Genomic DNA, 72,089 nt, shown 5'->3' with positions numbered 1-72,089 from the left:
AATAATCAAATTGAGAGGTGAAATCAATAAAGTCGTAGGAAAACGATGAAAAGAAACAATGAAACAAAGAGTTGGTTCTTTGGCAAATCAACAAGATAGACAAACATTTATGCAACTTAACCAAAAGGCAGGGAGAGAGCATGCAAATTAACAAATCAGAAATGAAAAAGGTGGCATAGCAACAGACACTGAGTGAGTCCAGAGAGTAGAGGCCATACTTTGAAAACCTGTACTGCACAAAATTGGAAATTTTAAAGGAAATGGGCAATTTTCTGGATAGATATCATTACAAAAATTAAATCAAGAAAAGATAAGCAATATAAATAGACCTATAATCACTAACTAAGTAGAAGCAGTTATCAAAAGACTCCCAACCAAAAAAGCCATGGCCAAATGGTTTCAGTGCAGAATTCTACCAGAAATACAAAGAACTAACACCAATCCTCCAAAAATTGTTTCACAATAGAAGCAGAAGGATCATTGCCAAATTCATTTTATGAGGTGACAATCACATTGGTACCCAAACCGCATAACGTCACAACTAAGATAGTGAACTACAGACCAATCTCCCTCAAGAACATTGACTGATACAAAAATATTCAATAAAATACTGGCAAATCTTATCCAAGAACACATCTGGAAAATCATCTAACATGGTCAAGTAGGCTCCATCCCAGAGTTGCAGGGATGGTTCATCATTTGAAAATCCATCAATGTAATCCAGCAATAAGCAACCTGAAAAACAAGAATCACACATTCATCTCAAGATATGGTTAAAAAGCCTTAGACAAAATACTGTACCCCTTCATGAAAAGGTCTTGGAGATATCAGGAATAGCAGCAACATACATAAACATAATAAAGTCAATATACAGGAAAACGACAGCCAACATCAAACTAAGTGGAGAGAAAGTCAGGGTGATTCCTCTAAAATCAGGAACAACACAAGTTTTCCCATTCTTTCCTTATATCTTCAATATTGTACTTGAATTTTTAGCTAGAGCAGTAACATGATAAAAGGAGATCAAGGGGATACAAATTGGAAAGGAAGGACTAATATTTTCACTATTTGCAGATGAAATGATAGTTTATATAAGTTATATGTAGAATTCTACCAGGGAACACCTACAGCTGATAAACACCTTCAGCAAAGTGGCAGATTACAAGATTAGCTCAAAAAATTAGTAACCCTTCTATATACAGAAGCAAAACAGACTGAAATAGAAATCAGAGAAACATCCCCCTTTACACCACCCACAAACAACATGAAATATCTTAGTGTACCTCTAACCAAACAGGTGAAATACATGTATGAAAAGAACTTTGAAACAATAAACAAAGAAATTAAAGAAGTCACAAGTAAATGGAAAGATCTCCCTTCCTCTTGGATAGGTAGGATCAACATAGTAAAAATGTCAATCTAAGCAAAAGCAATCTGCAGATTCAATGCAAACCCATCAAAATACCAGCACAATTCTTCACAGACCTTGAAAGAATAATACTCAACTTTATATGGAAAAACAAAAGACCCAGGACAGTCAAAACAACCCTGTACAATAAAACTAATACTAGAGACATCCCCATCCTTGATTTCAAGCACTACTATAGAACTATAGTCCTGAAAATAGCTTCGTTTTGTAACAAAAACAGACACGTAAACAAATAGAATCGAATTGGAGACCCTGCTATTAACCAACACACCTACAAACACATGATTATTGACAAAGAAGCTAAAACTACACAACAGAAAAAGGAACGCATTTCAACAAATGGTGTTGGCATGACTGGATGTAAATATGTATACTATTGCAGATAGATCCATATCTATCGCCTTGCACAAAACTTAAGTCCAAATGGATCAAAGACCTCAACATAACTCCAACAACAGTGAATGTCTTAGAAGAGAAATTTGGAGACCACTTCCTGAACATAAAACCAGTAGCACAGACACTGAGATCAACAATTAATAAATGAAACTGAGAAGCTTCTGTGAGGCAAAGGACACAGTCAACAAGACAGATTGGCAGTTCACAGAATGGGAAAAGATATTCACCAACACAAAGTCTGACAGAGAATTGATTTCTAAAATATACAAAGAACTCAAGAAGCTAGTCACCAAAACATCAAATAAGGCCCTGCCCCGGATGCTATGACAGACTTAGGAGATCTCCTATGAAGGGCCTCAGCCTACCTGGAGAGTGGAGTGGGGATCAGGTGAGGTGTTGTGGTGGTTGAGGAGAGGAGGGAGAAGGAGCTGGGACTGACATGTGAAGCAAGGTTTTTCTAGTTTAAATTTCAAAAAGTGGGGTACAAATCTAAACAGCAAATTCTCAATAGAGGAATCTAAAATGGCTGAAAGACACTTAAGAAATTGCTCAGCATTCTTATCCTTCAGGGAAATGTAAATCAAAACAACTGCAAGATACCATCTTGCCACGGGACTAGGACTAGACTGGCTGCCTGTGCTTGGGGTCCACTGCTGAATCTTCCATCCTAGCAGCAGGAGCCAATGCTGCTTAGTCTCCTGCTCCACCAGCATGCTTGGGGACTGCCAAGGTGGCTTCCATCCAAGAGGCAGGAACCAAAGCATCCCAGCATCCTAGTCTCTTGGTCCACCCATGTGACTAAGACTATCAGGGCCTGTTTCCAGGCCACACTCTTGTGCCTGGTGTCTACCACTGGGGCTTCCATGGATCCCAGTGGGTTCCAAAAATCCCCAGCATCCTAGACATTTCTCCACCCGGGAGAACTGCCATAACATTGACATTGCCTACTCCCACAAGAAGGGAACCCTGGTCCCACACCCACCAAGAGAGGAAGAGGCACCTTCTGGAACTCACATCAAGGATGGATGGGAAGGAAACAATATAAAAACACAAGGAGCAACAGAAATACCAATATGACACCACCAGATTTCAGAGACCCTACACCAACAAGACTGGAGCACCCCAACACAAATGAACCAGAAGAGAATGACATTAAAAACAACTTCATGAAAATGATAGAGACCATCAAAGAGAATATGAGAAAATCTGTTAAAGAGACAGAAGAAAAACAACGCAAAAAATCCAAGGTATGGAGCAAAAGACAAAGCAAAAATTGTAAGGAACTATTCAAACAGTGCAAGGACTGAAATCTGAACTAGAAAGAATAAAAAACCCACTCTGAAGGAATGCTGGAAACAGAAAATCAGAGAAAATGGTCAGGTACTACAATGCAAGCATAACCAATAGAATACAAGAGATGGAAGACAGAATCTCAGGTGTTGAAGATACACTAGGAGAATTATGTTCATTGACCAAAGAAAATTTAAAGTCCAACAAATCCCTAACACGAAATATCCAGGTAATATGGGACACTGTGAAAAGACCAAACTTAAGAATAATAGGAATAGAAGAAAGTGAAGAAAACAACCTCAAAGGGCTAGAAAACATATTCAACAAAATAACAGAAGAAAATATTCCCAACCTAAATAAAGACATACCAATGAAAGTACAAGAAGCTTACAGAACACCAAATAGAGTGGATCCCCCAAAAATCCCCTCGACACATAATAAAGACCCCAAACATAAAGAATAAATAGAGCAGCTAGGGAAAAGGCCAAGTAGCATATAAAGGTAAACCTATCAGAATTACACCTGACTTCTCCATGGAAACTCTGAAAGCCAGAAGGTCCTGGATATATATTCTACCAGCATTAAGAGATCACGGATGCCACTAAAGACTGCTATACCCAGAAAAACTTTCAATCAATATAGATGGAGAAAACAAGATATTTCATGATAAAACCAGTTTTATACAATACATATCCACTAACCCAGCCCAACTTGTACAGCCTCTTTGGAAATTAGTATGGATATTCCTTAGGAAAATGGGACTCAGTCTACCACTAGACCCAGAAATTCCACTCTTAGGCATATACCCAAAAGATGCCCATTCACACAACAAGGATGCTTGTTCCATTATGTTAATAGCAGCATTATATGTAATAGATCCTGGAAGTAACCTAGATAACCCACAACTGAAAGGTGGATAGAGAAAATGTGGTACATTAACACATTGGAGTACTACTCAGCAGAAAAAAACAATGGAATCTTAACATTTGCAGGCAAATGGATGGCACTAGAAGAAACCATCCTGAATGAGGTAACCCAGTCACAAAAATACAAACATGGTATGTACTCACTCATATATGGATTTTATATTTGTATCATGGGGGTGTCAGCCTATGATCCTAGTGCCATTTGAGTATGGGAAATGGGGAGGTTCCCAAGAGAGATACATGATACCACAGAGAAGTAGAATGAACCAAGATCTCCTGAGCATATTGGGAACATCAGGAGAAGGGAGAGGCAACCAGGAAAAAGAAAGGTGGATAAGAGGATGGGAGAAGAATGCATGGGGGAACAGGAAGTTTGAGTCAAGGTAAGACTAGAGGAGTGCAGGATGAGAGACACCACATTAGATGGAGTCATTATAGGCTTGAGGAGAGAGCTGACACTAGTGAGTTCTCCTGAGATCTACAAGGATAATACTTACTGGGAAACTAAGCAATAGTGGAGAGACTACAATAATAGCACCTCCTTGATGATAAGGTTGAAGATTTCCTTATATGCCATTCTAGAACCTTCATCCAGTGACTGGTGGAAGCAGAGACTGATAACCACAGCTAAACACTGAACTGAACTCCTGGAACCCAGTGACAGAGATGGAGGAATGATGAACAAGGGGGTCAAGATGGTGCTGGTGAAACCCACAAAGACAGCTGCCCAGACAAGGGGGAGCTCTTGAACCCCAGACTGATGTCTGAGAAGCCAACAGGGGGCTGATCCAGACTCCATGAATGTAGTGTCAGTGAGGAGGCCTCAGAAATCACTGGGCACTTAGGTAGCAGATCAGTGTTTACCTTGGCGTATGAATGAACTTTGGGAGCCCAATCCAAATAGAGGAAGGCTCTCTCAGCCTTTAAACATGGGAAAGGGCCTAGGTCCTGCCCTGGATGAAATCACAGACTCAGAGTTCTTTACAAGGAGGGCCTCACCTTTCCTTGGGAAGGTTATGGGGATTGGCAGGGCTGAGGAGGCTGGTGGAGGGACAAGGGAGGATGGGTTGGGAGAGTGAGCTAGGATTGACTTGTGAAGCATTCACATTTCTAATTTAAATAAAAGCATATATTGAGGAAAAAAGATACCATCTTGCACCCATCAGAATGTCTTAAGTCAAAAACACCAAGGACAGTTTATGCTGGAGAGGATGTGGAGAAAGTGCAAGACTTCTCCATTGTTGCTGGGAATGAAAACTTGTACAGCAACATTGGAAATCAGTATGGTGTGTTTCTCAGGATAATGGAAACCAGTCTACCACAAGAATCAGGACTTCTACTCTTAGGCATATACCCCAAGGATGCACACTCACACATCAAGGACATCTTTCAACTATGGTCATATCAGTACTATTTGAAATAGCCAGAACCTGGAAGCAATGTAGATGCCCCTCAACCAAAGGATGGATAAAAATGTGGTACATTTATACAATGGAATACTATTCAGTAGGAAAAAACAATGGGATCTTGACATTTTCAGGTAAATGGATAGAGCTAGTAGACATCCTCCTAGGTGATATAAGATACATATATAAGGTCACCCAATGAAGGGGTAAGAGAAAACAGCCCCTGAACAAATTGGAAGTATGAGGAATTGGGACAGAGGTAGCAGAAAGAGGACAGGAGAAGATGAGGGGGCAGAAGAACATGGGGGATCATGAAGATTGAGTGGGGAGCTTTATAGAGGAGAGCAAGAAAAGAGCCACATCAATGGAAGGAGTTTCTGAAGGTTTAAAGAGAAATCTAACACTAGGGAATTGTACAGAAGAAGACCCCATCTAGGAATCTAAGCAATAGTGAAGAGGCTACCATAAATGTCCTTCCCTATAATGAGAAGGATGACTACCTTAAATGCCATCCTAGAGCCTTTATCCAGTTGCTGATGGAAGCAGAAGCAGAGATCCACAGTTAAGCCCTAAGCCAAAATCCCGGAATCCAGTTTCAGAGAGGGAGGTGTGAAGAACAAAGGCATCAAGACTACTCTGTAAAAATCCACAGAAACAGCTGATCTGAGCAAGTGGGAATGCATGGACACCAGTCTGACAGCTGGGGAATAAACATAGGACCAAACCAGGCCATCTGAATGTGTGTGTCAGCTAGGATCCCTGGGCAGTCTATGGCAGTAGAAGCAGGATGTATCCCTAGTGCACAAATGGACTTCAGAGCCCATTTCCCATGGAGTGATACTCTCTTAGCCTAGATACACATGGGAGGGCTGAGCCCCTTCCCCAAGTGACTTGATAGACTTTGATAATCTCTCATGGAATGACTCACCCACCCTGGGTAGTGGATGGCAGATAGCAGGGGGTGTCTGCTGGGCGCTTGGGATAATGGGAGGGAGGGAGAGGGAACTGGGGTTGAAATGTAAAATAAGATTATTTCTAATTTAAATAAATTTACAAAAAATATAATACAAAAATAATATAATCCATGTCTCTAATAATTCTAAAAAGAATTATGAATTGACTAGTTCTCAGATGAATTTAGAAGAATATTTTATGAAAATTTATTTGAGGTAAAGGATTTCTATGAAATTAAAGTGCAGTTAGTTAATGTGAAACTCAATTGTGATAATCTAAAATGTATTTGATAGTTTACAGAACACTTGAACATTTATTCTGAAAAAATTAAAAGGAAACTTCACAACATGTATAACAAAAACTACAAATAATCATAGGACTTAATGTAAACTCTAAAGAAATACAGTGAAGTTACAAACTTCCTTACTTTCTTTGATTTTACGTTTTAAAAAGTAGCTCATGTAAGCTGGGCGGTGGTGGCGCACGCCTTTAATCCCAGCACTCGGGAGGCAGAGGCAGGCAGATCTCTGTGAGTTTGAGGCTGGGCTGGACTGACAGCCTCGAAAACAATACAGAGAAACCCTGTCTCGTAAAACCAAAACAAAAAGAAAAAAGAAAAAAGAAACAAAAAGTAGCTCATGTAGTTCATATTAGTTCATATTGGCCTCCAGTTCCCTATACAGCCAAGCAAGACCCTGAAAACTTACTATCCCTACTTTTTTGTCCCAGATCTATGGACCTACTTCATCATCCACTAAAGTTCTTATTTCTGATTGAGTGTGCATATGTATGTTGTTTTTAAAATAATTTTTAAGAATAGCTAAAAAGAGAAATATCTTTACAAATAATGCAGTAACTTGAAAATATTTTAGAGATTGGGAAAGAGAGGAGAATTCACATTACTCTAAGGAATAAACCTGGTCTTTACATTTCCTAATTCATTTTCAATGAAATATCATGACAATTTAAGATTTTAAATATTTTAATCTAAGGGATATTTGAAATGCTTTATTTTTAATCTTACCTAATTCATGTTTCTTGGAGGTATTAAGTGCTTTTTGTGATTAATCTTCACTTTCAAGTTTACTAGATTTAGAATTACATGGATTTAGAATGTTTTGAAAACACAACTTTCAGGATGTCCATGAAGATATTTCCAGAAAAATGTATCAGAATTTGAAAGTGACACCAACACTTATCACTGAGGACAGGACTGAGTATAAAGCAGAACATGAGCTGATCACCAGCATCTCTTTCTGCTTCTTGACTATGTAAGTGGTGTGACCAGGTACCTCTTGACCCTGTCACCAAGTCTTCTCACATTATCTCATATGTATCCTCAAAGTGAGTACAAACAAACCCCTTCTTCCTTGAACTGTTTTTGTCACAGCAGTGAGAATTTAAACTGATATATTATTTCAGTAGATGATTATATGTTGTGAGACAGAAAATATGGGATTCTCTAATATATTTTACTTTTGTTTATTTTAGTTATTGTTTCATTTTTCTTGAGATATCAGGGTGTAGACCATGCTAGCCTTGGCTTATCAAATACTAAGACTATAGGCCTGCACCTATGTCTGGCCTCTAGCATATTTTAAAATCATTCTTACTCCATCGAATTTCAGTCATTTTTTAGTTTAAAATGCCAGGAAAAAACTATTTTAATCTTAAATTAGCTAGTTTTAATGAAACCATACTGAATAGCTTCATAAGGTAGTCACACTGATGTGTAACCAAAAAAAAAAAAAGAAAAAACAACAGAACAAAACTCAACCATCTGAAATCTTTTATTATCAGAGAAAATACAAGAATATTATAATTGATTATAATTATCATATAATTATCATCAATATTTATATTATTGTATGGAATAAGATATTAACAAAATGCTATCTATATCTTTACCCAACAAAGAACTAACACTTTGAGATTTTATAAACACATAAACCTAATTTTTTATAGTTAATGTTTAGTACAAACGTTTTTACCACCTTGAATTTATCAAATCCTTTGACATTCTTAGAAACACCCTTCAAAGAACAAAACATTCCAGCTTTTGCTGAAAGGTACCCTCTTTGAATACTGAAGAAATGGTGAGAAATTATAACCACTTCCTAATTACTAGGTGAAGTAGTAAAACACTCTGATAAAATAAATTTAACTCAACATGTGAGTGGTATAATGAACTGACTATTTTATTGCAGAAGACATTTCAGCACACATTGTGTGTGGTTCTTCCATGTGGCAGACATTGTGCTAAACCACACAGAACTACAGATAAGACAGGTCCTCCCTATATCTCTCTGAGGCTTTCCTGAAAATTCAATGTGGGATTGGCAGTCTGGAGGAAAGACTCCCGATTCCCCTCCACAATACATTGACAAAAAAAATCCATTTGCTTCTCTAGATTTATCATGTCCAACTCAGCTTCCACGAACTGTTTTTTCCTATTCATAGCTTGTAGTTTTTATCCTAATTTCAATGTCATAATTTCTGTAGGGTTTAGATGTCATTGGCATGTTGCTTTTAGATATGGTCCTTAATAGAAAAAACATGAATTTCAATGTTCTCTTCATTTTCTTGCATTATGATGTAACTCTATTTTAAGAACCAAATGTAATGACTAGGTCTTGGCCAACAAAGTGTTTTGTAATTCAGTGTATGCACTCCCACATCCTCTTCAAATAAACAAAGAGTTATAAAAGAGTTCCCCCCTTGAAATAGAAGAAGACTGGCCCCGGAGAGAGGAAAACTCTCCCAGGGGAGAGATTTAACTACCTAAAATTGTCCATTTTCTGTATGTTCTAAAATGCCATGCCTTGAGTAGAGTAACAAATGATGAAGATAAAATATTAAGTGAAGCATAAAAGAAAGGAAATGAGTGAACAAGAGAGAAAGAAGAAGGAGAAGAGAGGAGAGGGGAGGCAATAGGGGAGGAGAGATGAGAGGAAAGGAGAGAAGAGGAGAGGAGAGGAGAGGCGAGGAGAGGAGAGAATTTTTTCTAAATAAGTATATCCTTGCTTTTAAGACAAATCAGTTATGGTATAAGTTTTAGGAATTTTGAATTTTTTTTTGGTCAAAAACTCATTCAATGACCATTCCTCTTTCATTCTCACCACTAACTGGGTTTCTTTCCTCTCTCTTTTTTAATGTTCATGGACATAGTAAAGCATAATATAAGTTGAGTGTGCACTAGATAGTAATGTACAATGAGTTTCCAGGAAAGAAAGTGAAGTGTAACTCCCAGAAACACATAAATAATGATGTAACCATGTCATGAGAGGATCCATCTATCAGAGAACTTTAGAGATAGTTCCAATAACACAGCAATTTTAAATTTATATTTATATTGATGGTTAAAAAATAAATGAATGATTTCATTTTGGCATGTTGCCACTCTTTTAAATTACCCCTCGAGCTTAATAAACATGTCTGTATTTTTATGACAAACAACAGGTAAGATTCAGGATTCAACCGACTTTCAGGGAAGTAGAGTGGCTCATCAATCTGGGTCATGAAAGTTTTCATTAGAGACTTTTTGTCATGATTTATTATAGTTTGGGACGACCTGGTGAGCCAGTGGGAGAGCATGTTGGAATAAATTAGTTTTTGAAATAATCAACAAGTAAGAAAAAAATCAACATAGAAACAATTCATTATTTCAAAAATTAGGAAAGGTTTTACACATTTTATGAGATATTAGAAAACTGAGTCACAATGAGGTGTCCGTTTGCAAAAGTATGTGTGTTAAATTACAGATTAGTTTTAACTCATTCAAAACCTAGAAGTATTTTTCTCCAAGACAACATGTCCACAGGCAATACTTTTGATGACAATGAGCCTGAGCCCTACTAGATATAGCCACCATTCACAGTTAGTGGATATTTCAGAGATATTCTATTTAAAGGTAAAATTTTCAAGAATAACTGTTCTGTCTAGAGTTTATAAAACCCTGTATTTAATTTAAGTTCTGTTGATAGTAAAGAAAGTAAGAATGAATAAATTTCATTTCAGGTGCCATTTTTCTAGGAATGACTTTGTGACAGACATCCCAGTGAGGATTAGGTGCTGTTGTAAACCACTCATTAGCATCAAGCAAAATATTGTGCTTTAATTATGTATTGTTTCTCCTAGACTTTCCTTTGAGATTGAGCTGGTGTTCAGTAATGACATGTTTGTGAATTTACTTTTATAGTGTTTCTGAACAAATAAGACAGATATCTTTTTTAGTAAGTTTCAAATAATAAATGGGTCCATTTAATTAACATATGGGAAGAAATAAAAAAAAGTTAAGTAAAAGTTTGTGAGTGTTAATAGGAAGTAACTTTAATTATCATCTTAACCCAAGCATGAACCACCCGAGAAGCAAGTCTCACTGAAGGATTGTCTACATTAGTTTTGTGTATTACCATCTCACTGTGGGATTATCTTAATTAAGTTAAAAGGTGAGGATACCTATTCCCGTGTAGGATGTGACACTGTCTTGGCAGAGATGCCCTGAATTATGAAAAAATGAATTCAGGTTGATCACAAACAAGCAAGAAATGAAACACACATTCACTCCTCATAACTATGAATATGATCGGAACTGATGTCTCAAGCTCCTGCTAATGGTTTTCCCTGGAATGATAGACAGTAATCTGGAAGTATAAGTTGCAATAACCCTTTAATTACCCCAATTGCTTTTTGTCCAGGCAGTTTATTACAGCAATGGGAATGTAATTCAAACAAAGTCTTTTCTTCTGACTGAAAGATTACAGAAACTTATATGTGCATCTCATGGACATTTGGTTTCATGCCACATATGCTGACAAGTTGCTGGCTTCTTTTACTTTTCCTATAAAAGGGCCACATTAACAAGTTTTCTTGGCACAGGTTTTATTGCAGAAGTCAGTCAGATAAATATTTATAGAGAACAGAGTTACTGTGCTCTTAACTTCATATTTTCTGTCTTTTTTATAGGCTTTTATAAGCACAGTACTATAAAAATATACTGACCACCTGGAGTTATATTCCTCAACATCCGAAGAAGAATATGTTTCATTTAAATTAATTGAGCTATGAGTTTAGTTCTTTCAATACAACTACTTTGAAAGGTAATTAAATAGAAATGAATCTTGCAACAGTGGGAAGCAACCACATGGAGGGTAGTCATAAATATGAAGTCATGGAGACAATACTGCAGACTTTCAAATTTGAAAGTGGATCAACTGGACTAGGAAATGAATATACTCAATTGATGTTCTCTGATCATTAACAGTTATTATAATGAATCTCCCTGTAAAACACACACAGAGAGATGCACATAGACACTACACTACACACACACACACACATTTTAGAAGCAAAAGAGTTAACCAGGATTTAGACAATTGAAGTTTTGTGACCTGAGGGTAATAAATAATTAATGTCTCTGAGATGCATCATTGAATAGTTGGATAACCAGGCAAATTATAAAGATCAAACCTTAATCCTTGCGATAATAAAATTATTATCTGGTGAAATAGACTATAGTAAAGTAAGGCATTATCACGGATTTTTAGACAAAGTTTTATATTATGACTTTCATTCCTAATGAATGTTTTTTATTATTTGTATGTATATGTGCGAAAGTGCAAGCATGTATGTGTGTTTTAAAGCATATACACATGTGTGAGGGTACATGTACACATATGAACACATGCATGCAGAAGCGAGAAAACCATCTCAGAATATTTTCATGCATTGCCGTCCTCCAACCTACTGAAACAGGCCCTCTTTTGTATGGAATTCACCAAATAAGCTAGAGTCATAGGCTAGGGAGTTCCAGATATCTACCTGCCTCTCTCTCTCCCCAAAAATGTGATTACCTGTGCTGCCACTGAGTCTTGATAGTTTGTAATGAGTTCTGGAAGATAACTAAAGTCCTTGTGTTTGTAAGGCCTGCACCTTAATAAGTGAGTTTATAACCCTGTCCTCTCCGTTTGTGTCTCTAAGAAATAAGTTGCCTGTGTCCTGTTAATAATCCCAGACAAAAGGACTTGTTTAAAGCTAAATATAGAAAGTGACACTGAGAATAAGAATGGAGTAGCAGCTACCAGAGTTACCAGTGGATAAATTGAATTGTTTGAGCTATAAAAGAAGTAAAATCAATGGTTTCAATGGACTGAGTTGATGTAGGAAATGAGGGAAAAGAATGACATGGGGAATTTACTGGTAGAGGTGGTAGGGTATGATTCTTCAGCCTGAGTATTGATTGTGTGCTAGTGCAAAATAAAAAGGAATTTGGAGATAGGGTTAGAATGGAAAATTATGTTAGCTTAGGAAATAACAATCAATTATCAGGAGCATTATTCAAGAGACATTTTCTAGATTTTCTTTTTCTAACATAATCTAACATAATCTTTTGATTATTTGGGAGATTCACATAATGCACCCTGATTGTATTTACTTTCCAGTCCTTCCAGATTTGCCTCCAGTCTTGTGGCCTCCCTTCAACCAAAAACAAGTTTTTAAAAATCCAGTCTGTATTGTCCATAAACACTGAAGGGTGGTCAACACCTAATGTCCAGACATTTAAAGAAAGATGAGTCCTTCCCCACCCTCACCCCCGGCAGGTGATGTTTATTGTGGAGAGCTATGCTTCAGCATCCTTGTTAAAGGAAGAAATCAGTGATGCTGGCCCATAATAAATACATAAGGTTCAGAAAACTCTTTGTCTGCTGTAGATGCCAACGATGATAGTTTATTTGCTTTCATTCAATAATGAGCAAGGTTGAGGTTTCCTTATTTAATAACTGTGTAGGAATTCTCACAGATTTTTTTGTCTGTATTCACAAAATTGTCATTTCATAGCTCATGTATTTTAGTAATGTTAATATATAGGATGAATGAAAGTATTCTCAAATGTAAAAGAAGTCATTTTCACATGTAACAAGACTAATAAATCAAACTTATTAAGATTATGAAATATTATTTTGAGGCTTACCTATTGACTAGAATTTCCTATATTCAGTGTATACATAAATATATTTTTGAAGTACCACTCTAATAGTACTAACACTCTGAGTGGAATTATGCAGAATTGCTTTTAGACACATTGACACTGATCTTCTTTGTTCTGCCTAGCTTGTAGCATTCTGTATCTGGTATTCTCATTTCTACATGCATGTTTCAAGTTTCCTATTACCATTTCCATACATTTTACTTAAACTTATTTATCCTTTCTTAGTGTACTTTTTGCACATGACCTATATCCACACTCACTCCCACATTAGTACATATACATGAAAGTAAGAATCTAGTATCTGCATATTAAAGAATCTGCATTTCTCTCTCTGAGCCTAAAAATACTTAATATAATAGCTATAATTTTCATGAAATTTTCATAATTTAATATTTATTATATAAGAACAAAGTTACATTGAGTACATGACTACATCATTGATGCACATCTGGGCTGATTTTATGCTTTTCAAATATAAATAAAGCAGCATTAAACATCGATATGCAGGTATTCCTTCAATACACCATAGAGTTTTTTTGGGTCTAGAATCAGATAGTTTAAAATTTTAAAATATATATAGAGCCTGTCTCCCTCTAGGCCATGGGATGTAGCTATTATTAAGAAAACAAAAGGTAACAAATGCCACTGGTAATGAGATAAACTGGAGCAATCATTAAGGATATCAGTATCTAGGGACAAAAAAATACTATATGATCCAAATTCCAGTCTGTCTGTCTGTCTGTCTGTCTCCTTCCTTCCTTCTTTTCTTTCTTTCTTTTTCTGAATGATTGATTTTAATGATGATATGACTGATTCATTAAGTACAACTTACCATAAATAGTATTGTATTTTACATTTCATAATAATGACGATTTAAGCAACTAAAAACATCCAGTTCCCTCAGTCCTACACATGAACTACTAAAATAGCCTTTTCCGACCCAAATATTGTGAAGAGGAAGTACATTCATTTAAATGAACCCTACTAGAGGGGGGCAAAGATACATGTTTTGAAATTATAATGTTACCGGTTTTTAAGGCAAAGCAATATTTTAACCTTGGCCTTTATTTATTTTTTAAATTTCATTTTACGTTCCAAAGTTCTCCCTCCCACCCCTCCATCTGCCCCTCCTAACCTCCCTCAGCCCACCCACTATTTATTCCTCTCAACAGCATTTACTTCTTATTTGTCATCTCTAATTCTTTTTATTCCTCTCTGTGGCGACCGCCTCGACCAGCAAGGAAGACGCTGCAACACTCGGACTCTTCTCACAAGCAGTTTATTCAGGACCTTGAACAAATTGTCTGACCCCAGGGAGTGCCTGCCCACAGCTTAAAAAGGCCCTTGGGCGGCCAACCCCGGTAAGCCATGTGGCGACAGCAGATAGGTCCACATACGAGGAAGCAAGCCTAATATCCAGCCTTGACCAAATAAGGAGTTGTTTATCACAGAGAGCACTTGCTATTGGGCTAACAGAAGTCAGAAGCCAGCACCATCTTAAGGGGGCGGCACTTCGCAGCTCTCTACAGTTCCCCCTTTTTTGTTTAAAACGCAACAGGCAAGAGAAGAGGTCTGATCTCTGACATAGACAGGGACATTGTAGTGATTTTTGTTTGGTGTCATCCACCCAACAAACATCAGACCCGTCCGATACCCTTTTTTTCAGAGGCGGGACTCTTGGGTACCAACCCGCATGCAATCAGACATGCTCTTCTCTGGGTAATTATTAGCTGACTCAGAGTGTAGTGCTCTGTCTCGCATCCTGAGCGCATTTAATTAGTTTTTAAGGTGGCTAACCATGCCTGTGGGGGACTGTCCTGCTTCAATAGCGGTAAAGGCCTGAATGATCATGGCTGCATTGCGTCTTTTTGTGTGACTCTAATCTTACACAGAAACCACAAGCAAACCAGGGAGACCAACACCAAGAGACCTGTTAATGCTCCTATACCCGCCCACTCCTTAAGATGGTCCATTGCAGAAGTCAGCCAGGACGATAATCCCGATGCAAAGGAAAGATCCACTCTGGTGGAATTCACATGGACCACTGCCAGCCTCAACTCCTTCAAAGTATCTTCAAATTTAAGTGACCAATTCTGTAAAATAAAACTGGACAAATACTTGGACAAATTTGTAGCTTTTGTAAAATTGGCATACTGAACAGGAACATATATAATCCTTGCATTTTCCACTCGCAGCCTCCAGGTGCCAAGATTGCCACTCACTTCTCCTTAATTTGGCAGTGATTTTCCAAGCCTTAATGGCTATCTGATCCACCTGTTCAAACACCTGTCCTGGATATCCTGTCTGTATGTTTGCAAATCTACCTTTTCATTGCTGGAAGGGGGCACTGTTCACACCATGGGGATCATGACAATAACTTGGAGTTCCTCCTCATCCTCCTAGTCCTCCTCAGAGTCCGTAGACTCTGAGTCTTCTAGAGCTGAGTACATCTTTCTTTTCTGTTTTCCTCCCTTTTCACCATTTGCCTGCTCTGATCTCTCCTCTTGTAATTGTTCTAAAGCATTTCTCCCCTTTTTAACTGCCTCACTACACTTCTGATCCTCAAGGGAACTCTTTACTAGTCTCCAGACAGGCCGAACACTACCTCTGAGCGTTTGAAATAATTCAGCAGCATTTATCATCAAGTGTACTTTAGCAGTTGTTCCTTCCTGAGCAATCAAAAAACTGAAAAACACAATAGTATACAGTATCCAGACTTTTTGTGTATTTTCCATATTGTTCCTCAGTCCCATGCAAAATCAAGATCTCTCCCTAACTTCCAAAAATCTTAAATTCTTAGAACGAAGCAGCTCATTCAGAGCCAAAAAATTGGGTGCAACTGAGAAGCGCCCATAGCCAAACTAACAATGTTTTTACTTTCGGGTTCGCTGCTAGCCAAACTAACAATGTTTCTTTTTAGCTTCTAATGTTTTTTTTTTAGCTTTTACTTTGGGTTCCTTGCTAGCCAAGCTAACAATGTTTTTACTTTCGGTTCGCTGCTCCACGAACCATTTTTCCCACTCTCTCTTTACCTACAGAGAGGAGCAAACCAACTGCTCTTGTCACAGTCCCTTTTTTACGGCACTCTTGTCGCGGTCCTTACCCCACTTTTGTCGTGGTCCCTTTACCCCACTTTTGTCGTGGTCCTTTTACCCCACTTTTGTCATGGTCCTTTTACCCGCTCTTGACGTGGATCCCCCTCTTACCTGGGGACTTACCAGTGCACTGCCCTGACTGCAAGAAGTTCTGAGTCCTCGGCTGTTCCCCGTACAGGCCACCAGTTGTTGCGACCGCCTCGACCAGCAAGGAAGACGCTGCAACACTCAGACTCTTCTCACAAGCAGTTTATTCAGGACCTTGAACAAATCTTCTGACCCCAGGGAGTGCCCGCCCACAGCTTAAAAAGGCCCTTGGGCGGCCAACCCCGGTAAGCCATGTGGCGACAGCAGATATGAGGAAGCAAGCCTGATATCCAGCCTTGACCAAATAAGGAGTTGTTTATCACAGAGAGCACTTGCTGTCGGGCTAGCAGAAGTCAGAAGCCAGCACCATCTTAAGGGTGCAGCACTTCGCAGCTCTCTACACCTCTCACCTTAATAATTTCAATTATTTTGATTTTATTAATAAATTTTCTATCATAAAGGCCTATTGCTTACATGTCACATTTTTTTTACCATTATACCTTGGAGTTTGTGAGCTGTATCCACACCATCATTATTTTTGTTCTATTTGGCTCTTCTACCCTCTGCAGAAGAATACTGGATAGGTCAGGGCCACTGCCCTCCTGGGGGAGACCCTTGTTTACTGAAACATAGTCTCTGCCTTGTACTCTGAAGTGTTTTCACATGCTTGAGAATGTGTATTTATTATGCCACCGCACACCCAAAATAAGTTTTGTTAATTATTTCTTCAAAATATTTTAGAACGGCAGTGATTTGCATTCATTGTTGCCAATAAAAGTCTCAGAATAACTGAAATTCACCTTATATTCTATTTAATTAGTTACCCTTAATTATTTTAATTGATTCAGTTACTGTTTATAAATTACTTTAAATCATGTGACAATGACTTTTTAGATTTAATTTTAGGGAAAAGAAAAGTCACATTCTTTTCTTCAATTAATCATGATATATTTAGAATTTCTCACTTTATAAGCTGACATAGTAAAATCCTATTATACTATGATTTTAATTTATACTTAGACAATTTTGATATATTAGACACTATTAATTTATACATTTTGCAATCTAATCTGCATAATATTCATTTTTATTTTTCTCATTATTTAGTTATACTTTTGATACTTTACTCATTAAATTATAGAAATTACAATATCTTATATAGTGATGATCTTAATTCATGATACAAATAGTTTATTTCATCGGAAGTTCTCTTTGCATCGTATTTATACTGTCTTTTAATATAAGATCATCTTTTACTGTACAAATACCTAGCAAAATTGGAATTAGCATGTGAACATAAAATTTTAGAAAATATGACAGAAAATGATACTGAACTTAGAAAATTTCATTTCTGTTTTGTTCATCATGAGTGACAGTGTTAGGGATGAATACATGTGATTTTTTAAAAAGAATTAATGCAATTAAAGAGGAGACATGTTGTACAAAAGAGAATTCTATTATGCTTTAGGTTCCTATTTTGATCCCATGCAGGTTCCCCAGCTGTCACTCCAGATTTCATGAGCTCCCACTAGCTCTGGCCAGACATGTCAATGCTTTTCCCCATTATACTCTTGACCCCCTTTGTTCATATGATCCCTCCTCATTCTCTTCAACTGGACTCCAGGAGCTCAACCCAGCGTTTGACTGTGGGTCACTGAATTTGCTTCCATCAGTTACTAAATGAAGGCTCTGTGATGACAATTAAGGTAGTCTCCAATCTGATTTTAGAGGAAGTCAAGTTCAGACAAACTTTCCACTGTTGCTAGGAGTCTTAGCTGGGATAATCCTCATGGATTCCTATGAATTTCCCTAGTACCAGGTTTCTCCCCAACCCCCAAATGGTTCCCTATATCAAGATATTTTTTTCATTGTTCTCCCTCATTGTCCTACTGCCAACTTGGTCTTCCTGATCACTCATGTCCCCATCCCCTATCCCCTCCCTTCTTACTCTCTCCTAGTTTACCCAGAGATTTTTAACTATTTCTCCTTCCTGGGGCTTTCTGAGGTATATCTGTCCCCTTTAGGGTACTCCTTGCTACCTAGCTCCTCTGGGATTGTGGATTTTAGCCTGGTTAACCTTGGTTTTGCATCTATTATCCACTTATGAATGAATACATACTGTGTTTCTCTTTCTGTGTCTGGATTACCTCACTCAGGAATGTTTTGAATGTGGGTGACAGGTATGTGGCTTGCTCTGTTGCAGGGCAGGTGGGGGCACCAGGAGTTATCTAGGGTACATGAACTACTTTTGTAGAGGCCATTCCTTTTGGTAGGTTACCATGGTCAATTTTGAAATGGGGGTGGTGGGTTTCGTCCTGTACCAACTTGGTATGCCAGACATCATTAATTCCCCAAAGTAATGGAGGCCTTACTCCCTCTGAAAAGAGGATGGGGGTGTGATGCGGGGAGGTGGTGGGCATGAGAAGGTGAGGGAGCAGGAACTAGGTTGGAATGTAAAATGAAAAAAATTTTTAAATAAACAAACAGAATAAAAAGAAGTTGATATAGGAACCAGGGCCAAATGACTCAGCGTTTAAGACTGCTAATGGCCATGGAGATGACCCAGGTTTAATGCTCTGTAACTACAATCTGACAGCTCACAACCTTCTGTAACTCTAATTCCTGTAACCCAATGCTTTCTTCTAGCGTCTCTGGGCATTGATACATGTGCCTAAACACATAAGAATGCACACATAGATATATAGTTAAAAATAAGATAAAATATATTTTTATTTAAATTAGAAGCCTGCTTCATATGTCAATCCTAGCTCCCTCTCCCTCCCTTCATCCTTGCCTTACCCACCAGCCCCCTCCCATCTTCCCTCTGCTCCCCAGGGAGGGTGAAGAACTCCATGGGTGATGCCCAAAGTCTGTCATATCATGAAGGGCAGGATCCAGGCCCTCGCCCATGTGTCTAGGCCTACAACATGTTCCTCCACGTAGAATGGGCTCCCAAAGTCCATTCAGATGCCAGAGATAAATACTGATACACTACCAGAGGCTCCATAGATTAATGAGGCCTCCGCACTGACATCTACATACTGGGGGTCTGGAGCAGTCCCATGCTGGCCTTTCAGTTTGAGGTCCATGGGCTTCCCATTGTTCAGGAGAGCTGCTTCTGTGAGTTTCACAAGCTTGGTCTTGACCCACTTGCCCATCACTCCTCCCTCTCTGCAACTGGGTTCCAGGAGTTCAGTTTAGTGTTTAGCTGCAGGTGTCTGCCTCTGCTTCCATCAGCCACAAATGAAGGCCGTGGGAATGGCCTTTAAAGCATCCTCTCTACTATTTCTTAGATTGACTTTGGTGTCATCCTTGAAGATCTCTGGGAATCTCCCTAGTGCCAGATCTCTACTCAAACCTATAATGTCTCCCTCTATTATGGTATCTCTCATCCTGTTTTCCTCTATTCTTCCCCTGACTCAAGCTTTCTGGTCCATCATTTCCTCTTCTACTCTTGTTTCCCTTTTTTTTCCTACCAGTTCCCTCTCCCTTTCCCCCATGCTCCCAATGAACTCAGGAGTTACTGTCCCCTTCATTTTCTCCAGGATACCATGTATGTCTCTCTTAGGGTTCTCACTGCTTCCCAGCCTCTCTTGCAGTATGGATTGTAGGCTGGCAATTCCCTGCTCCATGCCTAAATTCCATATATAAGTGAGTACATAGCATGTTTGTCTTTTTGTGACTGGCTTACCTCATTCAAGACAGTTTCTTCTAGTGCTGTCCATTTGCCTGTAAGTTTCAAGATTCCATTGTTTTTTCCCATTGACTAGTACTCCATTGTGTAAATGTACCACATTTTCTCTGTCCACTCTTCAGTTGAGGGGCATCAAGGTTGCTTTCAGGTTCTGACTATTTCAAATAATGCTGCAAATGAGCATAGTTGCACAGATGACCTTGTTGTAAGAATGTATATCTTTTGAGTGGAATTGATGGATCTTGTGGTAGACTGATTTCCATTTTCCTGATGAACCAGAATACTGCTTTCCAAAGTGGCTGTAAGAGTTTGCACTCCCAGCAACAGTGGGGGGGGAGTGTTTACCTTTCTGTACATCCTTTCCAGCATAAACTGTCATTGTTGTTTTTGGTTTTAGCCATTCTGACAGAAGTATGATGGTATCTGAGAGTTGTTTTGATTTGCATTTCCCTGATGGCTAAGGATGTTGAGCACTTTCTTAATTGTCTCTCAGCCATTTTAGACTCCTGTATTGAGAATTTTTCATTTAGTTCTGTACCCCAATTATTAGTGGGATCCTCAGGTATTTTGTAGACTTGCTTCATGAATTCTTTGTAAATTTTGGAGGTCATCCCTCTGTCAGATGTGGGGTTTGTGAATGTCTTTCCCATTCTGTGGGTTGCTGTTTTGTCCTGTTGGTTGTGTCCTTTGCCTTACACAAGGTTCTAAGTTTCAGAGCTTCCCATTTATTAATTGTCAATCTCAGTGTCTGTGCTACTGATGTTATTTTCAGGAAGCAGTCTCCTGTACCAATTTGTTCTAGGGTACTTCCCACTTTCTACTCTAAGAGGTTCAATGTGGCTAGATTTATGTTGATGTCTTTGATCCATTTGGGCATAGTGATAGATATGGAGCTACCTACAGTCTTACCCCTTCATAATAAAGGTCCTGGAGAGATCAGAAATAACAGAAACATTACTGAACATAATAAATGCAGCATAGAGAAAACCAACAGACAACATCAAACTAAATGGAGAGAAACTCAACACAATTCCTCTAAAATAAGGGACAAGACAAGGCTGCCCATTCTCTCCATATCTGTTCAATAATGTACTTTATGTTCTAGCTAGAACAATAAGACAACAAAAGGAAATAAAGGGGACACAAATTAGAAAAGAAGTCAAACTTTCACTATTTGCAGATGATATAATAGTTACATAAGTGACCTGAAAACCTCTACCAAGGAACGCCTACAGCTGACACCTTCATCAATGTGGCAGGATATAAGATTAACTCAAAAAAAATGTAGCCCTACTATATACAGACAATAGTAGGGTTGAGAAAGAAATCAGAGCAAAATCACCCTTTACAATAGCTACAAACAACATATCCTGGTATAACACTAACCAAACATATGAAAGACCCATATAGCAAGAACTTGAGTCTTTAAAGAAAGAAATTAAAGAAGATGCCAAAAAATCCAGAAAGATCTCCCATGTGCTTGGACAAGTAAAATCAACACAGTAAAAAATGGCAATTATGCCAAATGAAATCTACAGATTCAATGCAATCCCCATCAAAATACTGGTACAATTCTCACAGACCTTGAAAGAAAGAACAATACTCAATTTTATATGGAAAAACAAAAGGCCCAGGATAGTCAAAACAACCCTATACATTAAAGGAAGTTCCAGAGGCATCACCATCCCCGATTTCTAGCTCTATTATAAGATATAATCCTGAAAACAACTTGGTTTTGGCACAAAAATAAACAGGTAGAGTAATGGAATGGAATTGAAAACCCTGATATTAACCCACACACCAGATTTTTTACAAAGAAGCTAAAATTATACAACATAAAAAAGAAAGCAACTTCAACAAATGGTGCTTATAAAATGTTTTTAAAAGGTAAGATAATACAGAGAAGGATGTGGTGGTATGGGCATGTATTCCTGGGACTTTGGATGCAAGAGCAGGAGGATTCTAAGTTAGAAAGCCTCAGCTATACACAAAGATCTTGTTTCACACTTAAATAAATAAATAATAAACATGGGGTTTGAAATGATATAAAAGATAGGCATACATTTTTATAGCATTAACACATTGAATGTTTGAAGAGTGCAAGTTTTCAATATGTGTAATTCATGTATTATTTTTGTCTAATTAGCTAAAATGTTCCAGAAACAATGCACAAAATATAACCAACAAATTTCCCATTTGTGAGCAAATAGATGTTGATTTAGAGGTAGAAAACAGTTTTCATAAAATACTGAAAGTTAACGTACCATAACTGAGGTCTATTTACACCAATCACTGTTATTTAGGAAAGACTTCTTTTGTATACACAATAATTTTTCAGAAAAATGAAATGTTTGACCTTTCCAGACATAAGTCTTCTTTGTTTAGTTTAGCAATTCATATTTCCAGATTTATTCTCAAAGACATTGAACATAAATTGATAGGAAGTTTCATTTAAAAATCTCATCTATTACCCATTTTACACTGGTTTGTTTCTAACTGGTGAAAACATAACTATGATTCGTAAAAAGATAAAATAAAACATACCTCATTACTGGTTTTGGTATAAATGTAAAATACTTTTCTAAGAACTTGTATATGATTGCTTCCAGATTATTTAAGGAAATGCTTGCTATGGGACCTAGATAATGTCACATGCTAAAGAAGTTAGAAAAAGAAACCAAACGGTGAATATTACTTTTAACACCAACACAACTTTTACACTATGTTGTCAAACTGAACTAACCTGAAACTCTTCCTATTTCCTGCATTATTACAAAAGTGTGTCCAGTCAATGATTTTATCAATTTATCATCAGTGGTATTTCAGTAGTACTTCTTTTTGTGCATTTTTACATAAGAATAAAGTTCTTGAACCTTGTTTCAAGTCCCCAATATGTCTCATAAGCCTTCCCTGGCAATTGTTGTATTGTATAGACCTATACCTTGACTCCTTCCCCATAAGAATTTGTTATGCACTATGTAACACAGGAAGTGGTTTGTTTGCATCAGACATTCACTCTCATTTGGAAGTAACACATAACTCCCTTTGTTCAGAAGTTATGGAAAATATGCAATGACCTCTTTGGCCAAGTGAAAAGCTCTTAAGAAGGGCACACATATCATTGAGAAGTATTCATTCACTATTGAAGCTTATGCATAATTATTTTATGCAAAATGTAAGAAGATAAACACTTTAGAATACACAGTGTGTGGTTACTGGACCAAACTCTTCCTCCTTGGGCTCAAATCTCCAAAACACATTGTAAATATTCCATAAATTTTTGTTTTATCAGTTTATGTAGTAGATAATATTGCCTGATTTTATTATGTTGAACTACTTTTGCTGGGATGAAGTCAACTTTATCATGGTGGATGATTTTTTGATGTGCTCTTGGATCAGCTTGTATTTTATTAAATATTTTTTGCATCTATGTTCTTGAAAGAAGTTGGTCTGTATGTCACCTTCTTGTTTTATTTAGTCTTTGTGTTGCTCAGATATCAGGGTGACTACAGCCTCATAAAATGAATTTATCTGTGTTTTCTTTTCTATTTTGTGGGATAATTTGTGGAGTATTGATATTAGCTCTTCTTTGAATGTCTGGTATAATTCTGCATTTTTGGGTTGGGTGTCTTTTAATGACTGCTTCTATCACCTTAGAATTTATAGATCTATTAAATAGTTTACCTGATATAAATTTAACTTTGGTAAGTGCTATCTATCAAGGAAAAGTGTCCTGTTGTTTTAGATGCTTCTAATTTTTAGAGTACAGGGTTTTTTAAAAAATTAACTAATGATTCTTTTAATTTCCTTGGTGTCTGTTGTTATGTCCCCTTCTCTTTTTGATTTTATTAATTTGGACATTGTTTCTCTGTCTTTTAGCTAGTTTGGGTACAGGAAGGTCTACCTTGCTGATTTTCTCAAAGCCCAGTCTTCCTTTCATTGATTCTTTGTATTGATGTCTCATTTCTATTTCATTGAGTTAAGCCCTCAGGTTGATTATTTCCTGCTGTCTATTGCTGTTGGTTAATCTTGTTTCTTTTTATCTAGAGCATTTAGATGTACTTTTAAGTTACTAGTGTGAGATTTGTCTAATTTATTTATGTAGGCACTTAATATTGTGAACATTCCTGTTAACATAGCTTCCATTGTGTCCCTTAAGTTTGGATATGTTTTACATTCATTTTCTTTGAATTCTAGAAAGTCTGTAATTTCTTTCTTTACTTTTGCCTTGACGCAGTAGTTATTCAGAAGAGAATTGTTCAGTTTCTGAGTTTGCAGGCTTTCTGTTACTGTTGAAATCCAACTTTAGTCCGTGATTTTTTGATATGTTGCAGCAGGTCACTTCAATTTTCAAGTATCTGTTGAGGTTTGCTTTCTGACTTAATGTGTGGTCAGTTTTGGAGAAAGTTATGGAAAGTGCTGAAAAGAGGGTGATTTCTTTTTGTCTTTGGGTGAAATGCCCTGTAGATGTCTGCTAGCTCCATTTGTTTAAAAACATCTGTATGTTCCTTCTTTTCCTCTGTTAAGTTTTTGTCTAGATGATATTGTCATATATGGACATTTCCAGTATCAATGTATGATAGTTGATGTATGATTTAAGCTTTAGTAGTGTTTCCTTTGCAAAGAAGGTAACTTTGTATTTGGGGTATGGATTTAAGAATTGAAAGATCACCCAGATGGATTTTCTTTGATGAGTATGAACTGTCCTTCTGCATCTATTTTGGTTTGACAACTATATTTTTAAATGTTAGAATGTCTACTTACTCCAGCTGTTTTCTTGGGTCAATTTGCTTAAATAATCTTAGCAATTAGAGCTGACATTCTTCCTCCTTTGTTGTTTTATCAACCACATTTGAAAAATTATAATAGATGCTATTTTTATTAAATGTATTTTATACAATCACTTGTTCTTTTACTGCAGTTACACTCATTTCTCTTCACTGTTTTTATTTATATTAGAAATATATATTGTTTGAAATGTTAATCCCAGTTTCCTCTCCCTCCCATCTACTCCTATCCCCCACAACCCTTATCCCAATCCCTTTCTGCTCCCCAAGGAGACTGAGGCATTCCATGGGGGATCTTCAAAGTCTGTCATATCATTTGTAGCAGGTCTTAGGCCCACCCCTATGTATCTAGGCTGAGAGTATATCCCTCTATGTGGAATGGGTTCACAACGTCCATTCATGGACTAGGGATAAATACTGATCCACTACCAGAGGTCCCATACATTAATCAGACCTCCAAACGGACATCCAAGTTCAGGGGTTCTGGAGCAGTCCTATGCTCGTTTCCCAGCAATCACTCAGGAGTCCATGAGGACTCCCTTGTTCAGGTCAGTTGTTTCTGTGGGTTTCACCAGCCTGGACTTGACCCTTTTGCTCATCAATACTACATATCGGCAACTGGATTCCATAGCTCAGTTCTGTTTTTAGCTGTGGGTGTCTGCTTCTGTTTCCATTAGCTACTGAATGAAGGCTCTAGGATGGCATATAAAGTAGTCATCACTTTCATTATCAGAGAAGGGCATTTAAGGTAACCTCTCTACTATTCCTTAGATTGTTAGTTGGAGTCAACCTTGTAGATCTCTGGACATTTCCCTAGTGCCAGATTTCTCTTTAAACCTATAATGGCTCCCTCTATTATGGTATTTCTTTTCTTACTCTCCTCTATTGTTGGGGAAATCCTGTGTATATGTCAATAAAGCACTGTTGGCCAATAGGGAAGTAAGATAGGTGGGACTAGGAGTTGAGGAGGACTCTGGGTAGGAGAAACACAGGAAGTCAAGATGTAACAGCCATAGGGATAAGAAGCCCAGAAACTTCTCCGGTGAGGGAAATACTTAGATTAACAATTTAACAATTATGGGATAAATACTTAAATCATAGCTAGCCAGTAAGAAACAAGCAAGGCCAACAGCTTCATAATTAATATAGCCTCCTGTGTGTTTATTTGGGACTGATGTGCCTCTGGAACCAGGCTGGCGGGAAGGCTTCTCTTTACAAAAAATGATGCTGCAACGATAAACGGCACACTTACTGGAAGTAAAAGTAAGTATTTATTGTAGAAATTACCCACAAGAGACCAAACAAGTAACCCAGATGATCCGAGTAGTTTTCTGCTGCCGAAATGGAAGCTGAAAGCCAGAAAAAGAGAGCTAGACTTCTGCTGTTAAGTCTTTTATACCTTCCTCCATAATGCCCCTAGCCATGCCCAAAAGTGGGCCTGGCTAGTGAATTAGTTCACCGCCTACGTCCATATTCATCTTTAGTCATGCTTAAAGTGGGTGTGGTTAGTGGTGCGGTAAACCACTCTTTTATAACCTCATCTATGTGCGTCTAGTAAGTCACATGGTTAATGGCGGCATTGTTTTCCTCCTACATTCTATTATTCTCCTGACTGGATATTCCCACTTTCTCATGTCCTCCTTTCCCCTCCCCTTCTCTTTTTCCCAACTCCCTCTACCTGTGCTCCAAATTAGTTCAAGAGATCTTGTCTCTTTCCCCTTCTCTGGGGGGTCATGTATTGCTCAACATTATTAGCCATCAAGGAAAAGCAAATCAAACAACTGTGAGATACAATCATACTTCTGTCAGAATGGCTAAAATAAAAACAAATGAGAATTAATGCTGGAGAGGATGTGGAGAAAGGGGAACACTCCTTTGCTGCTGGTGGAAGTGCAAACTCTTACAGCCACTTTGGAAATCAGTATGAAGATTCCTCAGGAAAACAGTAATCAATCTACCACATGATCCAGCAATTCCATTCTTAGGCATATACTCAAAAGATACACATTCATACAACAAGGGCATCTATACAGGCTTGTTCACAGCAGCATTATTTGTAATAGCTAGAACCTGAGAGCAATCTAGATGCCCCTCAACAGAAGAATCAATGGAGAAAATGTGGTACATTTTCACAATGGAGTACTACTCGGCAGGAAAAAAAGCAGTAGAATCTTGAAATTTGCAGGCAAATGGATAGCACCAGAAGAAATCATCCTGAGTGAGGTAACTCAGTCACAAAAGACGAACATGGTATATACTCACTCATATATGGATTTTAGACATAGAGCAAAGAATTACCAGCCTACAATCCATACTACCAGAGAAGCTAAGAAACAAGGAAGACTTACTGCCTTTCCATTTTTATTTCAAGACAGCTCTTTTGCAATCAGGATGAAGCTTGAGAAATTTCATCATCCAAGTGGTGTTTTCACATTTTATTGAAATCGAAAATATCCAGGCACAATACATGCAGGAAAACTGGGACAGTTTTGAATGACCAAATCTAAGAATAGGAATAGAGGAAGAAGTAGAAACCCAGGTCAAAATCACAGAAAACATTTTCAACAAAATCACAGAAGAAAATTTCCCTATCCTAAAGAAGATGTTTATCAAGGTACAAGTAGCCTACAGCCTAACAAATTGACTTGACAAGAAATGAATCAGTAACATTTGTGTGTGTGTGTGTGTGTGTGTTTTAAGAAACAGTTTTACTGTTTAGCCATGGCTGGCCTGGAATACTATCTGTAGACCAAGTGGCCTATAACTCACAGAGATCTGCCTGCATTTGCCTCCTGAATTGTGGGATTAAAAGATGTGCCACCACTGCAGGGAAGTAACAATTTTTGATATGGCTTTTTCATAGAATTTTGCTTCTATTTGAGATGTGATCACTCTATGTAGTTAAGGCTGAACTCACACACATAATATTCAAATTCCAGCCTCCTCAACACTATGACAGAGATTTATATAACCATAATGGTTTATGGTATTGGAAACAGAAGACTAAATAATCTGCAGATAATTTTGAGGTTAAGTATTCCCTACAGTAACTCACTCAAAGTTATGTTTCCTGAAAACCTTCCCCTGAGAACTTTTCCTTAAATAATAAATTATAGGAGGAATATGCTAATGAAGCAAGTATGTTCTATAAATAAGAACTTGTTAGGAAGAATGGATCTGCTTTGCTTTGATTTCACATCTCAATTTCAAAAGAGGCTGGACAGATTTTCAGGTTTTTCACCTCTTTCCTTCGAGTACCTGTCTTTGAAGGGCTGAGTTGCTGTGTGTGTCCTTAGGCATTCATCATTTGATGCTGACATATCTGAGTCTGTTTGATAGATTAATGGGGCAGACTGCCAGCGCTCATTTCCTTCTTCCTGTGACTTTGGAAAAAGCACATGTTTCTTAGATATTTGCTTCAGTTCTTGGATGAATTTTAAGAATTTTATTGATAAGGGATTTAACAAATGGTAACTACTTCAGGCATATTTTTCATATACCTAAAACTAGGAAACATCATTGATGAATTGATTCACATTGTTACATTGGTATGAAAATTACAGCCTTGTATCTTTATAATTTCTAGATTAGCCTAATCCTTGTTTTTGGTTCTGTCATTCTGTGATTGGCTACACAAGATTTTAAAAACTGAATTATTTTTAAGTGTAGAAATGAATGCTGTATAAAAATTAAAAAATTTAATTGTGATTTACAAAAAGAACATTATTTTTATAATGTACAATTTAAAAATAAACTTGACAGTAATTTCTATAAGTTTTGGATAAAGAGATTTTACATTATAGTGCTAACATTTTCAAAGTTATCTTCAAGTTTGGAAATTAATTGACAAACTTAAATAATGTTTTCAATTTAAAACAAATTCAGAAATGTAGCTGATGATTATGTGCTTTTTAATAAAATAGAACATAAGACAGAATCAAATCACATATATTTATTTTCTATCACTGTACAGAAAATAAAACTAGAGCAGCTTAAAATAATGTTTATGTATTATTTGACATTTTAACTGGTGAGGAATTTGAACAAATAAGGATACGTAGTATGTTCATGGATGTAGGATGTTAAAATCAAGAATCATCTGTGCTTGTGATGCTCTTTCAAGCATCTTCTTATGGGTAGAAGTCAAGAAAGAGAATCTATGGATGATGCAAGGTTCTGACGTGTTTCTTGATATTATCATGGTCTATGATCAAGGTCACTGCAAAGATAAGTTAATTCATCCCAGAAAGGACAGTTAACAGCTCAGATTATATAGGCATGAAAAACTGAGTTACCCAATTACAAAACGAACAAGCAACTCAAGAGTTTGCTGAAAAGAATGTAACATCAGATTGAGAAGATGAAGGTATGTATAAACAGCAAGTGTAACTCTGAGCAATTGCTCAAGCAAGGCCGGTAATGCTATAGATTTTTCTCCTCCCTGTATTTTATGTATATGTGTGTTCATACACATAAATATGTAAATAAGTATCTGTTTTCTCATCTTTCCTCTTCATGTAGTACAAATGTGAAATAACTTTACCTGAGTCTTCAAATATTGTTACTTTTGCATTATACTTAATTACATGAAGCCAGCAGAGCATAAAATCTCTTCCAAATTGAGAGCTCCATCATGACATGCAGATTTACAGTTTGACTATTCACATTATTGATACATGAAATATGATCTTGAAGATATATATGTTTATGAAATGATAAAATGATCAATGTGTGATTGTTAATTGTAAATATCAACTGGGTAGGTTAAAAGATGCACATATAGCTGGTAAAATGTCATCTCTAGCAATTTCATTCAGGATGTTACTGGAAGACATTCTTATTTGAGTTTTCTGACTCATTAAAGCAAGTCCGTCCTCACTAGTGCTGATGCCAAAATACAATGAATTCAGAAAGATGAAGAAAGAGCAGCTAACTCTCTGTCTTGCATTGTGGCATGAGACTTAGGCATTAGACATTCTAGTATTCAAGAAGTAATGTTCATAGCTGTGTTAAGTGTCTCCTGGGTAGAGTGGAGAGCCCTTTGGGATTATCTGACAACCTATTCATATGGCATCTCCTCTTTCTCAAAACTTTTCCATACAACTTTCTGTATTCCTCAGCATCAAATAGGGGCTCTTCTTTCCTTACATCCTCTCCGGCATTTCTGTCAGATGGTTGCCCATGAGAACTACAGTGGTTTCAATGCAAAAGCCCCCACAGGATCACAAGGAGTGACACTATTGGGAAGTGTGGCCGTTTTGGAGTTGGTGTGGCCTTGTTGGAGGAAGTATGTCCCTAAGGGTGGGCTTTGAGGACTCAGAACCTCAAGCCAATTCCAGTGGCTCATCCTCAATTTTTGCTTGATAATTCAGATATGGAACTCTTGGAACCCTCTCCAGTATTATGTCTTTAAAAATATTTAAATTAGAAACAAGCTTGTTTTACATGTCAATCCCAGTTCCCTCTCCCTCCCTCTTCCCCTGCCCTCACAAACTCCCCATGTCAGAAATCAAAGAAGTTCTTTTATTGTACAGGATTGTTTTACTTATATCAGGTTTTTTTTATATGAAATTGAGCATTCTTCTTTCACAGTCTGTAAAGAATTATGTCGCAATTTTCATGGGGATTGCACTGAATTTGTAGACTGCTTTTGGTAAAATGGCCATTTTCACAATTATTCCTATCAATCCATGAGGCTGGGAGATCTTCCCATCTTCTAATACCTTTTTCAATTTCTGTCTTCAAAGACTTAAAGTTATGGTCATACAGGTCTTTCACTTGCTTGATTAAAATTATTTCATGATATATTATATTATAATATTTGTGACTATTGTGAAAGGTGTTATTTCCCTAAATTGCTTCTTTACAAATTTATGGTTTGTATGTAGGAAGTCTACTGATTTATAGGAATTGAATTTGTGTCCAGCTATTTTTCTTAAGGTGCTTATCAACTGTAGAAGTTCAACGGTACAATATTTGGGGTTATTCTACTGCAGCAAAACCTAGATATTCCAACATAGGTGAAACACAAATAATGACCTTCAAAACAATGTTGTAAGGCTTATAGAGGATGCTAAAGTAGAAAATTCCTTAAAGGAATGCAGAAAAATACAACAAAAAAACTGGGGAATCAAATAAATCCCTTAAAGAACGTCAAGGAGAAAAACAGGTGAAGAAAATGAACAAAACTGCTCAAGACCTACGAATGGAAATGGTGGAAAGAAAAAAATACAGAAGGAATCCTGAAGATGGAAAATCTAGGTAAGTGACAGTATGTGAAAGCACAAGCATCACCAACAGAATACAAGAGATGGAAGAGAGTATTTCAGGTTTAGCAGATACAATAGAAGAAACTGCTATATCACTCCAAGAATGTTAAATCTAAAAACATCTAAATGTAATACTGCTATCACAAAACATACAGGAAATATGTGACATTATAAAAAGATGAAATCTAAGAATAGTGAAGCAGAATGCCAGCTAAAGGACTAAAAAATATTTTTAAGAAAATCATAGAAGAAACTTTTCCTAAACTTAAAAAGGGCATAGCAGGCAGATCTCTTGAGATCGAGGCCAGCCTGGTCTACAGAGCGAGTTCCAGGACAGCCTCCAAAACAATACAGAGAAACCTCTTTCGAAAAAAAAAAAAAAAAAGGACATGACTATACAGCTAAGAGATGCTTATAGAACACCAAAAATACTAGACCAGAAAAGAAAGTCACCCCACTACATAATAATCCAAACACTAAACACAAAAAACAAAAGGTTATTAAGAGAATAGAAAACCTCGTCTTATTCCTTATTTTAGTGAAATTGTTTTGAGTTTCTCTTAATTTAATTTGATAATAGCTGCAGGTTTGCTGTATATTGTCTTTATTATGTTTAGATATATCCCTTTATCCATGATCACTCCAAAACTTTTATCATGAAGGGGTGTTGAGTTTCGTCAAAGGCTTTTTCAGAATCTAATGAGATGATCACGTGGTTTGTTTTATTTCCATGTATTCGTATGGTGAGTTACATTGATAGATCTTCATAGGTTGACCATTCCTGCTATCTCTAGAATGAAGCTCACTTTATTATGGTGGATGATTTTTTGATATGGTCTTGGATTCAGTTTGTGAATATTTTATTGAATATTTTTACATCAATGCTCATGAAGGAAATTGCTCTGTAATTGATTTTGTGTGGTTGGGATATCAGAATGACTGAGGTCACATAAAGTGAATTTGACAACATTTCTTCTGCTTCTATTTTTTTTTTGAGGAAAAAATAGGAGTATTGGTATTAGCTCCTTTTTGAAACTCTTTTAGGGTTCTGAATTAAAACTATCTGACCCTAGGTTTTTTGTTTGGGTCGCGGTTGAGGGGTGGAGCTTGGGGGACTTTTAATCACGGATTCTTTTTTATTTTATTATTTTAATTTTAAATAGCTTGCTTCACATGTTAATCCCAGTTCCCTCTCCCTTCTTCCTCCCGCAACCCCCTCACCATTCCCCCCAGCCTCCCATGCTATTGCCAATTCCTTCCACATAGGGCATATCTAGAGTCTGTCATTTCACTCAAGGCAGAGTCCAGGCACTCCCCTAGGAGTGCAGGTTGAGAGATTATCCCTCTTTGTGTTATGAACACACGAAGTCCAGTTGTATGCCAGGGATAAACACTGATGCACAGCCCAGGGCCCCATAGTTTGCCCAGGCCTCCTCACTGACTCTCACACTCAGTGGGTCTGGATCAGTTCCATGCTGGCCTCCCAGCTGTCGGTCTGGGGTCCAAGAGGTCTCCCCTGTTCAGATCAGCTGTCTCTGCTGGTTTTGCCAGCCCATTATATTTCCTTAGGGGGTTGTTCAGTAGAGAGTTGTTCAGTTTCCATAAGCAGGTAGGCTTTTTGTTGCTTGTGGTTTTGCTGAAATCCTGCTTTAATCTGTGGTGATCTGATAGGACGCAAGGGTTATATCAATTTTCTTACATCTATTGAGACTTTCCTTGTGACTGACTATGTGGTCACTATTGGAGATTGTTCCACAAGGTACAGAGAAGCAGATACATTATTTTGTGTTTAGGTGGAAATGTTGCATAGGTATCTGTTAAGTTCTCTTGAGTGCTTTTATCTTTTCACTCCATAAATAAGTTTTTGTTTGGATGACCTCTCCACTAGTAAGAGCGAAGTATTGAAATCTCCAACTATTAGTGTGAGTGGTTAGATGCATTATTTATGCTTCCACTATGTTTTTTTTTACAAATATGTATGCACTTGTGTTTGACGCATAGATGTTCAGAACTGAGATATCATCTTGGTGGATTTTTTTCCTTTGATGAGTATGTAGTGTCCTTCTCCATCTCTTTGGTTTATTTTTGTTTGGAAGTCTAGTTTCTTAGATATTAAAAGTGTACACCAGCTGACTTCATAGGGCCATTTGCTTGGAAAATGTTTTTCGAACCATTTATTCTGGGGTCATGTCTACCACTGATGCTATTGAGGTTTCTTTCTTGTTTGCAGCCAAAGGCTGAATGTTTTGTTTTCTTTTTGTTTTGCATTCATTCTGTTTGTAAATGTCTTTTTACTGAGGAATTGAGCCCATTGCTATTATTCTTTGTTGATTTTGTTAGTGGTGGTGGTGATCGTGTGTGTGTGTGTGTGTGTGTACGTGTGTGTGTGTGTGTGTGCATGTTTATTTTGCATTTCTCTGCTTTTTGTTTGGGTGTGTGAGACTATTTATTTATTTTGCTTTCATCGGTGTAGCTAGCATCTTTGGGATGAAGTTTTCCTTTTAGTTACTACCTTCTGTACAGCTGTATCTGTGGACAGATATTGTTTAAATTTTACTTTGTTATGTATCATTTTGCTTTTTCTGTCTATGGTGATTGAAAATTTTGCTCATTATAATATTCTGTGTGGGCATCTATCTTCTCTTGGACTGGAAGACAACTATCCAGTCCTTTCTGGTTTTTAGTGTCTCTATTATGATTCTATTAGGCATGCCTTTATACATGTTACTTCGTCTTTTTCTCCTTGCAGCTCTTAATAACCTTTTGTTGTTGTTATTTATGCTTAGTGTTTGGATTATTATGTAGTGGGGTGACTTTCTTTTCTGGACTAGTATTTTTGGTGTTCTATAAGGGTCTTTTAGCTTTATAGTCATGTCCTTCTTAAGTTTGAAAAAGTTTCTTCTATGATTTTGTTAAAGATATTTTCTGAGTCCTTTAGCTGGGATTCTGCTAAACTGTTCTTAGATTTCATCTTTTTATAGTGTCACATATTTCTTGGATGTTTTGTGGTAGAAGTATTAGATTTAGACGTTTTCAGATTTAACATTCTTGGAGTGATATAGCAATGTCTTCTATTTTATCTGCGAGATCTGAAATACTCTCTTCCATCACTTGTATTCTGTTGGTGATGCTTGTGCCTTTAGATCCTGTTCACTTACCTAGATTTTCCATCTTCAGGATTCATTCTGTATTTTTTTTTCTTTCTCCCATTTCCATTCATAGGTCTTGAGCAGTTTTATTCATTTCCTTCACCTGTTTTTTTCCTTGACTTTCTTTAAGGGATTTATTTGATTCCCCAGTTGTTTTGTTACAGTTTTCTGTATTCCTTTAAGGAATTTTCTACTTTAGTGTCCTCTATCAGTTTCACAACATTGTTTTGAAGGTCATTTTTTTTTTTTGTTTCACCTATGATCGAATATCCAGGACTTGCTTCAATAGAATAACTGGGCTCTGATGAGTACATATTATCCTGCCTGTTGTTTATTGTGATCATAATAATCTCTAGGCATAGGTTTAGGTGTTGATTTCTGATATCTTTGTTGCACGATGTTTGTCTTTTTTTCCCTCTTTCATTTCTGGTCTTCTGGCTTTAGTGGCTTGTGGTACTGGTGACAGGGTAGTGCTCAGGTTCAATAGGTTGTGCTTTTTGGGTCTTTGTATCCTCTGGGATTCTGGGAATTGGCATGGCCTCTGGGATTTGAGTACCATTGTGACTTCTGGCAGAATAGGAGGTATTTGGAGTTCTGAGTACCAGCATTGCCCATGGGGTTTCAGGTACCAGCATGGCCTTGGAGGTTTCTGGTACCAGAGTGATCTTCAGTAGAGCACTGGACTTCTGTGGGTGTTGTGGGTCAGGATATGGAAAGTAGGGTAAGGGGTTCTGTTGGGGAAGTTTGGACAGGCTCTGAGAAAGCCTTGGATATCTGTAGGCAGGAACTTACCTGTGGTTGTGAATACTGGTGTGGCCTCTGGCAGAGCAGCAGGTTATGATGTTTTTGTTTGTTGTTTGCTTTTCTTTTGTTTACCCCACCTAATCCACGTAGTTCTTTCTGTCTTATACTCATGGGTTTATACTGAGTAGTGTCTTAGTGGTCCTGGAAGAAAACTGACTCTGCCTGAGCATTCCAGAGTACCTTAATTTCTGCATACTACTCATTTGTGGGTCTTGGTGTGGATCACCATATACATCAAATAGAAGTTTTCTTGATGAGGATTGAGAGACGCATTAATATGTGGATATAAAAGTATTTCTTTAATAGCTGCTTTAATATTTTGTTCCTTTAATAGAACAATAATCATAGAGCCACCCCTATTGCCTATGACTACATGCAAATATCTGGAGCTACAGGATTTGAACCCAATAATAGTGCCTAGCATCGTATCAGAACTTGAATGTTTTATTTAAAAATCATATATCTACAAAATTATGTATACTTCAAAGGTCATTGTTTTTATAATACACCATATTAGTATCTATTATAAGGAAATAGGATTCCTATGCATAATAGGTAGCTACGATTTTTAATGCCTGGAATTGTCAAGATAAAACATACACTCAACTGATAATAGGTACATAGATTTTTGTCATATTATATATTGAGTAGGCCAGCTGTAATACAATATTTTTGATCACTTTCTATCTTCCATTATCCTTGAAATATGTACATTAGTGTAAAGATTATTATACATTTGCATAATTCTTATGCATCAATTTCCCTATAACACTAGAAAGTATTTGAATGAAAACATTAATATTGTTTACTTCGTTTGTTATTTATGGATCATAATGTATATCAAATAAGGCTTATACAGTGTGAAATGAATAAAAATAAGAATATTTATTTTATATACTTATTATAGTGAAAATACTTTAATAATAAGTCAAATAGAATAACATGAAAATTCAAATTTAGCATATCTTATCAAATCACACTGTCATAATGTCCTGCTACAGTTTAGTCCATATCCACCTAGTAACAATTTTACTAAATCTTAAATTATGATGATTATTTGTTCTTATAGATTATAAATTTTGTTTCTGATAGATTATATATTTGTGTATTATATATAAAACACTAAATGAACAATATCTATCATCTAGTATGATTCACAATTTGTATGTGAGGTAAAATCTGCTGTGTGAAAAAATTTATTTTCAAGTGTAACTGCTGTGCAACAGAAAAATTAACATGTAGATGTTATGTTAACTTTTTACAGCAAAATCTATTGAACATGCTTAATTTCAACATCAATGAACAAATTCTATGAAATAATTTTAAATTGAGTCCTTACAGATACTAATATTATGGTTTTAGCCACAGAAAAAATAGTATCTTATTTTATTAAATCAGAATTAAATGATAGGGATGTAATAATGAATATCCTCACTCAAATTGATTAGACTGTTATGCGCTAAATCAGTCTTCAGTACAAGGATGGTTTGAATAAAATGTGAGCATGAATGTTTGTGTCTCTACATAGTTTTTATAGCAGTTCCCATATTCTCAGTGCAATGACTCATCTGATCTGCATAGGAAAATATGTTTAAATAGGTCATGAATTAGGCGTTAGTTTTCTGTAAGTAGTGGAAGAAAGTAGGGTTCTCTGTTTTGATGTTGTTGTTTTGTTTTTGTTGCTGTTTTTAACCCAGGCTTATATCTCATTGACTCAGTACACATCCAACACACCTAGAAGGAGCCCATCTGCAAGTGAGGATGTGGGTCCCCATCAGAATAAACAAAATGGTCAAGGACACCATTCTGGGTATTTCTCATTAGAAGGACTGTGAGCAACACATGCCTATCTATCAAATGACCATGTTTGTCATGTTATAGGATATCTGCTTTATAAAGACAGGCGTCGAATCATGCCTGTGTTGTATATAGCTGAATACTCAATATTTATGAATCAGAAAGATTTATTCATTATGCAAACTGGTTGCATACTGGTCCAAATTGAAATGGAGAGGGAGTGTCATGGTCTCTCTTTTTGTTCCTCAGAAATAAAATACCACTCTTGTGTGCCTTCCTAGAAGCTAACCTAGAAATCACTGAAGAGGGCGGCTGAGTGTCTGCCTGTCAGTGAAGATGACAGGCATAAATGGGCTGGTATCCCAATCATTCTCAACCCAATGCAAAATTCTTGTCAAGCCAGGGAACAGGAACAAGATACACTGACAGATATCACCAACCATAAGGTAGCAACAATCCTCCACAGGCCATAGGCTGTCTATCACTGCTCTGTGTGGAAAAGCTAAGATGGGAATAGCAGGCTTGGCAGATATCATCTACATGACACACTGAAGATAGGGCCACTTCCACAAACTGTTTGCATGTGGTTTATCTCATTCCCATGAGTTTTCCATCTCATTTTTCCCTGAAAGTAACAAAATGTTTTCTCTAAATGGCTACACTAACATCAAAATCTTTTACTGTAATAATAATTAATATAAGAACTTTACTTATAATAAATCTAATATCTTAAATGTAGCAGGACTTTACTTTTATGAGTCTAAATTAAACTTAGTTTATCTTACATATTTGAAAAGATATATCTCAGAGAAAATAACATTTAGATATTTAATAGAAATATATCCATTTTGGATATATTAACTCTATGTATGCAATGGTTTATAGAAAGTGATCCTAGAGAAAAGTTGAGAAATGCTGATAGCAGGGTACCGTGCATTCTCTTGAACTCCAACAGAGTTGAAAAACCTAAGAAGGAAGTTTCTCAGTAAAAATGAAATGCTTAGAACATCTTATGCACTTAACTTCAGTATTTTTGAGGTGGAGATCATCCAATTCCAAAAATCATTGTCTGCGTCTCCATTTTTTGTTAACTATTACACATTTTCCTAAATTCTTTAGATCGAAGTTAGTGAAACTCATAAGAATTCTACCAATATGCACTTCAGAGATGATTTCAAATTAGAATAGTTATATGCATGTTATAAATGATTTATACTTAGTAATTTAAAAAATTTGTTTTATAGACAATAGACAACAGTTTCCTCAAATAACATTGTTCAATTCTCCCCATGCAGTATAAAACAAATTACTTAAAACCAAATGAAGAAAATCACTTCATTTTCCTTTATATTTTTGTTGTTGCTGTTATCAGAGTTGTCTATCCATTCATTTCACAATATGTAAACACATTATGAGAGAATAAAATAAAATTTAGGTATAATAAAACTCTGTTAGATATGTTTTTCTTTCCAGGTCACAACATTGAATAGGTAGAAGATGAGACAAATCAAGCTTTGTGAGCACTGGTTTGAAAAATATTCTTTGTGTGTACTTTTCAATTGATGATTTTATGCCTCAATTAGATTCCATATCACTTATTACAATTAGACTTAGATATTCAGGGCATCATACTTCAGCCTCAACTATTTACATGATTTTTTTAATAGTAATAGTGAATGAAAAGGAATCATTGGCAACAGTATTTCATTGGTTAGTGAAAGGTTGGTAATGTCATTGATGAAAAAAGTTTAAAATAAACTGAAAACTTTCATTTTTTTTTCTTTTATCATTTTTATTTTAATTTAAATAGCTTGTTTTACATGTCAATCCCAGTTCCCTCTCCCTCCCCTCCTCCCATACTCCCCATCCCCCCCCAGCCTCCCACCCTATTGCCAAATCCTTCCACATAGGGGATGTCCGGAGTCTGTCCTTTCACTCTGGGTAGGGTCCAGGCACTCCCCTAAGAGTCCAGGCTGAGAGAGCATCCCTCTTTGTGCTATGGGCACACGATGACTGTTTGTATGCCAGGGATAGACACTGATCCACTGCTCAGGGCCCCATAGGTTGCCCAGGCCTTCTCGCTGACACTCACATTTGGGATACAACTAGAAGTGATGACTAACACCTGTTTGCACAGCACTCGGAAGGCTAAGGCGGGAGGATTGCTGAGCTTTCCAGACCAACTTGGGCAACCCTATGAGACTTTATCTCAAAAACTGAGCAAGTTGAATAGGGTTGTTTTGGCTAACATGGGTATTTTGTTTATCCATATAAAGTTGAGAATTTTTCTTTCAAGGTCTATGAAAAATTGTGCTGAGATTTTCACGGGTATTGTGTTAATCCTGTATATTGCTTTCAGTAAGGTTGCCATTTTACTATATTGATCCTACCTATCCAAGAGCATGGGAGATCTTTCCATTTTCAGGTGTCTAATATCTTTGAGACTCAAAGTTCTTGTGATACATGTCTTTCACTTGTTTGGTTAGCATTACCCCAAGGTATTTTATGTTGTTTGTGGCTATTGTAAAGGGCGATGTTTCTATGATTTCTTTTTTAGCCTCTGTATCATCTGTATATAGTAGGGCTACTGATTTTCTAGAGTTGATCTTATATCCTGCCACTTTGCTGAGGGTAGTTATCAGCTGTAGGAGTTCCAGAGGCATCACCATCCCTGACTTCAAGCTGTATTACAGAGCTATATTCCTGAAAACAGCTTAGTATTGGCACAGAAATAGACAGATAGACCAATAGAATCAAATTGAACATCCCGACATTAACCCATACATGTATGAACATCTGATCTTTGACAAAGAAGCTAAAATTATGCAATGAAAAAGGGAGCATCTTCAACAAATGGTGGTGTCATAGCTGGAGGATGACATGTAGAAGACTGCAAATAGATCCATGTGCATTGCCATTCACAAAACTTAAATCTGAGAGAGGGCTGATCTCCAAAATTTACAAAGAACTCAAGAAAAGCAGGTCTTCAAAACACCAAAGGATCCAATTAAAAAGTGGGGTACAGAACTAAATAGAGAATTGTCAATAGAGGAATCTAAAGTGGCTGAGAGACTATTGAAAAAGTGCTCAACATTCTTAGACATCAGGGAAATGCAAATTAAAACAACTGTGAGATACCATCTCACTCCCATCAGAATGGCAATTTATGAGACCTTGGAGACTAGATCAGTATTTATTCATGGCATACAACTGGACTCTGGGAGCCCATTCCACATGGAGGGATGCTTTCTCAGCCTGGAAACATGGGGGGCAACCTATGCCCTTCCTGGGATTTTATGACAGTCAATGAAAATCCCCCAGGGAAGGCCTACCCCTCCCTATGAAGGAAGGGAGATGGAGTTGGGGGCGTTGGGAGGATTGGGGAGCCTGGGGAGAAGGAGAGGGAGAAAGAACTGAGAGTAACATGTGTTAAATGTTAAAAATATTATATAAAATGAAATCTCTGAAATGCCATCTTACTCCTGTCAGAATGGCTAAGTTTAAAAACACCAAAGGCAGTTTATGCCAGAGAGGATATGGAGAAAGGGGGACATTCCTCAACTGCTAGTGAGAGTGCAAGCTTATAAAGCCACTTTGGGGATCAGTATGGAGATTTCTAGGCATATACCCAAAAATACACCTTCCAAAAATAAGCACTTGCATTCAACCATGCTCAGAGCAGCATTATTTGCAATAGCCAGAACCTGGTAGCAACTTAGATGCTCCTTAACTGAAGAGTGGATAGAGAAAATGTGGTACATCTACACAATGGTGTACAACTCGGTGGAATCTTGAAATCTGCAGGCAAATATATGACACCAGTGGAAACCATCCTGTGTGTGGCAACCCAGTGACAAAAAATCAAACATGGTATGTACTCACTCATATATGGATTTTAGACATGGAGTAGAGGATTGCCTGATTACAATCCCACTGCCAGAATGTCTGGGAAACAGGGAAGACCCTAAGAGAGATATTCATGGTATCCCAGAGAAGTGGAATGGGACTGAATCTCCTGAGTAGACTGGGATCATTGGGGGTGAGGAGTGGAGAGTGAGGTGGGTGAAAGAGAGTGGGAGAAGAGGAGAGGAGAGGGGGTCATGGGGAACAGGAAGTTTGAGTCAAGAGAAGAACAGAGGACAGGAGGATGGCAGTTACCATAATAGAGGGAGCCATTATAGGTTTGAGGGGACTCTGGAAGTAGTGAGATTTTCAGAGATCTACAAGGATGGCACAAACTCACAATCTAAGCAATAGTTGAGAACCTTCCTTAAATGCCCTTGCCTGATAATGAGATTGATGACTACCTTATTTGCTATCATAGAGCCTCCATCTAGTGGCTGATGGAAGCAGAGGCAGACACCCACAGCTGAACACCGGACTTAACTCCTGGACCCAGTTGCAGAGATGGAGGAATGATGAGCAAACGGATCAAGATCCAGCTGGTGAAACCCACAGAGGCAGCTGACATGTACAAGGGGTAGCTCATGGACACAAGGCTGGTGAATGAGAGGCTAGCATGGGACTGATCAAGACCCCCTGAACGTGGGTGTCAGTATAGAGACCTCAGCAATTTATGACTCCTCAGATAATAGATCAGTATGTATCCCTGGCTTACGAATGAACTTTGGGAGCCCATTCCACATGGAAGGATGCTCTCTCAGCCTAGAAATTGGGGGAGGGTCTAGAACCTGCCTCAAATGATATGACAGACTTTGAAGATTCCCTCATGGAAGGTCTCACCCTCCCTACAGAGCAGAGGTGGGATGGGGTTGTGTGTGGGGAGGTTGGTAGGGTATGGGCTAGGAGGGGAGGGAGAGGGAGCTGGGATTGACATGTGAAGGAAGCTTGTTCCTAATTCAAATTATAAAGGGAAATAAAGAAAATATTTTTCTCAGATAATATATCCTTATTATGGTTTTACCTCCCTGTACTCTGCCAGTTCTTCCTACTCCCCTTTCTATCTGGATCCAGTCCCTTTTGTCTCTCAATAGAAAGCAAACAGGCTTGTATATGTTAATAATAAAATGGAATAGCGTAAGATAAAAACAAATCTAACACACTGGAGTTGGACAAGACCAGCAGATAGATAAGAGACCAAGAGAAGACACGAGAATCAGAGTCCCACTCATTAACACAATCAGGATGCCAATAAAATCATTGAACTCTTTGAATGTTCTTTAGTCTCTTATTCTCTGTACTTTGACCAGTTGTGGGTCTCTGTTGATCATGATCTGCTGTGAACAAGAACATCACAGATGAAGGATGATAGCTGCCTTAATCAATGGGTATAAGAATAAGTCATTGTGAGTTGGTGCAATATTATGCCAACTAGTGGTATAATACTAGTATACTCTCTTCTAGGATCTATATCCTGTAGTCATAGGTGTTTGCTTTGGTAATGGTTCCAGGTGTGGGTGATATCTCGTATAGTTGGCTTTAATTTCAACCACAAAGGGGTTAGTTACTCCCATGAAACTCTTGCCATTTTTCACACTTGAACATGTCTTGCTTGGTTTGTTTTCATTTTAGATCATAGGATCTACATTCTTGCTTACTTTTGGGTACTGACATCTCTTTTCATGTGCAGTGTTGTTCTCATTTAATTCTTGTTTTCCTATTTTAATTCATGAGCTTCATTTGTATTTGGGATATATGTTCTGGTCTAAATAATTTTCTTTTTAATTTTGTTCACATCTCATTATTAACTGAAGTTTTGGGTTTTAATGTGGAAAATGTTATTTTTCAGTTGTATATTTATAATTCTCCCTTAGTCTACTCTTCATCTCACATTTATTCTATGTACATTTAAACTGTAGAAAAAGTCAGTGTTTATATATTTTATCATACCAATTTTGCTTTCTAAGTTTATTTCAAATAAATCTTTATTTCTCCTATATACAGTTTGTAATCATAATGTCTTCTACTATAAACTTGTCTTCTATATTTTCATACACAGTCTATTATTCCTAACAAAATACATTTTATGTATGATATATGGTGGGGGCTTTGGCTCATATCTTAGTTTTTTTTCAATGAAAGGGGCAAATTATTCTGGCACCATATACTGACAAACTTTTCAGTTCTTCATTGAAAATTGAGTTTACTTTTTAAAAAATTTTTTGATGTGAACCTACTTCAAATCTGTAGAAGTGTATCTACTTCAAGTATTTTCACTGTTTGACATATTTAAATTATACTCTAATGCACTTTTACTTTTTGTGTTGCAGGGATTGAACTCAAGATATTGCATATTCTAAGCATGTGCTTTCACTGAGGTTTGTTCTAGTCCTCATTAATTTTTTATTGCTAAACTTTCAGTTTTATACCTCATGTCAAATCTTGTTCCTTTTGAAGAGTAGATTAGATCACTAGATTTCCATTTCGTTAGATGACATCCTGGAATTATTATGTGTATTACTTCAAGTTCATCAATTAGGTTGGGAAACTTGAACATTTTAATAACAATTAACAATTTCATTAGTGGAAACTGTTTATTCATTTTAAAAACTACCTGTTCTGTGGATTTTTTCTGTTTAAATTTTTTTCTTTTCCTGATTGTCTTTAGTTTTATCTGTTGACACATTACTGTAAAAATATAATTGTCTTAAAAACATCATAGATTTTATTTTATTTTTATTAGAAAAAAACTTGCTTCCCATGTCAATCCCTGCTCCCTCTCCCTTTCTCCTCCCGCAATCCCCACCAGCCCACCCAGCCTTGGACCCTATCCCCATTCTCTTCCCCCTAGGGGATATCCAGAGTCTGTCATTTCATTCAGGGCAGGACCTAGGCCCTGCCCCCAGAGTCCAGGCTGAGAGACCATCCCTCTTTGTGGTATGGTCACACAATGTCCATTTGTATGCTAGGGATAAATACCGATCTACTGCCCAGGGTCCCATAGGTTATCCATGGTCCTTCACTGACACCCACATTCAGGTGGTCTGGATCAGTCCCAGGCTGACCTCCCAGGTATATGCCTCGGGTTCAAGAGCTCCCCTTTGTTCAGGTCAGCTGTTTCTGTTGGTTTCACCAGAGCAAACCATCATAGATTTTAACGCTCCCTATTCAATGCTATTTGGTTGCTGCATATTATTTTCTGAGCCTTAAATAAAGTAATAACTGTAAGTAGGGAGCAAGGAGCTGCTGTGTTTCTTCCCACTATTAAGGAAGAGTGCTTTTACCTCAAACCTTTTCAATGCTTTTCCTGCTGGGGAAATTTTTATAATGAGCATTTAATTCCTGTTTCTGACACACATATCTGTTTAATTTTTTAATTCTCTTTTTATACTTGTTGACGTACACATACTTTCCTCTCTTTATTATGGCCACATAATAAAGAATCACATGTTCTTATTATAAAATATTATACATGTACTACTTGCCTAGATTTACTATTTTTAATAACAGTTCGAATGTATAAACTCTAAAGAATATTGGCCTGCATGTTTCTTCTCCTGGTATTCCTTGTCATACTTATCAGGGTTATACTAGTTTTATCATAAAGAATGATAGCTGCTAACTCCTCTCAGTTTGACAAAAAATTTGTAGGTCATGGGAGTTCATTCACCAATAAATATTTGACAGAGTTTACTGCAGAAGAGCAGAGCTCTCCTTTCAGAAATACTTTGATAGTGAAATAAATTGATTGAACACATAAAATGATGTAGGTTTTCTACTTAATCTGTGTCATATTTGACAAGTTATGTTTTTCCAAAACATTATGCCTGTTTTATCATGCCTGTCATAGTGTTGTTGAAAGGCTCTCATAACATAGCATTTTTTCTCACATTATTCTGTGTAGGATATGGATTGAAATGCTTCTTTTTCCTGATATGGTTAAGTTATAATTATGAACTTTATTCTCTTTTTGGACAAGATTTTGATATTACATTAAATTATTTAGGACAATAACATTTGGATTAGTCTTTTGTATGTTTTTTTATACTTACTCTTTGTGTCTTTCAGACCATGCAACTCCATTCCATTCATTTGCAACTTCCTTTGTATCTGCCCACTGCCCCTGTAACCTCTCTCTACACAAAGTAAAACAAAATAATGTTTAAGAAGAAAAAAAAAACCGAAAAATTGGCTTCATCATGGAAGCCATAGTGTGACACAGTGAGTCACACAGTAAACCCTTTTATCCATGTATCTTTTCTTGCAAGCACTCATTGTATGGAGTCATTAGTACAGTTCGAGGCTTCTGGTTTCTGCTACACTATGGATGGTGGGCATCCGTTGAGATTCCTGTTGGATATTCTGTTTATTCCCTGTTGAGCTCCTGTAGCTTTGGGTCTACAGGACCAGCCCCTTCACATTTTCCTGCATATCGTAAATGGAGTGGACCAACTCGTAATCTTGGTCTGGGCCTGGGTAGTTGCAGGGTTTGTCCCCCTGCCAGCTCCCCCTTATCCTCACCATCAGGGTGAGACCTTCAGTGCTGCCCTGGCTAGTAAACCCCTTCCACCTATGAGCAAGGGGCAGGGTCAATTGTACTGCTTTCCTGCCCTCAGGGTTGTTCTTCCACACCTATGTCATCTGTTATGTTGCCCTGACAAGGTGCAGGGGCAGTTCTCTGTTGTGCCACAACTGCTGGGAGCAGCAACAGCTCTCCTGCTCTTAATGACTTCAGGGCCAGCTCCTCCATCTTCTATAGGCAGGGAGGACAGGAGGAAGGGCTTCAGTTCTTCACAGAAATCATAAAAGAACTCTGTTTGCTTTCTACAGAGGTTATGCCTGATGAAGCACTTGGACGTTTAATTTTTTTCTATATATAGGTCTTCTTTTAGAAGTAAAAATATTTTCTAAATTATCTTGATCTGTTTTATAGACTGTCAGTGGTTTTTAGCCATGTGCTGGCATAGTCTATTCGAGTTATAGTTTGATAAGTTCTGAAAGCATGTATTAAGACTAAACACATTGATTCATTTATTACAGTTAAGCAAGCGTATATGGCCAACACATATATCAACTGAAAACATAAATCACAGTCAATTTTCAAAGATAAAAGTAATTGCACCTGCTTACAGGCTCACAAGTGTGAAATTGGGCAAATAATCTGCAAAGTATTCTAAAGTGAGACAGCAAACATGTCAAAAAAGGATAAAATTTCTTTTGGAGAGTGGGAATAGAATTCTCTGATATTGTATTTGGCTTATATATAGAGGCCATTGCTTCTTATACTGAATGATGAAATACGATTAGTGTAATGGAAGCAAAGCATAAACAAAGGATGTACATTTCTTCTTGCTCTTCCACTGTGATTGTCACAGAAAAAAATGCACAAGGACGTGCAAAAATTGATGAAGGAAAGGTAAAGCTTAACTGAGATGTATGTTTAAAAATTGCTCATTTTATGCACCTCAAAACTTTCAGTACTTGAAAATTTAGAGGTAGTAACTTTCTAAAATACACTATAATTTTTCTTTATAAAAATATATATAGCATAAAGTTTTACATAATGAGTCATATTAATGTCTCTTCTATAAATAATAACAATAATGCTGTTGATGATGATGACAATGTTATCTCAGTTATAAAATTGGCCCACAAATTTATCCACTTGGTAATTATATACAAGTTATGATAAATAACTAGTAAAAATCAAATGAATGGAGAATTTTGGGACTTTTTAAAGTTGAAAGAGCATGAAAGATTTGAAAATTTGAGTAAAATATTCCAATGCATCATTAAAATTATATCTATATATCTAGAACATTTGAATATGCCAAAATTAAAAACCTTATCTTGATTAAAATTAATTGTTGTGAGCATTTCAAAGAAACTAAAATGAAAAAAACTGTAAACAGATTGGTGTATGCATTGAACTTTTAACTAAGGCTTTTAATTTTGAATTTTGTTAGCATAGTCCCATCACAATATTTCCCTATTATTCATATGTTTGCACATCTGTTTGTTATATTCTTTTAACAGCATAGATGGCACAAATATTAAATTAAACTACAGAAGTTTATGACTTAGAATACATTTATACAGGCATTATATCAAATGTCAGACAAAATAAAATGGAAGTCCGAGCTGGCTTAGTGAATTATTTGAAATATATTTTCAGATTTGCTTAGGATATTATTTTTAATTTTTATACTTTTATTGAAAATAATTTTTCTCATAAAATATATCCTGTTTTCAGTTTTCTCTCTGTCTCTGCTATGTTAACGGGAAGGCAACAATGTTCAAGAACATGAAAAATACCACTCCATATCAATAGGAAGGCTATAGAGAGTATGTATTGTATGAGAGAAGAATAAAGAAATGAATGAATAAATAAATATGGAAAATACTGGTTTGTACTCTTAAAAACATTGTTCTAGAAAATTAAGAATATGATTGAGATTTTCCAAATAATAGCAATGTAATATTGCAAATTTCTCTATTTCTTTTTTGTTTTAGAATATGATATTTATAATATATATGTATATTATTGCAATAATAGTAACAATGGTAATTTATGATGACAGTGGTCTTATTTAGAAACAATTATTTTACTCAGACCTGCAACATAAATATCAGACAGTTTTCCTAAGGTGAAACAGTTTTCCATGAGGTACATAAGCTTTGTTTACTCAACTCATGTGAAATTTAATTCTGTTCCTTACATATTGAATAGTCCACAGAACAATTTTGAAGACAAGAATGAAAACCAATGATAATTCAATTCCAAGAATAGAGTGAGAGAGTAAGTTTTCCCTGTCTCTTTTCTTCTCTGGCTTTATCTTTTGGTCGCTTTAGATTAGATGGTGTCACCTTCTCTGGCCGTCTGAATTGTGTCTTCTTCACTCCATTGATAATTACTCCTTACAAGTCCTATCAAACAGAAGTAGGTTTAGCCTTCTCTCCCCCCTGCCCATAGCCAGCCATCAAATGTCAGTCAGATCATGTGACTCAGTCACTTTTCTTTCTCATCTTCCTAAGCTTGTAAACAGGCACAGATTCTCAAGAGCCTTCCCTGTCCTCTATTTTTTGTTTGTTTGTTTATTGAGGCAGGGTATCTCTGTGGAGCTTTGGAGTCTATCTTGGCATTCAAACTGTAGACCAAGCTGGCCTGGAAATCCACCTGCCACTGCCTACCAAGTGTTAGGATTAAAGACTTATGCCACCAAAGCCCTGCCTGTCCTGACTATTTTTTTTGCTTCTTCTGTAATTTAAATTAGAAACAAGCTTGTTTCACATGTCAATCCCAACTCCCTCTCCCTCCCCTACTCCCCCTGCCCCCACCAAAACCCCCAAATCCCCACCCAATCCCCACTCTGCTATCCAGGGAGGTTGAGTTCCTCCATGGGGGATCTCCAGAGTCTGTCAATTCAGCCAGGGCAGGTACTACCTACACCCTCCCCATGTATCCAGGCTGAGAAAGCAACTATCAATGTGGGATGGGCTCCCAAATTCCATTTGTGTGCCAGGGATAAACACTCAAGGCCCCATAGATTGCTAAGCGATCCTCGCTAACACCCAAATTTAGGGGGTCTGAATCAGCTCCTCCTTGTTCATGTCAGCTGTCTCTGTGGGCTTACAAGCCAGGTCTTGACCCCTTTGCTCATCACTCCTCCCTCTCTGCCCTGGGTTCCAGTACAGTTCAGTGTTTAGCTGAGGGAATCTGCCTCTTCTTTCATCAGCCACTGGATGCAGGCTCTAGGAAAGCATAGAAGGTAGTCATCAAATTCATTATCAGGGAAGGCATTAAAGGTAGCCTCTCCACTATTGCTTAGTTTGCCAGTTGGTGTCATCATTGTATGTTATGAGAAGCTTTTTCTTGAGAGGAGCCTTCCCGCCCGCCTGGTTCCAGATCCGCATCAGTCCCAAATAAACACACAGGAGGCTATATTAATTATGAAGCTGTTGGCCTTGTTTGTTTCTTACTGGCTAGCTCTGACTTAAGTAATTACCCCATAATTGTTAATCTAAGTATGTCTCTTACCGGAGAATAGTTCCGGGCTCCTACCCCATGGCGTTACATCTCGAACTCTCTTGGGTTTCTCCTTCCCAGAATCCTCCTGGACTCCTAGCCCCACCTATCTAGATTCCTATTGGCCAGACAGTGCTTTATTGGCATATACACAGGACTTCCCCAACATCTCCTCTTTTCTGTTCAAACAAAAAGAAAGGTCTTAACTTTAACATAGTCAAATTGTATATAACAGAACAGTTATCAAGTAAGAACATAGTTACAATATTTTAGCAAGATTTAAAGAAAATATCATCCATCCCATTCTTGTGAGTCCAAAGTTCTATATTTAGCTCATCTTTTATCATAAAGGAAAACTATAATTATAACTATCTGTCTTCAACTCCATCAAAGACCACAGAAGGATAATATGTAAACACTAGGATTGACAGAGATATCTTACTGCCTGGACAGTCACCCAAAGTTCCTCTGTAATGTTAGGGCATCCATCTTCAGCCCATAGGCCACAATGTGTCTGGAACACTTCTCAGCAAAGCAGGAAATTTCAAACTGTCCATCTGCATTGGTAGTCTGTCAGTCATTTCTCTGTGTCCTGTAGAAAGTCTTGTAGACTCTTCTATGAAGCAGGAACCCTGTAAGACTGAGTTCAGCAGTCACTTTTCTGTGGGTCCTGCATGTCCAGATTATACAACAACAGTCAAGCAGTACAGGCAACAGCAGTTTCTTGCCCAAATGGCTAATCTTGCCATGTTGAAAGCAAACTCCATAACAAGTTTCTTCGATGCCCATCTTCCTCTCAGACATAATTGGTGCTGCCAGGAGAAGACATTTCTCATTGTCAAGAAAAACCCTAAACCATTTTAAATGCCATTTTCTGAAGGTCTTTGAAAGGTTTGAAGACTATCTATCTCAAATATATTTCTGTATATCTAGAAAACCTAACTTACCTAACTATAAATTCTGACTATTATAAGTAACTATCTATAGCCTGTACTTAATTATGTATTACTTTTTAAAAGATCAGTATACGTACAATACTTAATCAAGAGAAGTATACATGTCACAAAATTGACCTTGAATGTGTATCAATAAATGAAAAACAATACCCATACCATAATTCCCTTTTGTTCCATTAAAAAAGATTGGCTGTGATCACTAGCCAATTATAAACAACCCCATTTAAATGAAAGCAAAGATTTATAAACAAGATGGGAATTAGGATGTCGCTCATTCCAAACTGCTTCATGCTGGAAGGGGGCACTGTTCATACCATGGGGATCATGACAAAACTCAGAAACCTGTATAAGTCCTTATTTTCAGGGTCTGTAAGGCTGCATCATCTTAGCTGTCTCAATTGTTGGAACACCTGGTCCACTGCTTCCGGGGGTCTTGGTTCGTCAAACCACAGAAGCCTGGAAGGAATCCTCAGCTTTCATTTTCTGTGGAAACATAAGTAGAAACTCCTTTTCTGAATAACATATCCTTATACTTAAATTTTGAAGTCAAGGCATTTTCAAAAGATAGAAGTTGGATTAATTCAGCAGCATTTATAATCATGTGTACTTTAGTAGCAGTTCCTTCCTGAGTAATTATAAAACTGAAAAACACAATAGTGTACAGTATCCAGACTCTCTGCGTATTTTCCATCTTTACGTGGCTTATTTATTTCTATTATTACTTTATTTCTTTTACCTTTATTTATTTTTTCTCTGAGACAGGGTTTCTCTTTGGAAATCTGCCTGCCTCTGCCTCTGTAGTAAATCCTACCAGAGGGCGCCAGAACAACCGGCTTTTGTATTTATATACCACTTTGCCGTTTCATTTCTCTCTCAATCTCACGTATATTTTTAAACACACTGTAAACCTTTAGATGTTTTGTTCATCCAAGTCTGACTTTACTGTAAAACTATGTTTTTCTGGCCACGTGTCTTATCTGTAAAACCGCGGCTGTTTAAACTGCCTTCTCCAAGATGGCGGGCAGAAGCGTGATTACAGCTTACCACCTCAGTCCATGCTGACATCCAGCAAATGCTGCCACTTCCAGCTGTACGTACACACTTTTCAATCGTTAGCAGAGTCTCTTAAAACAACCTTGCTGTTTTTTTTTTTTTCTTTTTATGCCGAGTCAGGAAGACTCCGGTAAGCGAGCCACGTGAATCTCGGCTTGTTGCTAGCAAAACAGAGCACACCTGAGAAAATGCTGCTACCAAAATCTGTGCTTCTCTCCATTCTTCTGTTTCTAAAATTCCTTTAAAGCTTTTGTTATTTTGCGTGGAAATTCAATCCCTCTCCTGACAACCATTCTGTTATGAGAAGCTTTTTCTTGAGAGGAGCCTTCCCGCCCGCCTGGTTCCAGATCCGCATCAGTCCCAAATAAACACACAGGAGGCTATATTAATTATGAAGCTGTTGGCCTTGCTTGTTACTTACTGGCTAGCTCTGACTTAAGTAATTACCCCATAATTATTAATCTAAATATGTCTCTTACCGGAGAATAGTTCCGGGCTCCTACCCCATGGAGTTACATCTCGAACTCTCTTGGGTTTCTCCTTCCCAGAATCCTCCTGGACTCCTAACCCCACCTATCTAGATTCCTATTGGCCAGACAGTGCTTTATTGGCATATACACAGGACTTCCCCAACAATTGTAGACATGTAGAAATTCACTAATTCCAGATCCCTCCGCAAACTTATAATGACTCCCTCAAGTATGATATCTCTCATCCTGTTCTTCTCAATTATTCCCCTTACTCAAACTTCCTGCTTCCATGTCCTCCTCTTCCATACTCTTCAACCACCTCTCTTTTTCCCAGCTTCTTCTCCCCTCCACCCATGCTCCCAATCTGCTCAGGAGATTCTCTCCCATTCCCCTTCTCTGGGGTACCATGCATATGTCTTTTTGGGACCTCCCTCTTTCCCAGACTCTCTGTCAGTGGGATTGTTGGCTGGCAATACCCTGATACATATCTAAAATACATATATGAGTGAGTACATGCCATGTTTGTCTTTTTGTAACTGGGTTACCTTACTCAGGATGGCATCTTCTAGTGACATCCATTTGCCTAAAAATTTCAAGATTCCATTGCTTTTTTTTTCTCGGCTGAGAAGTACTCCATTGTGCAAATGTACCACATTTTCTCTATCCTATCTTCAGTTGAAGGGCATTTAGGTTGCTTCCAGTTTCCGGCTATTGCAAATAATGGTGCTATGAACATAGTAAAACAGATGTCCTTGTTGTATGAATGTGCATCTTTTGGGTATATGTAAGAGTGGAATTGTTGGATTCCCATTTTACTTAGAACTCTCCATACTGAATTCCAAAGTGGCTGACTGTATGAGTTTGTACTGCCACCAACAGCAGAGGACTGTTCCCCTTTCTCCACATCCTCTCCAGCATAAACTGTCATTGATGGTTTTGATTTTAACCATTCTAACAGGAGTAAGATGGTATCTCAGAGTTGTTTTGATTTCCATTTCCCTAATGGCTAAGGATGTTGGCTACTTCTCTATTGAGAATTCCATCCTGGAGCCTTCATCCAGTGACTGATTGAAGCAGAGGCAAACACCCACAATTAAATACTGAATAGAACCCAAGGAACCAAGCGACAGAGAGAGAGGAGCCAAGAGCAAATTGGCAAAGAATGGGCTGGCAAAACCAGCAGAGACAGCTGATCTGAACAGGGGAGAGCTCTTGAACCCCAGACCGACAGCTGGGTGGCCAGCATGGGACTGATCCAGACCCCCTGAATGTGAGAGTCAATGAGGAGGCCTGGGCTACCTATGGGGTCCTGAGCATGGATCAGTGTTTATCCCTTGAATACTAACAGACATCGTGTGTCCATAACACAAAGAGGGTTGCTCTCTCTGCCTGGACTCTTAGGGAAATGCCTGGACCCTTCCCTGAATGAAATGATAGACTCTAGATATCCCCTATGCTGAAGGAATTGGCAATAGGGTGGGAGGATGGGGGGGGATGGTGGGAGATGCAGGAGGAGGGGATGGAGAAGGAACTGGAATTGACATGAGAAGCAAGCTACTTAAAATTTTAAAAAAAGTTTTAAAAAAAAGAGAATTCCCTATTTTCTCTCTACCCCACTTTTTAATTGTATACGCCGGTGTTTTGGAGACTTGCTTCTTGAATTCTTTGTAAATATTGCAGATCAGCCCTCTGTCAGATGTGGGGTTAGTGAATATCTTTTCCCCTTCTGTGGGCTGCCTTTTTCTCTTGTTGACTGTCCTTTGCCTTACAGAAGGTTCTCAGTTTCATGAGGGCCCATTTATTAGTTGTAGTTCTCAGTGTCTTTGCTACTAGTGTTAAGTTCAGGAAGCAGTCTCATGTACCAACTCATTCAAGGGTGCCTCCTACTTTCTCTTTTAAAAGGTTAAATGTGACTGATATAAATTGAGGTGTTTGATCCATTTGGACTTAAGTTTTGTATAGGTGATAGGCATGGACTTTTCTGCATTCTTTTACAAGCCAGCATTCAGTTCTGCCACTACCATTTATTGAAGATGCTTTCTTTTTTCCATTGTATGGGTTTAGCTTCTTTGTGAAAAACCAGGTGTTCATATATGTGTTGGTTAATATCGTGTGTTCAATTTGATTCCATTGGTCTACCTGTCTATTTTTGTGCCAATACCAAGCTGTTTTTAGCTTGAAGTCAGGTATGGTGCTACCTCCAGATATTGCTTTGTTGAACAGGATTGTTTTGGCTATCCTGGGTCTTTTGTTTTTCCATATAAAGTTGAAAATTGTCCTTCAAAGTCTGTGAATTCGGCTGGGATTTTGATGGGATTGCATTGAATCTGTAGATTGCTTTTGGCAAGAATGATAACTACCTATTCAAGAACATGGGGGATCTTTACATATATTGGTAACTACTTTAATTTCTTTCTTTAAAGACTCAAAATTTTTGTGACACTGGTCTTTCATTTGTTTGGTTAGCGTTACCCCAAGGTACTTTATGTTGTTTGTGGCAATTGTAAGCAGTGATGTTTCTCTGATTTCTTTCTCAGCCGTTTTATAATAGGTCTACTAATTTTTTGTTAAGTTGGTCTTGTATCCTGTCATTTTGCTAAAGGTGATTCTCAGCTGTAGATATTCCCTGTAGAGTTTTTTTTTTCAGATTAGTTATGTAAACTATCATATTATCTGTATATAGTGAAAGTTTGACTTTTTCAGTTTGTATCCACTTGATCTGCTTTATTATCTTATTGCTCTAGAGCAAGGGGACAGCCTTTATTGTTCCCGATTTTAGAGGAATTGGCTTGAGTTTCTTTCCATTTACTTTGATGATGGCTGTTGGTTTGCTCTATATAATTTTATTATGTTTATGTATGTTCCTATTATCTGTGATCTCTCCAAGAAGTTTATCATGAAGGTCTGTTGAATTTTATCGAAGGCTTTTTCAGCATCTAGTGAGATGATCATGTGATTTTTGTTTCTCAGCTTGTTTATATGGTGGATTACATTGATGGATTTTCATATGTTATACCGTCTATGGGATGAAGACTATTTGATCATGGTGGATGCTTTTTTTGATTTTTTTATTCTAATTTACAATTGTTTTATTGAGTAGTTTTGTATCAATATTCATGGGAGATATTGATCTGTACTTACCTTTCTTAATTGTGGCTTTGTGTGGCTTGAGAATCAAGGAAATTGAAGCCTCTTAAAAAGAGTTTGGCAGTGACATTTCTGCTTCTATTGCATGGAATATATGAGAAGAATTGATATTAGCTCGTCTTTGAATTTGTGGTAGAATTCTGCATTGAGGCCAACTGGGCCCGGGTTTTTTTGGTTGGGAGACTTTTGAGTCCTGCTTATATTTCATTAGGGATTATAGGTCTATTTAAATAACTTATCTGTTCTTAATTTAATATTGGTAAGTGATATATGTTCAGAAAATTGTTTATTTCCTTTAAATTTTCTAATTTTATGCAAGTACAGGTTTTCAAAGTACGACCTCATGATTCTTTGTATTTCCTCAGTGTCCATTATTTTGTACCCTTTTCATTTCTGATTTTGTTGATTTGCCTGTCCACCCTCTGCTGTTTGATAAGTTTGGATAAAGGTTTGTCTATCTTGTTTATTTTCTCAAAGAACCCACACTTTGTTACATTGATTCTTTGTATTGTTTTCCTAATTTCTACTTTATTGTTTTCACCTCCCAATTTGATTATTCCTTGGCAGCTACTCCAGCAGGCTGTTTGCTTCTTTTCTTCTAGAGCTTTCAATTCTGCTGCCAATTCTCTGGTGTGACTATTCTCCAGTTTCTTGATCTTTGTCAAGTGTTATAAACTTTCTTCTTAGCACTGCTTTCAAAGAGTCCCATAAGTTTGGATGTGTTGTGTCTTCATTCTGATTGAATTCTAGGAAGTCTTTAGTTTCTTTTTTTATTTTTTCTTTGACCCAGGAATGGTGCAATTGCACATTATTAAATTTCCATGTGTTTGTAGGTTTTCTGCAGTTGGTGTGGTGGTTGAATTCTAACTTTAAAGCATGGTGGTCTGATAAGATGCATGGAATTAGCCAGGCAATGGTGGCGTATGCCTTTAATCCCAGCACTCAGGATGCAGAGTCAGTCTGATCTCTGTAAGTTTGAGAACAGCCTGGTCTACAAGTGTTAGTTCCAGGACAGCCTCTAAAGACACAGAGAAACCCTATTTTGAAAAACCAAAAAATAAAACGATGCATGGAGTTATTCCAATTTTTGTACTTGTTGATATTTGCTATATTGCCAAGTATGTGGTCAATTTTAGAGAAGGTTTCATGAGACGCTGAGAAGAAGGTATATTCTTTTGTATTTATATGGAATGATCCATAGATGTCTGTTAAACCCAGTTGTATCATTCTTCTATTAGTTTCTTTGTTATTTTCTGTCTAGTATTCCTATCTAGTGTTGAGGTTGTGGAGTTGAAATCTCCCACTGTAAGTGGGTGAGGCTTTATGTGTGATTTGAGTTTTAGTAATGCTTCTTTTTCGAACTTGGTTGCCATCTGAGGCATAGATGTTCACAATTGAGACTTCACCTTAGGGAATTTCTCCTGTGATTAGTATGAAATGACCTCCTTCATCTCGTTTGATTGGTTTTATTTTAAAGTCTAATTAGTTAGATATTAGGATTGCTACCCTACCTTGTTTCTTGGATCCATTTGATTGGAATATCTTTCCCCAACCCTCAACACAGAGTTAACATCTGTCTTTGAAGTTGAGATGTGTTTCTTGTATGCAGCAGAATGATGGATTCTGTCTTTGAATCCATTGTGGCAGCCTGTGTCTTTTTATAGGCAAGTTAATACCATTAATATTGAGGGATTGTAATGACCATTGATTACTGATTTTTGTTTGATTTGGAATTGGTGGTGGTGGTGGAATTGTGTGTGGATTTCCACCCATTTTATCTTTTGTCTGTTTATAAAGTGGTATTATCTATTGCCTATATTTTCCTGTTCAACTTATTTGGGTTGAATTTTCCTTCCAAAACTCTATGTAGGGCTGAGTTAGTGGATATGTGTTGGTTAAATCTGGTTTTGTCATGGAATATCTTGTTTTCTCCATCTACAGTGATTGAAAGCTTTGCTGGATAAAGTAGTCTGGGCTGGTATCCATGGTCTCTTAATGTTTATCAAACATCTATCTAGGACCTTCTGGCTTTCAGAGTTTCCATGGAGAAGTCAGGTGTGATACTGATAGGTTTGCCTTTATTTGTCACTTGGAATTTTCCTTTGCTGCTCTTAACATTCTTTCTTTATTTTGTGTACTTGTGGTTTTAATTATTATGTGGTGAAGGGACTTTTTTGTGGTCTAATCCATTTGGTGTTCTGTAAGCTTCTTGTACTTTCATTGGTAGTTCTTTCTTTAAGTTGGTAAAGTTTTCTTCTATGATTTTGTTAAATGTGTTTTCTGCCTCTTTGAGCTGGGTTTCTTTACCTTTTTCTATACCTATTATTCTTAGGTTTGGTCTTTTCATGGTGTACAATATTTCTATATCTCAGAGATGTTAATTAAGGATATTTGGTTTTCAGGCAGCATCTCCCATGCAAACCTGGTTGTTGATATTGCCATTCTCAATATTGTCTTTTATCTGTAATTATAAATTCCTTTCATGGCATGGATGAGACTACTGCTCTCTTAGAAAACATGGTCAAAATAGTATTAGTCCAACATTAATCTGAGGGCTGGCTATTTTTGTAAGTCTTTCCCTTAGTTGAAACTAGACACAGAATGAATCATGTGTTATTAGTGTACCTCCTGTGCTAGGCAAGGAATCTAATTAGTAATATCTCATTTGCAAACTGAGTCTATGCAGGATATTGACTTCGGTTTCATTACATTGCTGATAGTTTCCACACCAAGGAAATGCTCACTCCTTAGAGTGGGATGCCAAGTTCAGTAGCAGTAGGACCACGATATAATCCTGGTACATGAGCTCTCTTGTTGGAGCCCATTCCCTAAGGTGGGATGCCTTTCTCTGTCTTAATGCATGGGAGGGGGCATGGTCCTGCCCTAACTTATTTTACCAGACAATGTTGATTCCTCATGGGAGCCCATACCTGTGAGGAGGAGAGGACTGGGATGGGCTCAGAAGGACATGATGGAGGGTGGGAGGAAGCAGGGGTGGGTGGGTAGGAGGGAGAAATGTGGTTGGAATGTAAAACAAAATAAAAAATGACACAAAAACACTATGTGAAGATAAGCATGTATAACATGAAAATTGCCACAGGAAGCATGTCAGTCTGACCCTACCATTGCTGAAGTATTGGTTGGCTAGTGTCAGAAGAAGATTAAGCAGAGTGAACATACTGGCAAGTGCAGGTGGATAGTACAATCTGCACATGACTTTCCTTCTTTAAGAGTCTCATGCTCTACTGACTGAGCTAGCTGGGCGTCCCTGACTTTCCTTCTTTAAATTATGCACCACACCTGCAAGAACTGCTGCTTGAGATTGTGAGTTTAACTTGTGATGACTATAAAATGGAAATTGCCTGTAAGTCTCCACTAAAAGTAGCAATAAAATTACATCAGCCTAAGGTGTTTGAAAGAATAATTGTTGTCACTAGCAATAGAATTTGCAGCCCCTGTTGCCTTTTTAGACAAATACATTTTGACTTTGTGACTTTGTGACTGCTGAACCACAAAAATTAAACCTTTGAACTCCTATTCAGCTTCTTTAATAAATGCAAGAAATGGGTTATGACTTAGGATTGCGAGGAAGAAGTAATTTTTCCATACCACTTACTGGGGGGAAAGAAACCACTTTTGAACATTTCAGTAGCTTTTTTTCCTATTATTTTTGTTGTACTACATTTAATTGGATGTTCCATAATACAGAGGTCATGAATTGATTTATGCAAAAAGCTCCTATGGGTCATGTAAGGTCTATGTCTTTGGTATGAGTGGGCTTAACTTTGAACATTGTGGCTAATGTTTTAGGTGGGGATGCTTTTGTTGACAATAAACTGAACAGACATTTGTTATAACTTGTCACATATCAGTGGAAGATGTTGAAAGAGAATTTTGCTGAATGGCTGACTACAAAGAAGAACATTGTAAAGTACATCCTTTAGAGGGTTCAGAGAATTTTTGTGGAATAATAGATAACAGCTACAGCTTAGATTTCAAAATACTGCTATTTTACATCATAAGATCCTGTATAAAATAAATCATCACCTAGTATTTTGGAGAAAAATAGCCTGGGATGACTAGAATTTTAAAAAATTGTTTATGTTATATGGGCGCAATCATTCATCCACACACGTAAGTATAGGTATTATCTAGAATGCACACACACAGCATACAAGGGAAATGAACATACATTTATTAATATTCATGTGTGTATTAATTTATGTATTTACATGTATGTATGCATGCACCCGTGTCAGAAGAGGGTTTCTAGTCAAAATTAAAGGAAGAGACCCCAATGGCTGCATTTTTAACCAGATAGAAAGCAAAGAGAGAAATCAGGAACACTGTGATTATTCCTAATGGAGCTACAGGCATTCTCTTGCTTGGTTACCATTCAAACCAACACAGATTGTTGAGTAGGTAACAAACATCTTTTCCCATCTGCTGTTCCTACAAATCAGAAAGTCAGCCTTTTAAACAAGGATTGTTCACCTATGCAATAGTTCTTTGTTGTAGGGGTAACCAAGTGGCCTTCAATTGAATTTGAGTTTTGTTTCACAAGAGGGAGAAGGCAGGAAAGCCATATCTGCTACTTCAAGCCTAGATAGGAAACTTTTTAGTTGTATTTAACTAAATTTGTATATTTTCAAACTGTCTTATATGCACAGATGAAATCTACTCCAAGACTTAATCAATGAAGTTTCTCATTACAATGAAAGCAATGAGAATGGAAATTTCTGGCTTTCCATGATGCTAAGAATGAGTGACATTTGTGGTTTCAGCCCTAAACAAGGCATTTATACCAGTCCCTCTAAGGCTCAGCATTGAAAGGTGGGAGTGGAGGGCAGGACATATATAAGAGCTGAAGATGATGTAAAATTTTGTGAAGCAGCATTGTCTAGACTAAATACAACAATCATTAACACACAACAATTGCAGCTTTCCTGAGACTATATACAGTCAAAAATGAGAGATTTGGAGGTTCTACTCTGTATGGCTGAACTATTGACTAATGAGAGATTGTAGGTGAGAGAAAAGAAATCAATATCTTTGGTTGTGTATCTACTACTGACCTCACAGATAGGTCCACATTTAATCATAAAATAGATGGATGATCTTGGTGAAATCAAGGTGAATCACAAAAGAAAAGCAAGAAGAAAAATAACAAACAAACAATAACAAAAACAGACATGAAAGTGAAAGGAGGAGTTTGTATGAAGATTATGAGCATAGAGGTGATATGGACATGAGGTCAAGTCATGCAGGAATGGATAGTACGTTGTTAGTAGTGGTTAGTGGTTACTATTATACATGTGTGAACTTGTATAAGAACAAATTCAACTAAGTTCCCCCAGACCAACGGCTCTTAGAATATCTTTTCTCAGGATATTATCTGATGCTTTTAGGAAGGGAGATAATAAAACTCAGATTTATGAATTAAAATCTGATGATGTTGGGGGTTGAGTCAAAGATTGAGACGTGAAATCTTCCTTTAATACCTGTTCCATTACTATTTTTTCTCTGATGTATCTGTGTTAAGAGCATAGTCTAACTTTGGCACACCAGGTTTTTTTATATACTTAAAAATGTACAGTCTGATGCCGGGCGGTGGTGGCACATGCCTTTAATCCCAGCACTCGGGAGGCAGAGGCAGGCAGATCTCTATGAGTTCGAAGCCAGATGGTCCCACAGCCTCCAAAACAATACAGAGAAAGCCTGTCTCATAAAACAAAAAAAAATGTACAGTCTGTAATTTTACTTTTCTTACAGAAATTAGAAATTCTATTACCATAAATCAATTTGATCCACAAGTAATTTTAATTTTAAAAACATCCTAAACATGAATCCATTTCTTCTCTCAAATCTCTTAATTTTGGATAACTGGTCAGTTTCATTTTTAGAAAAATATAACACACACTAAGTGTTGAAACAAAAAAAAAAACCACTAGGACTACTCTACCTTACCAGAACCATAACTCTCTAGAACCTTTCTGATTTCTAACCAGAATGTTAAAAAGGACAAGAAGTAGAAACCAAAATTCAACCTTTGGAGTTGACTTTTCACATGGTTGTCATGTTTAGCTTATATAGGCAATTTAAAGTTTGCATGAGTTTTATTATCTTTATGGCATGTGGACAAGATTTTTATTTTCAGAGTAAGTCACAGGATTGCATTAAAACAAGTGTATCCTTTTCCTTTTATTCAGTCAATAATTAAAGTTACTTCCTCTTGCATCTATTTTAATTCACAATTACACTATTGCACTTTCCACATATTGTATATTTATTTTGAAAATAACTTACATAAGTACCATACCTTTTCTACCCCAATCCCTAGAGCAACTTCCATGCCCTTTCTAAACTAGTAATGTTTCTTCTTAAATAGCTACGGTTGCATTTATAATCAGCCACAGCCACACATACATGTACATGTGGTCACACACACTCAGACTCACACACAAACCCATGCATGCACACACATACACACACATACACACACAAGCATGCACACATGAGCACACACACACACACACACACACACACATACACACACACACACATACAACCCTGTTTGTTCAGTGTTCAATGTTGCTTGCATATACTTGTATCCAGGATGATTTCTTGGAATTGTAAACCTATAGAGGTGTTCTTTCAGAAGCAATTGACAAGCTGAAAGTCTTATGTAGGACCTAGTGGAATGTCCTCCGTTCACAATGGTATGTCAACTAGTGTTGTCATTATTTATATCAGTGTTTCTCAACTTCTCAATGCTGCAAGCATCTAATACAGCCCCTTATATTGTGGTGACTCCCAAACACAAAATTACTTCATTGCTACTTCATAACTAAAATGTTACTTCTGTTATGAACCACAGTTTAATTATCTCATATTCAGGTCTTATGTACAAACCCAGAAAGGGTTTGTGATGCACAAGTTGAGAACCCATGATTTATATCTTTTTCAGGGAGTCATATTATTGAGATTTTTGTTTGTTTGTTTTTTATTATTTATTTTAAATTTAAATTTAAATTAGAAACAAGACTTTTGATGACTGCTTCTATTTCCATAGGAGTTATAGGTCTATTTAAATTGCTTATCTGTTCTTGATTTAATTTTTGGCAAGTGATAGCTATCCAGGAAGTCGTCCATTTCTTTTAAATTTTCGAATTTTGTGGAGTAAAGGTTTTCAAAGTATGACCTGATGATTCTCTGAATTTCCTCAGAGTCTGTTGTTATGTCCCCCTTTTAATTTTTGATTTTGTTAATTTGAATGTTCGTGCTCTGCTGTTTGGTAAGTTTGGACAAAGGTTTGTCTATCTTGTTGATTTTCTCAAAGAACCAACTCTTCATTGCATTGATTCTTTGTATTGTTTTCCCCGTTTCTACTTTATTGATTTCAGCCCTCAATTTGATTATTTATTTTGTTTACAGGTACAGCTTTTTTTGTTCACCAGACAGTATCTCACAATATGGAAATCCTTTTCCTTTGACTCTTAATTTTTTTAAAACTGTAATGTTCACTAAGCCTTTACAGATTTTGTGATATATGAAGGAACTGAGGCCGAAGACATCATGGAAACTTATTCTCCTACTTTTAATCAGTAGGGAATGTCTGCAATAGTCTTCCTCTTTTACAAAATGTTCTTAAACCTTTTCTGAGGGATATGAACTAAAACTATCTTTGAATATGAATAAAAATGTTCAGAATACAGTTGGAATTTACATTAGCTAAGAAAAATCACAGCAGTAAATATTCACTTAGGGTCTATGAATTCTCTAGTCCTAGGCAGCTGTTTACTTTTACAGTACCAGGCATGAAACTCTGTCAAGTGGGCTGTACCATTTCTGATTTGAACTTGCACTTAAAATTTAAGTATTCCACTAGAGTTTATCAAACCATTATTGACAAATTCATAAATGAATTGAGTTTGTTACAAGTAGAGAATCTCAAAATTGTTAAATATAGAAAAGTACAATAAACAAATTGACCCCAGACTGATGACTGAGAGGCTAGCATGGGACTCATCCAGACCCCCTAAAGTTGGGTGCCAGTGATGAGGTCTTGGCAATCTGTGGGGCCTCGGGTAGTAGATCAATACTTATCTCTGGCATACAAATGGAATTTGGGAGCCCATTCCACATGGAGGGATGCTCTCTCATCCTGGACACATGGGGGAGGCCCTAGGCCCTGCCTCAATGATATGACAGATTGGAGACTCCCCCACGGAGGACCTCACCCTCCCTGGGGAGCAAAGTGGGGATTGGGTGGGTTGTTTGGGTGACTAGGAAGGAGGGGAGGGAGAGGGAGCTGGGATTGATATGTGAAGGAAGCTTGTTTCTAATTTATATTTTTTTAAAGAAGCTAAAGAAATTGGCTAGAATGAGAGATTCTGAAAAGAAAATAAAAAGAAAGATATAAAGATATCTTTATATACTTCCAGGAATGTGCAAACAGAATGGAATTGCAGGTCATGTGGAAATCTGTCAACAAAGGATGGAAATTTAGGAAGACACATGCAATTATGTAAAGTATTTGTATACCCTCACTGCTTCTAAGGAAGACAGAGACCCAGATGTACTTTTGGAGATGGTTCTTGTTCTAGATAAGGTCTGGGTGTTTAGGGCAAAAATATTTCATCTGATGAGCTGTCAAAGGAAAAAAGGAAAATATATGTATTTTCATTAATTTCTTCTTTACAAAATCATATTAGGAATAGTTGAGAAAAGTGTTTGATAATATACATAGATACTTAAAAAGTCATGCCAGTGTTTTTACAATACAGAGGGATTCCCAAAGCTGTCATCTTTTAATTACACAGATATATTTTTCTATAGGAGTCATATTACAAGAAGATCAGTACTTGGAAACAACAGAGAACCTACAAACTGTCACCAAACTTACTGGGATGACAAATGCCATATCGATTTACATGTGTTAGTTAAATCCACAGATCACTGTTCTGTGATTTTTCTCCTTAACTCTACTAGGAGAGTTTAGTTGTTCTGTATCCTGCATGTTTCCTTTCATAAGTTCCATTGTTGAGCATCAGTAAGTGAAAGAAGTTTTCATATAGGCAATCACTCAAAATGAAAATAAATAAAACAGTGTTTGTATGGCACTGAATCAGCTAACAAAGTTCTGTGTACGAGTATAGGTTCGTCAGGAATATATAATTGATTTTATATCCATATGCACTTATGCATACACATAGGCACACACATGTGTGTGTGTTTGTGTGTGTGTTTATACAAGATTTAAAATAATATCTTCTGCATTTATTCTTTTGTGTGCATTATGCTGAAAAGTATTGCCTAAAATATCTGTGAAAAAATAATGAATTTTGAGATGAGAATATTTTGAACTATCAGGTACACTGTCAAGCTTGATTTTCCTGTAAGAGAAAGGGAAGGAATATTTATCATCACAGATATCCATACAAAGGAAAAGATGTGATCAGAGCAGAGCAAGGTTAAAAGGTTCTGATACTGAAGATGAGCTATGTGACAGCTAGATCAAGAATGTTGGAAGAAATAAGCTACTGAGAATCCAAAGCCAGGTTTTGCCTTGGAGCCTAGATAAAGTTTCAATGCCTACCCACTAGTCATAATTTTACATTTCTGGGCTCCTGAATTACAAAAAAAAATAATTATCTTTTTTTATCACACATCACTAAATTTGCAGTGAGTTATATCATTACCCAAGAAAGGAACAATACTTTTGTTTTTTCTTGTTATAGTTACATTGTTTTCATTCTTTTGACTTGGTAAAATTAAAATCTGTATTATGATTATAGAGTAATTTCTCTGCAAAGAAGGATAATAGTACAGTTAGAAAGGATACTTTTAAACTTTTGCTGATATAGGTGCAGACAAAAACGGAGCATGAGAAAAGTTAATGAATGTGGGTGGGGTAGGGAAACTGCTCTAGAACAGAACAATAGGAGTTATTTGAATAATCCAGGGGATGGTGGAGCATGCCTTCAATCCCAGCACTCTGAAGATTGAGGCAGGCTGACCACACACAGAGAAACTCTGTCTTAGAAAAACAAAATAAAATAGCAAGCAAACTGTCATCTAAATAACATTATTTTAAAAACCTGTCACATCTAACACATCTAAAAAAATAAATATAGTAATGATCTATTATGTTATCTAAATCCAACCATCATTTTTCAAAATACAAAATTCTGTAATCAAAGTTTTGCTCTGGTATGGTAAGGACATGAGTGATATATTTGTATGACAATGCAGAGTTTATGTTTGCACTCCCATGAGACCTCTAATTTCTGTAAGTGGAGTCAATGTATTTTAACATTCTTTGGTCGATATGCCATCTGAAATCAACATGCCAAGGACATGGATTTGAAAACATATGATAATCACAGTGTCAACATTATTTACATGCTTTATTGTTCTTTTCAGTTTGTCAATACACCTAGGTTTTCTGATTCAGAAGCTACAATATAAATATTTACCAAGAGAAATCTTGAGAGTTTAAAAACAGGCCTTGTTATTTCTTCATATACTTGATTAGTCTTCTATTGGGAATGAAACATTTTTGAAATACGTATCTTATGAAAATGTCATTTTGGCAACCATAGATTCTCATCTCTATCACTTGACACACTCTGTTTCATTTAAAAATCAGAACACATCTCAACATTCTCCAGATCTGATGTTCAATATCATTGATGAACATCAGGTTTTTCACTTTTCATATTTGTCAAAAGGGACAGGAAGGCAACTTCAAAATATCATATTAAATGGTATTCAACATGAAATTCTAAAGAATAACTCACAAGTTTTACAAAATAAAATTTTAACTCTACTCCAGGACTCATCAAAGGATAACTATATAAAACCTATTATTTGACTTGGAGCCATTTTCAATAGAATGCAGAGAGATATAACATGTACCATCCTCCTTGATTCACTGATCTGAAGGTGCTTCAGAATACAGGAAAGAAGGAATCTCAAGAAGTTGCCTAGTTAACCAAAATAACCATGTTGTATTCAGGATCCCTATGAGTCAGCATTTAATTTTATAAGTGAATGTATCGTCACTCCTAAAAGAGAAAGAATGTAATTACGTTGTGAGCAGAGGTTAATTGGTCAGAGAGAAAAATCATTTCAATCATTATACACATGTAAAAACACCATATTTTACTTCTTAAATATACATGTCTACCTACCATAATATATCAATTAAGGAAAATATTACAATAACATTATTAAGTGGAGTGATGTTATAAATTAATACTTTTTTGATCACGAAAAGAAATGCAGAGTAAATGCCTCAAGTTCATCCTGCCACAATTTCTATCTCCAGTGTCTACCCAAAAAGATGCCAATAGTCACTGTTAATCCAAACCTCCTGCATTACTATGCCTCATTACTCAACTTTGTAACAGACATTACACTTAAAAGTTAGTAGTCCTTTATATACTTTTAATATTTCTAAATAATTATTTGTCCTATTTTTGTAAATGACATAAATACATCAATGTGCATAAACATTTTTGATAATTTTATCTTATGTCCTCTTTTAATAATGAATTCATCACTTTTTATTTTGTTACCTAAAACTTTTTTCATCCAGTAAATTTTCTCTCATAGACCTCTTTACCTTTGTTCATACAATTTCATGTTCCTTTTTTGCTCTTTCTCAAAACTGAAGGAAAAATAACAGCAACAAAATTAAAATCAAAGCAGACATATTTAAAAAAATAAATTAACAAATAAATAAAACCAGACAGCAAATGCCATACATAAATAGAAAAATGCACTCACATTCCCCAAACAACATTAACAAAAAAACAAACAACACCAAAATATACAAGTACATATACATATATGCAGTCAATAATAATAATAATAAAGAGACTATGAACTTAATGCTGGAGTGTGTAGGATCTTATGGGAGGCCATACAGGGAGGGAAGAAAATGAAGAAATGTTATATTGAAAACATATTTCAAAGGTAAAACAGAAATCACCTTTCAAAATGCAGAATTCAAATACATTTGGTGATTTTACCAAGTATCACAGCTATCAAATACACATGTCTTTTTAATATTTTTTTCAAAATGGCAGAAAAGTAAGTGTGATATACCTAATTTGAAATATTTTGTGGCCACCACAATGCTCTAAAAAGTTATTCAATGGAAACATATCCATATCTATCATCCAACACAAAACTCAACTCCAACTGGATCAAAGATCTTAGCATAAATCCAGATATACCGATGCTGATTGAAGAGAAAATGGAATATAGCCTTTAACTCATTGTTACAAGAAACAACTTCCTGAACAAGACACCAATAACATAGACACTAAAATCAACACAAAACATTGGACTTTATGAAACTGAAAAGTTTCTGTAAGGCAAAGGACACCATCAACAGGACAAAATGATAGTGGGAAAAGATCTCACCAATCCCACACCTGACAGAGGGCTACTTTTCAAAACATATAAAGAACTCAATAAAATTGAAATCAAAAAACCAAATAGTCCAATTAAAAAATTGGGGTACAAATCTAAACATAGAATGCACACCAAAGGAATCTCAATGGCCAAGAAATACTTGTAGAAAATTTCAATATCCTTATCCATGGGATAAATATAATTCAAAAAGGCTCTGAGATAACATCTTACACCTGTCAAAATGACTAATATGCAAAACACAAGTGCCAGTTAATGCTGGGGAGACTGTGGGTCAAGTTTTCTCTACAACTTGTGGGAGTGCAAACTTATACAGCCACTTCGGAAATCAATATGGGGGTTTCTCAGAAACTGATAATCAATATACCATAAGACCTAGCTATACTAGTCTATATGTCATGTACACAAATGATGTTCAATATTACAAGGACACTTTCTCAAATATGTTCATAAAATCTTTATTCATAATAGCCTGAAACAAGAAACATCCTAGATATTCTTTAAATAAATAATGGATAATGAAAATTTACATTTTTACAAAGTAGTATTACTCAGCTCTTAAAAACAATCACAACATGAAATTTACAAAGACAAATGGAGGGAACTAGAAAATATTCTGTGTGAGATAATCCAGACCCAGAAAGGCAAGCATGGCATGTACTCACTCAAAAGTGGACATTAGCTGTAAAATAAATGATATCTATACTACAAATCACAGACCCAGAATGACTAAGTGACAAGAAGAGTCCAAGGGAGATCACCCAGATCTCTTTGGACAAAAGGAATAGAAAAGATTGCATGAACAGATTTAGGACAGGCAGGGATGGGGACCTCAAAGGTCAAGTTGGTGGAGGGAAAAGGGGCCCGTGCAAAATGTGGCTACTAGAAATCAGGGTGGGTATTTCAGGGTCAAATAAAATTTGGCATAAGGGAATTTCCAAGGAATCTCCAAGGATGAAATCAGCTAAGACTCTTAGCAATAGGTGATGTGTACCTGCACTGGATATCCTGTGACCAGAAAAATCTTCAAGAGAGGGGGGGGGAAAGTAACCCAGCCCCATAACCTTTGACCTACACTCTGTCTTGTCTGTGGGATGTGGTAGGATAATGGTGAACTAGCCATTGAGAGCATTGAGAGAGTGGCCAACCAATGACTGGGGTAGCCTAAAACCCACGCCAGGAGAATAAGCATACCTCTCTCTGTGGAGCACGAGACCCAACAGGTAGGATGACCCAGAGACCTAGGAAGGGACCAAAATGAATGGAGGGGAAAATGTCAATGTAATCATGCCTAATTATATTCTGCTATTTCTGCTATATTTATAGATTGGTGCCTAGCAGGGAGGCTTTATAGATGGAAACAGATGCAGAGACCAATGGGAGAATCTTGTAGATAACGGGAGAATTGATTTTAAAAGCCAGAAGGGCCAAGTACATTAGAAGAATTCTCATATTATCAACTAACCTTGGCTCATAGGGGCTCAGAGAGACATAACCAATAACCATGGAGTCTATATGGGACTTACATAGACACTCTGCATATATGTTACCGTTGTATAGCTTGGTCTTTTGTGGGGCTCCTAACAGTGTGAGTAGGCACTGTCTCTGATGACTCTTTTTCTAGCTTTTTGGATTCTACTCCTCATCCTGGGTCACCTTATCCACACTTCATAAATGGGGAGATAGAGTCATACTACAACTTGATGGGACATATTTTGTTGATATCCATTGGATACCTACCCTTTCCTGAACAGAATTGGAGGAGTAGATTGGGGGTATATAAACAGACATTTTAAGTTCCAACTTGCAGGTCCCAAATAACCAACTCAGGCAGAATATGAATTATAAATGCTCAGTCAATAGAGCAAGCTTGTTAATAGATAACTCTTAGACTGAGATTAACCCATATTTCTATTTATGCTTTGCCACATGTCTCATGACTTGTTACCTCATTTTTTACACATGCTGCTTGTTTGACAGCTTGGCTATTATCTTCTGGCTCTTCCTGTTTCCTTCTCATCATCCTTAGTTTGGTTGCCTCACCTATATTTTCTGCCTGCCTACTGGCCAATCTGTGTTTTACTAAACCAATTTGAGTGACAAATACTTACAGTGTACATAGAATTATTCTACAGTGGGGTTGGAAACAGAGAGGGAAGGGAAGAGACTTGGATAAGGAGGCGGCACTGTGATAGGGATGGAAAATAAATAAATAATAATAATGTGGTTCAAGAAGACTGTGCTTGCTTATATTAACATGAAATAGACTACAAAAGTAAAAAGTATATAAATGTATTTATTAATAGCAGGTGAAGGACAGGGAGAGATTTTATGTATCAGGGAGAGTGAAAGAACAATTTTTTCTATCCTTCTGCATTGTTTCTCCTTTTCTTCTGTTCTCTTCTGTTAACCCTGTGGATTAATCTAATGAAGCCAGCCTTGGCATAGAATATCTGTACCTGCTAAGTCACCTCACTAGCCCTAGAAAAATGTTGGAGGTTTATCATCTCAATGCCTTTATTTCACATCTCTTCAGTATGTTAGTTCTCTTTTCCCAACCGTTCGATTACCACTTATCTTGAATTAATGCAAGACATTTACCTTTCTGAGTTTTCCATACCTGATTTTGGATGATTGCACCTGCTCAGTGTGTTCCTCTGCCTTACGAAACATCCTTAATCTTGTCATCCAGGATTCCCTGAGAACCCAGAGACCAGGCCTGCTAGGTCTCTACACACCTCTAGGTAGGTGTGTATGCCTACCTCTTCTTTCTCTCCTCCAAAAACTATCCCACATTCTCATCTCCAGCTCTGTAGCAACCAACATGTTTCAGCCTTTGCTTCCTCCCCTTAAGGAATCACCAATGAATCACATAAATGTTCCCTTCCAAACTTTCTTCCCCTAGAGCTCAACATAGTCAAGTCCCCACCTATAGCCAGGATTTCCTGTGAATGTGCAGGCTTCTCCAGCCAAGGAAACAAGTAGAATAACTTTAGAAGTTCATTATTCCTTCTTCTCTAAATCTAGTTCCTGTGTTTGATTCCTATTTTCTGTCTACTCCTTTTGACTATGATGTCACTGTAAATAAACCACACATTTGATGAGGGCATACGTAAATATTTATTGTGGAAGGTACTTATGAAACTGGCAACCCAGGTAAGTCAGCAGCTTTCCAAGACCAGACCAGAAGGCTAAAAGAGAGTATGCTCCTCTCCTGCCCAGCATTTTATTCCTCATGTTGTATGTGCCTCTAGTTATGCCCAAAGTGGGCATGGTCAGGGGCACAAGTATCTAAATATCTCTCCCTACAATTCCCCATTTAGTCTAAAGAAGACATTTAAACTTAAAACTAAATTGTCTCAGTATACAAAAATCTCAAACATATGTAAAGCATATATACATAGAAGAGGATATTTCTGCATATAATGAAGACTTTACACAGGATAACAAATTGTAATAAACAAATTATCAATCACCAGAAGATATAATAATCTATCTATATCCCACCCTGTGCATATCTATTCCATCTAAACCTAAACTTACCTGAATGAGATGCCCAAGTTTAATACCTCCTTCCAATCCCAACACTAAACAATTGAAAACTAACTCTAAATAAGTGTAAATCATCATGTAATGTCAACAGTAGGGAACTCGGGCATAAAATTCTCAGAACTACTTCCTACTGAAATGGGACGATGACAACCTCATGTGATCCTGTAGGAAGAAAATGTTAGTGTAGTGGAAGTCTACAGTGGACTGATTACAACATTTGTACCCAGTCTCTTTTTGGCGGGAGATGCTTAATTGAAGTTCTTGACTGAAGTTCTAATGTTGATTGAAGTTCTTTTCTGAGGCTCTGGCCAGATTGTAGAAGGTGCACCATATCAGTTAATTAGTCTGGAGCTGTGTAGAATGATGTAGTCCCAAACCAGTTTCATGATGGTACTTGTCAGGTGGAGGCAATGATGTGGGGAAGTTCAGATGCATCTTGGGATTACTGCTTGTGAGTAATGGAGTTTAATTATTGAATGAACAGGTGGGGCAGTTTCTTATTATTTCTTTGGCTTTTTGCAAAGTGATAGAAAATCCTTATTTAAGCCTTTGCTGTTATCATGGTGATTTTTTTTTGGAATTCTGAAGCTTCCTATTAATAAATGATCAATCTCATCATTACCTTGTGCTGGATGTCCTTGCAGACCCATATGGGATCTCATGAGTGTTATAGATATACGATGGGTTCTATTTCTGATGGTTTCCTGTAATTGTAGAAACAATGAGGTTAATTCTGTATCATCAGAAACAAATTCTGCAGTTTCAATGTGTAAGATGACATTCTCTGCATACTGAGAATCCATAACTGTATTGAGAGGCTCTGTAAAGTCTTTAAATATCATGAGAATGGCTTACAACTCTGCCTTTTGTACAGAGTTGTAAGGGTTTTGAATACTTTGCTTATATTTCCTGATTTATAACCTGCCTTACCTGATTGTTTGCAAGTGTAGAATGTAAGAACTCCATAGATTCGTGTTTTTCTTACAATACATGGAAGGATCCTGTTTGGGAAGTCTTATGTCAATAAAGCACTGTCTGGCCAATAGGGAATCTAGATAGGAGGGACTAGGAGTCCAGAAGGACTCTGGGAAGGAGAAACACAGGAGAGTCGATATGTGACGCCATGGGGTAGGAATCCCGGAACTATTCTCCGGTAAGAGACATATTTAGATTAACAATTATGGAGTAATTACTTAAGTCAGAGCTAGCCAGTAAGAAACAAGCAAGGCCAACAGCTTTATAATTAATATAGCCTCCTGTGTGTTTATTTGGGACTGATGCGGCGCTAGAACTAGGCTGGCAGGAAGGCATTCTCTCAAGAAAAAAAAGCTTCTCTTAACAGAATGGTTGTCAGGAGCAGGATTGAATTTCCATGCAAAATAACAAAAGATTTAAAGGAATTTTAGAAACAGAAGAACGGAGAGAAGCACAGATTTTTGGTAGCAGCATTTTCTCAGGTGGACTCTGTTT

Source organism: Mesocricetus auratus, unplaced genomic scaffold (genome assembly GCF_017639785.1).
Source record: "Mesocricetus auratus isolate SY011 unplaced genomic scaffold, BCM_Maur_2.0 Super-Scaffold_100019, whole genome shotgun sequence".
Taxonomy (NCBI): domain Eukaryota; kingdom Metazoa; phylum Chordata; class Mammalia; order Rodentia; family Cricetidae; genus Mesocricetus; species Mesocricetus auratus.
Note: the sequence above shows the minus strand (reverse complement) of the source record.